The following is a 69070-nucleotide window of genomic DNA, read 5'->3' on the forward strand; positions in this document are numbered from 1 at the left end:
TAGAACACTTCCAGAATGTGTTTATATAATTTTTAGTCCAAAATTACCATACTATTGTTCATAGTAAAATATAATGTTATATAATGCATAAAAATAAATATCCAATTTAAATAATACTTTTATTTAATCCTACTTGGAAAAAATCATAATTACAATAAATATTTTGGCTATTATCTATATACACGTTGTTATTATACAGCTTAAAAAAAAAAAATTACAAATTTAAATAATTAAACATTTAAAAAAAAGTTATTTCTGTTTACGTATACAATTAATAAAAAAGTAATATCATAATTATTATCATACCAATTTTTTTTTATATATTTAAAGATTATCATCCATTACATCACTACTAGAATCCATGCAACTACTACATACTTTTGAGTAATGTTTTCAACATACCCAATGATTGCACTTATCACAGAAATTTCTTGTTCTTTTATCTTCCGATCTAGGACATAAAGCACATCTTCCATTTGAGCCCGTTTTCTTTGGGAGATTCTGTTTATTTCTACGAATGGTATACCAGATATACGTGCAGCTTTGTGCCGAATTGTTTTTGGAAGATTTTGCATAGCAGCCCTTTTAAATACCTGAGGTTTAATCAACGACATAGCCAAGTTTCTCAAATATACACGACGTTTTAGAGCATTTGAAGTCAATTGATCGCAATGGTACAATATTTCTGAATTGATTCCTAAAAAAAAAAAAAAATAATAATAATAATAGATATATCAAAAAACTGTTAGACAATAAATATGAATGCAGTATTATAAACATATAATGTATACCTGCAGTATTTATAAGATGAAAAAAAATTGTCAATGGCCATCTACGATTATTTCTTCCTGCATCATATGAACCACACATTTCATCTACCGTATCAACAGCGCCTTTGGTGCTGTTGTAAAAAGTAATAATTTCAGGTTTTCTAGCATCAGTTGTTGTCAATAGCTGCGTTATGATGCATTGATGATAAAAGTATAACTATTTTATTCGGCTTTAGTTTATAGGATATAAGAGTAAGGTCTTTTTGAAAACCAAATATAGTACTGTTTAGCTCACGATTTTTTGAAAATTGTTGTTGGAAAATAACTGGAATTTCTTTTTTATTTTTCCGCATCGTACCAACTAATGTAATTTTGTTTTTCAATAAATTTTCAGCCAATGGAATACTGGTATATCAATTATCTGTGGTTAAGTTTCGTCCAGATCCTAAAATTGGATTCATCAATCGCATAACTACGTCAGATGGAGAGTTTGAAATATTATAAGGGCCAACTGGTTGCTTTGCACAGTAAACTTCCATATTCCTCGTATACATCATTTTAGCGTCAACTAGTGCAAATATTTTTACACCATATTTTGCTGGCTTATTAGGCAAATATACTCTGAATGGGCACCTACCTCGAAATTTGACCAGTTGTTCATCTATTGTTACGTATTCTGATGGTGAAAAACATTTTTTACAATTTTCAACAAATAATTCAAAAAGTTCTCTAATTGGAGCTAATTTATCTATTTCACGTCGTAGAATACGATCACCCATATCATCAAACCTCAGGCATCGAAGTAGAAATCGGAAACGCTTAAGACTCATAGCTACATGAAAAATTTCAACGCCAAAACCAGACTGATCATAAAGGTCTTCGAGATTTTGCCTTCCTGAACGGTTTATACCAGCTAATATCAATAATCCAATTAAACTTTCAATTTCACTTTCCGACGTTGGATTAGCATCTCTTTCTCTTTCAAAATTTCCAGCGATAGATATTATATATTTATTAGTACAACTAGTAATTATACGAATAATCACGTTATCAAATAATAAATGAAAATAATCTACAATGTTTGATTTATTTTTTGCAACTGGTTTACACCCGGGTAAATGAGTTATAATATTATGAGATCGGGTACGTACATTACTTGGCAAAACATCTTTCAACCATTTAGTTTTCTTATCTTTTCCAAAATAAAATTTAGACCTTGATAAATCACTGCCAACATCTAGGTCATCTTCGGTTTCTGAAATGTCGTGTTCACTGTCACTTGATTCTTTTTCAACATTTTCCTCAACATAATCATCCACTTCTTCGTCACTCATACCGCCCACCTGATCATTATCTGATAATGAATCATTTACATCATCTAATTAGCTCAAAATTCTGTTTTGTTTACGTTCATCCATAGTAAAGTTAAAAAAAAACAATATCGCAAAAGTAATAAAAATAATTACGGGAATAGTCGCGTGGGATACATATGTTACACGGACGAGTTCAACCGTATACAACTGCGTCTAATCGATAACTAAATCGTTAACAGTGATAATAAATGTAAGTGGCAAGTATTATCGAAAGGTATCTAAAATTAGACTTCTTAAAAACCAATTGCAATAAAGATATGACATAATCAACAATAGTGGGATACAATAGTAATCCGCGCGACTAACGAAGGGTTAATACAATAAAAATATTTTTGCTATGTGTTATAGGAGTAGAGCCGGTAATGAGCTTGTCAGTAATATGTAAAAATTTAAATCAGATTTTTTTATGTATCCTCGTTATATTATACATTTATACCTCATCGTCCTCATCAATCTTTACAAATCTTAAAAATATTTTTTATTTTTAAAAAGTAAAGAGTATGACTCTTTCACTCATAAATAGGGCTCGGAAGTTATTGCAGTAAAAAACGTTGAAAATTGATTGCATTATTGCAGTAAAAAATACACAAAATTGCACTTCAAAATTGCGCTTAAAATTTGATTTTATTAATTGTTTTTAGTTATAAATTTATAACATTTTAATCTTAGGAATTATGATTGTTGTAGTATAATTATAGTCTTATTTATTTAATTAATAGTAGATACTGTTTAAAATAAAATGTAACAAACTTAAAGTCAAACTGGTTTTGTTCGGTTTTTCAGGAACCTGCAAGAAATTTTATAAAATTTAAAAACAATTAATTTTATTGTATAATGAAAATCTGGGTACCTTCAAAAATGATTGCACTGCACGATAAAAGATTTCTTTAGGTTCTCAAATTCGAAAGATCTCCTATTTGAAGACAATAAGTTCTTGTATACCTACGGAAAAACTACGCTCCACATCGACAGAAGTTATAGGTGCATATTTAAAATATATCAATTCTTGAATGAATAAATCTTCTGGCAATTTATTTGCCCCAATTTTTTCGCCAGATAATATGTTTGATACTTCTTGTAAAATTTCAAATCCTTTATTTTTGTCAAGAACGTTTTTAAACTTGTCATTAATTAACTTGCCTGTTATTCCTGTCACTGAACTTAATTTTTCACAAACGTTTCTAACAATTTCAATGCTAGTAGCCAAAGGAAGTCCTTGGGTTTCTAATTTTTCTATGGTGTCAGGTAAATATCCATAATTTGCGTGAATAAAAACTAAATTTGTTTCCAACGATGGATCATCTAATATGATATTTTTTATTTCTTTAAAATATTTAAAGTAATATGAGACTGCTTTTACCCATGTACCCCAACGAGTTATAATAGGCTGGGGAGGTAATGGTATTGTCGGGGCTTTATTTTTGAAAAATAACACACGGGCTGGACATTTTAAAAATATTTGTTTTGCCTTGGCAATCAATTTATCAACATTTGAAAATCGTCCTCTTATTTCCTCAGCAACTCTATGTACACCATGTGCTACACACGTTACATGCACCATCTTAGAATAAAGCACTCCTATTGATTTTCCTGCTTTGATCATGTACGGTGCCACATCACTGACGAATAATATTACGTCATCGTGGCGTATACCATCAGGCCAAAGAAGAAACATCGACTTGTCAAAAACTTTAGTGATGGTCGAATGATTTGTTTTATCGAGCACCTCCGAGTTTAATATTTAAACTTGCCCCGGTTTGTCTATTTCTAATGTTCCAATAATAATATTGGCAATATATCTTCCTTGGACATCGGTGGTTTCATCCACCGAAACCCAAATTTTGTGTCCAGCAATGTTGGATCTAATTTTGTTCATAGTTTCTACGTAAACATCATTTACGTAACTTTTTCGTAAAGTGCTTTCGTCAGGAATTTCTTTTTTTATATATTTTTCCAGAAACAAACGAAAATCTTCGTTGTTAACTTTATTTAGAGGAATATTAGCAGATAATAATGTTTGACAAAGATCTTTGGAAAATGTAGATTTTTTTGAACACAATGTTAATTGTTGCTGTAATTTTGAGGTTGTATCATTATGATGGCGATTTATGGCACGGCTGTGTATATCAGTTTTTAAATGATGCGTAACTGTGTATCTTCAATCTGCGGATACTCGAACTTCGCATTATTTGCAAAAAAGAGCTGACCCATCACTTGAAAATACATTTTTCCCAAATTCATTGACGTATTTCGATAACACACTAGATATTTATTGCTTATTTTTCGGCATTTTTGACGTTAATACGAAATAATAAATTACAAACGTATAATATGACGAAACACGCGACGACACTTAAACGTTACGACACAAAAACGACTGAAGACTGAAGTAAAATTCTATTATAAACTTAATATATGACTCATAAATAATTGTCGTACATTTGAGACAATCACTTAATTAAATTAATATTGTTTTAGATTCTGAACGAATTGATGAATGTATTGATTTTACAATGATGTGTGTTTTTTTTTTTTTTTGTTTTTTTTTGTGTCTGTGTACAGCATAACTAGTCGAAATAATGCTCCAATTTCAAACTATGGGGGTGGTTTCCGATGTAAAAGTGAATATCCTTGGTGCATTATAGAGGTAAAAAGTTAACATTTTCCAACACTTTTCAAAAAAATCGAGAAAAACAAAAAAAAAAAATGACGGAAAAACGGCAATTTTTACGCAAAACCAGTTTTCGGCCAAATCGATTTTTTTTTATGGTTGTAATTCAAAAACTAATCACTGAAAATACTTAAAATTTTCACCAAATGTTAAAGTCAGTGTATCTGTATATAGTTAAATTTTCAAAAAATTTTGACTTTTTTGAGTTTTTTCTAAGACCACTGAAATTTTCGATTTTTTTGAGAAATTTTTTTTTAAGTGTCGATAAAAAATTTTTGAATGACCAGAAAGTTTTGAAAATTTAATACAAGGTTCCTTATGAGTTGTTTTTATTGTAGCTAAAAAAAATTAAAAATCGTTAGTCACAATTTTTTTTATAATAGTTTATAATTCAAATTTTTACGAAATCTGTCGAAAACGCGAAAATTTGCAAGTAATTTTGAAGTTGAAAAATCATAAAAATTTTTGTGTTCATAACTAAGGATTAAACTTATAACACTAAGTTTTCCATAAGTTTTCCTTCAAGTAGCTATAGAAAAAACTCATAACATCATTATAGGAAAAATTTTATGTGCGTTTGAATTTTAAATTTTTACGAAATAGCGTAACGATAACGATTTATCCTCAAAAGATTTTAAATATTTGTTATTATTCAAAAAGTATAAGTAGTAGATACTTGAAAATTTTACCAGTTATTTAGATTGGCATTTTCCTTACATTATTTAGTTTTCAAAATATTTTGAGTTTTTTTGAGCTATTTATAGACAACTGAAATTTTCAATTTTTCTAAAAAATTTTTTTTGAAATGTCGATAAAATTTTTTTGACCCTATCAAAATACTTGAAAATTTTATACAAAGTTCCTCATATGTTATTCTCATAGTGATTAAAAAATTATAAGAATACATAGGCACAATTTTTTTTTATAAGCATTTTAAGTTCAAATCTTGACGAAAATTCGTCAAAATTATGAATATTTGCAAATTATTTTGTAGGTATAATTCATAAAAATGTTTGTATAGGTAGCTAAGAGTTGAAAATTTAATACAAGATTTTTCATAAGTTTAGCTTACAATAATTATAAAAGAACTTAAATTTTGGTGTATTCAGGCCATTAAATCATAAACCACCTTTTTCACCATCCACTGGAAATTATATCCTAGGCTGACAAATCATCTTCGTTCAGAATCGTTTTTCGTATATAATGATACCTATCATTGCATTCAAATTTAACCTACCCTAGTCCGAGGTCAACCCCAACCCCTAATGTACAGCAGAACGGTACCCACTTGCCCGCTTTTTTCCTTTGTATATGATTTGAGTATATTATGTAGTATATTGTAGTAGGTATACTTATAATTTTGTAAAAATATCTTGAGAGTATACTGCGTATATGTAGTATACCCTATGGAACACCCCTAAACATTATATATTTATATATAATAATAGGGCTTACGATTTCCTACTGGTATTAAAAGAATACGTGTATTTAAAATCGTATATTTTTTAACGTATACACGGATACTCTTATGATATGAATCACGTGTAAATATAATTACACGGGTTTTTCTTAATTTAAATTTAAGTATTTAAAATTTGGAAAAATATAAAATTTTTAACTTTAAACAATTTATGATAAAATTTATTTTGTCAGAAATTGGTTTGGCGTAAAATATCTTGTTTTTTCTTAATTTTTAAAAGTGGATACATACCTTCTATTTTCAAATCTTTTAGATTATCAGGTACTTTTGGAAAGTTCTGAGATCTTTGATTTTGGATGTTTTTTTTTATTGATTTTTCCTTAGGAAGTTCTTCAAGAACACCTTCTGAAAGACCCGTTACAGCTTCGGAAAATAACTGCGTAGGCGTAGATTTTGATACTTTCGCTTGTGTTTTAGTTTGCATTTTAATTTTTGCGGCATCAATTTCATTTTGACACGAAAGATGATTATGTTCATGATCTATTTTAATGAAATGTTTTTTATCCAGGGAAGTTTTTAAAATGCATGGCCATTTGTGGCTATTTTTTTTGCAGCATTTCCACCTTATAAAATTTAAACACTCTTTGTGTACAACATACATAAAATTTTTAAGTGCCAACTTCTCTTTGCCCTTCTGGCTCTCGAAAATATCTAAACTATCCATAACTATTCAAAAAGAAGTTAAAACAAATGCTTAGCGAATTATATAATATACAAAAGAACACTGTAGTACCGAATACAGAGAAATGAACACACACACAATTGACGAACTTTATAAATTACCGCATTACATTACATTTAAGATAAAGTTAGTAGTACCTTTCTTATCCGTTATAATATGTCACTGTACCTAGTTATTGTATATCTGATCGATATGACAGACAGACCGTGCTCTTAATCGTTTTTATCGTAAGTACCTATACAATAGTTTATCATTGAATCCAAAATTAATATTATTTGTGGGAACATAACAATTGTACGTAGGTAAATTATACATTTAGTATTGATTTGAGATTAATTTGCAAAAACTCATATTATGGGATTTTTTTTTTGTGGTTATTTTTTCGCGGGGTTATTTTTTCGGGGTCTAAAATTTCCGGGGTTATTTTTTCGCTGTACCGCTTTTATTTTGGTACCGATCACGTATTAAATTGGTTTTACATTTTTTTTTTTTTTTTAAATAAAATAATATTAGTTATTTTATTATCATGATTTTTTTTTTTTATATCTCACTGTTTACATTTTTGTGAAATCGATTTTATAAGTGTAAGTGTTGAATTTAGTCTTGTGAAATGGATTATTATTTTTTTTTGAGTTAGTATTAGTGATAGTATTGCTTATATTTTAATGTAATATTATGATGTTCGAACATATTTGTAGTTGGTCTTACATTGTGATTTTTGTTCAATTAATTTTGTTTTAAGTGTAAAGAGTGTATTAATTATTTGTTTGTTTAACTTCGTTTAATTATCTTTGAGGAATAGGAGGAGGCACAGTTAACATGTCTATTTTGATAATAGCTGGGTATATTTTATATCCTATGAACCCTATTATTATGGTAAGCACGGATAACCATGTAATATAAATTATGTCTCCTAAGAAATCATCAATAAGTGGTTGTGGCATTTTTTTTAGTATTATATCATTAAAGTATTTTTGGGGGTCTTGTATTTGTTTTGTTACGTGAAAGTTAGGAATTTCCTCGATCCAATTTTGATTTAAAATTTCCGTCAGGTTTGAAAAGGAAATACTTTCTTTTTTGTTCTCATGGTTTATTTTTAATGATTTAATTTTTGTCCATGATACTGGTAATGCCCTTTTGACTGAGTATGTATTTAAATTGTTGGTTTCACAAGGGTACATTTTTGGTATTAAAACGATATCATTTCTTAATAGTTCATAGTTACACGGAAAGGTTATTTTTGTTAATCCTGGGTGATTGTAATTTAATTTTAGTTCTTCTGTTTTAGTTATATTTAATATTTCTTTTTTTATGCTTAAGGTAGGTTGTGGGTTAGTTATGGCGTATGTGTTTATTCCTATTTGTTTTATTATTATAGAGTCGTCATCATATTGTTTAACGCATTGGAAATAGCAGTATTGATTAATTATATCTAATTTTTTGTTTTTAAAAATTGCTTCTACGCATTTTGGGGAAAGAGTAATATCAGGTGAAAATTTTGGAATATAACATAGGTCCGTGTTTGGTGGGTCACAGTGTTGTAGGCCGATTCCTGATATTATCCTGTGTTCACCATTCATGGAATTTATTGCTATATATGTTTTTTCTGAGTATATAATACAAATAGACTCGTGGAACTTAAAATGAGTAGGAATATATTGATATAGTGTCCATTTTGCCGATTTTGAAAATTGACATTCGGTAATTGGTAAGTTATAATATGTATGAAAATGTTTTAATGGTATAGTTAATTCATATCCATCTCTTTCGATTGCTCTTTTTAATTTTGTTAAATCGTTATACAGTATTTTTGATTTTATGATCCTTGCGGGAATTTTATGTAGCTTACAGTGTAAATAAATATTTGTATCTTTTTCATTGTTTGTAATTTTTAGAATTGCTGAAATTAAATTGTAAATTATTTCTTGGATACCTTGGACCATATTCTCCTGATTTGTTTTTTCTTGTAAGTTATTTATATTTTCTTCATTTATAAATTTTGAAAAACTATCCTTTAATAATTTTATATTGTTTTTAGTATTTTTTGTGTATTTATTGAGTTCTGTAGTTATGTTCATGGGCGTAGCTAGGATTTCAATCAGGGGGGGGGGGGCAAATTAAAACAAGATTATAAAAATGCCAATAATAAATATATTAATAATTGAAAGTAAAATAAAAAAGGTAATAAAATAAAAAAAAAAAAAAATTGAATAAAACAATTTAATACGTATAATTAATTATATTAATGACAATCGTCTAGGATCTTCACAAAATCTACTTAGAATTTTCTGTTGTAGCTCTTCCTTCTTTTCATCTATCAGCTTTCTATGCACGCTTAGTATGCAGAGACCTAAAATAATTTACATTATATATAATTAATATAATTTTCATTGATATGAAAAAGCTATTTTAATTTACCATTTAGACGATTTTCAGTCATCGTTGAACGCAACTAAGTCTTTACCCTTCGTAAAGTACTGAATGACCTTTCAATGGTGCTGGTTGTACATTGCTGGGCTAAAGATATATGCAAGGCTTGCTTTATTTTAGGAAAGAAAATATCTGTTTCTCCCACTATTTCACTCATTTCCATGTCTGATAGTTTATTTTTAGCCAGTTTTTTCTCATTCCAAACGTTGTACCATAATTCTGTTTCACTATCTATATCTTTAATTTGGTAATAATCGGCAAAATCATTTATTTTAAATTTAAATTCTTTGATGTTTATATCTAACATATTTGAAGGATGTAGTAAAAAAATTGAAAAAGCTGGTAAGTTTTCATCAGAAAATCTCCGCTCCAAGGAGGATATCAATGAATCCATGTATGGAATTAGCAAAGACCTCTTCCAGAATTCAGTTGTATTCGATACTGGAGGATTCGATCGATGTTGTTGTCTTCCCACAATCCTAGGAAGATTAATTTCTGTTCCTATATTCTCAGCTGTTATGTTTGCAGCAATTAAAATTTGTTCAATTTCCGTGTCAGCGTTTTCACGGTGATCTTTCACTATGTCCACTATTTTTTTAATATAATTTGAGCATTTCAGTAAATCCAAAGTTTTTGACTGCAGGGCATTCGCGACAGGCTCTAATAATTTAGAGTATTTTGCTATGAGGATAACACTCATTATAAAAATACTTTTATTTGATGCAGAATGCAATTGAAAAGCAACTTTTCTTGTTGCGGTGTTTCCATCTTTTGATAATTTGTCTAAAGCATGTATAATTATCTCAAAATTTTCTTTAAAAATTGAAATGCTTCTATATTTTTGAGACCACCATGTCTCACAGAATGATGGTATGTTTGGGATACATTTCCTACGTAAAACAGATTCGCGAGAAAAATTTATAATATCCTTTACCATTGAAATTGTGTTACGTATTTCTGGAACACAATTTAAATCATTGACCACCAAGTTTAACTTATGACTAGCACAGTGAAAAAATAGAGCATGTGGATATTTGTCTCGTAAAATCGATTGCACTCCATTGATCTTCCCTGCCATAGTTGCGCAACCATCATAGCCTTGTCCAAAAAGCTTCGTTCCATCGAGACCTTCGTTTTGAATAAAATTATCGATTGCACTAGCTATGTTGACAGCATCCATAGCATGTAATTCAATGAAGCCTAAAAATTCTTCTCTGATAGCTTTTTTCTCATCATCGAAAAATCTAATACCAATAGACAATTGCTCTGTTCCTGAGATATTGGCGGTTTCGTCTGCCATTATACTGAAAGCTACAGCCTTTTGACATCATTTATAATATCATTTTTAATTACTGTTCCACTTATATTGATAATTTCATTCTGAATTTGTGGAGATGTGTAAGTAGCATTTCGCTTGGCTTTTTCAATATGGTTTTCTAGAGAATGATCACCAGCTTCAATTCGCATTTGAATTAAGTCATAAAAAACACCTGCATAAAAAATAAAAATAAAAATACGTGATTTAAAAATTGAGTATTTTATAATAATATAATTATTTTATTCAATTACCTTTATTTTGACCTTTTCCTCTTAAAGGTAGATCATGGGTTCCGCAAAATAGTGCACTTGAAATTATGGACGAAACAATTTTTCGATTTTGTTCTAGTTCTTTTTGGTGCCCGGATACCATCATATATTTATAGGCACTTCATCCATAAAACTTTTTGCTGCTTCGATTGCTCCTCGGTGACAATTATTGGAAATATGGTTTCTACAGCTCTCGTGCATATCTTTGTATCGTGTAAAAGGTTTGACGATAAATGAACCTAAAACACCTTGGACTTTTTTTGGTGGAAACAGAACACAATAGAAACAAAAAGCGGGCAAGTGAGTACCGCTATGCTGTACATTAGGTGCCGTATGGATCATTATTATATATTATAGGAGTGTTAACCTAACCTTTCTTGCGACAGCTGTAGTTATAGTTCGAGATAAAAATGGTGGACGGCGCCAGTGCAGAGCTATCTTGGATAGCGGTTCCCAAGTCAACTTTGTGTCAAAAAGATATGCAAATCTATTACAACTTACATGTAAGAAGTCTTTATTACCAATAAGTGGTATTGGAGACAATCGGTTAAGAGCAAGGTCATGTAGTGAGTTGAAGGTCGAATCAAGAACGAGTGAATTTAGTATAAATATTTCTTGCTATATATTGCCTAATATAGTCGGAGGATTAGCGTCTTGTCCAGAGCCTGCAGGTGGATGGAGTATACCAGGGACTGTGGCTCCACTTCTAGCTGATCCGGATTTCCATCAACCTCAAGGTATCGATCTGCTTATTGGAGGTGGCTAGTTCTTTGATGTTTTGGGAACAAAAAAAATACCACTAAATATAGGTTCAGTCACATTACATGAAAGTAGCTTCGGATGGCTCGTAACAGGAGAACTTTTTTAACCAGCATTCATCGACACTTTTCTCAATGGGACAAACAATAGAGGAAGATTGGAAGGTTCTCAGCAGCATTTAAGATACAAGCTATGGCCGAGCATCAAAGGCGAATAAGAGATGTCAAGAAGAGCAAGAAACACTCCAACATTTTAAGCAATACACCATCCGTGATGAGGATTGACGTTTTATCGTACGGCTTCCCACCAAACAGGCAATCAGTGAATTAGGGGCTACATTACCTATGGCGACCGCACGTTTTTTGAACGTTGAGAAAAGATTACAACGTGATGAGCATCTGAAGGCCGAGTACATACGATTTATGAACGAATATATTGAAATGGGACACATGGTTCAAGTAATGGACGATTCAGTTCAGACGCAGAATCCCATCTATCTACCACATCATTCGGTAATAAAAGCATCAAGTTTAACTACAAAGGTCCGAGTGGTTTTTGATGCCTCTGCCAAAAGTACATCTGGCATATCTCTTAATGATGTCTTGAGGTGTGGTCCAGTTGTTCAGCAAGATTTATTTTCAATCCTCATTCGCTTCCGCAAGCATCAATTTGTCTTAACTTCGGATATAAAAAAAATGTTTCGCCAAATAAAGGTGGCAACGGAAGATTGGGACTTACAAAGAATTGTTTGGAGATCCAGCCCATAAGAATTACTACGGTCGTACCAGCTAACTACAGTCACCTATGGAACAACTCCTGCCTCATTTCTGTCAACCTACTGTCTTATAGCACTCGCAAAAAGTGTCGAGAAGGAATTACCGAAAGCTTCTAAGGTGATTGCCGAAGATTTCTACATGGACGATCTAATGACGGGAGCCGATACAGAGGAATACTGCTGTTGGTTACAAATAGATGTTAGCTCAGTGCTAAACTCAGCAAAGTTACCATTAAGGAAATGGTTTTCCAACTCCGAATTTGTTTTGCGAAACATGTCCAAGTGTGTTGACGATCCTTTGTTTGTATTAGATATAGGAGACGATGACACGGTCAAGTCACTCGGGTTGCAGTGGAAACCAGTCGCAGACCATTTTCAATATGACATCAGAGCAAGATCATCAGAAGGTGCGTTATCGAAGAGAGCTATACTCTCTGATCTGAACAAAATTTTCGACCCGCTTGGGTTCTTGTCACCAGTTTTAGTGAAAGGAAAAATATTCTTACAACAGCTGTGGTCTATGAAGATAGACTGGGATGCACGGCTTCCGGTAGACATTCAGCAAAGATGGATTCGGTTTTATGATGATCTTGAGCAGCTAAAGGAATTGTCCATTCTAAGAAAGGCTATTCCCGAGCGCACTGAGATCATAGATGTACATGGATTTTGCGACGCCTCGGAGGAAGCATATGGAGCCTGTATCTATATTCGTACTCAGAGCAGCGATGGAGAATGGTATTCCAGACTTCTATGCGCTAAAACTCGAGTGGCCCCACTAAAAGGCAGCACAATCCCACGCCTTGAGTTGAACGGTGAATTATTATTAGCTCACCGAGTTGCTGAATCATGGCAAATCAACATTCATCAGTTCAAGCTTTGGACAGACTCAACTATAGTACTAGGGTGGTTAAATAGCCAGGGCAGCCGGCTAAAAACATATGTTACAAACCGAATAGCTCAAATCATGGATGTTACAGAGGTCAGCCAGTGGAACCATATAGGAACACATGAAAACCCAGCGGATATCCCTTCAAGAGGTTTGGGACCACGGGAGCTTTTAGAAGCAAAATTGTGGTGGAAGGGACCCACCTGGTTGGAAAGGAATGAGAAGGATTGGATCTTAAATCCAATAGTCAACGCGAATGAAGAGCTACCTGAAATACGTAAAGTGAAACTAGTACTTGTAGCAAACAACTCAGTAAATGATATATTAGGACACTACTCAGAATGGAACCAAATGATACGAGGAATAGCTTGGCTAATAATCTATTCAACGTTCCTGCGTAAGAAGATCAATGGACCTCAATCTTTAAGAATACATGACTTGAACGAAGAAAAAAACGGTGCTAAGAATGGTTTAAGCGGAGTGCTTTAGCAAAGAGATCTTGTCTCTAGAAAAGGGACAAGAAGTACCAAGAAATAGCCAGTTACGGAGTTTGACTCCTTTCCTACGCGATGGTTTAATACTGGTGGGTGGAAGACTCAACAATTCAGACATGGCGGATAAACATAAGCACCCTGTGGTTAGGTGCAGCTCATAAAGTAACCCGTATGATATTTGAATATTGATATTTCCCGGCCCGTTCAATAGTAGTTCCTGTTTTATTATATATTTTCTAGATTTTTTATAATATTTATTTTTTTTATCTCCACGTAATGATAAAATTATACCGTTGCAAAATTCGTCTTCTGACTGTTGTGTTTTTAATGTCTCAGGTTTTATATTGTCGGAATTCATTTCGAAATCTGTAGAGTTTGCATTAATTTTGTTTTTATCGTTCTCATTTAATTAATATATCTGTTATTTTTGTTGTATAAACGGGGTAACGTGAGAGACAATCTGCCGCCGTGTTCCATGAGCCAGGACGATGTTTTATTTCTAGGTCAAATTCTAATAATTTAAAAATAAATTTAGTTATTCTGGAAGATGGATTCTTTATGGTTTTATAGAATTGTAGGCTTGAGTGGTCACTGAAGACTGTTATTTTCCTTCCTATAAGGTATTCTCTAAAGTAATTAGTTGCAAATACTACAGCCGACATTTCTAATTCCATAGTGATAAAATTTTTTTCACCTCCTTTCAATTTCCTAGACGCGTAACTAATCGGGTGTCCTTTTTCGTTTTCATCTTCCTGTTCGAGTATCCTAGAGAGTCCCTCTAATGAGGCGTCTGTGGTAACAAAAACAGGGTAACCGTCTTTGAAATGTGCCATAACCGGTGCCGTTGTTATCGCCTTTTTTAAAGTCTCAAAAGATATTTCTTGTTTGTTTGCCCAAATAAATTTATTTTCTTTTTTTGTCAAATTAGTTAAAGGACTTGCAATTTTTGCGAAATCTTTAATATATTTTCTGTAATAACTAGTGAGCCCAACAAACGCTCGTACATCTTTAATTTTTTTTGGTATTGGAAATTTCACAATTGCTTCTGTGTTCTTTCCGAGAGGTTTTAGTCCAACGTTTGAGACTGTGTGGCCAAGTAATTCAATTTCTGATTTTAAAAAGGTGCATTTGTTTGTTTTTAATTTTAAGCCGGTTTCTTCTAGTCTAATAAAAATTTGTTTTAATCTAATAAATGCTTATTTAAAACTGTTTCCAAAACAACATATCATCAAGATACGCTATCATGGTTTTATACAAATAGTCGCTAAACACGTTGTTAATGATTCTTTGAAATATTGAAACTGAGTTTTTAAATCCTTGCGGTATCCTTTTAAAATTAAATAGTCCAAAATCTGTAATAAATCCTGTCTTATCTTGGTCTTCTTGTTTTATTGGTATTTGAAAATAACCCTGAGCCATGTCGATAGAAGAGTAGTATTTAGCTCCTTCTAAACTTCTAAAGAGGTCTTGTGATCGTGGTATTGGGTGTTTGTCAGCTACAGTCTCGTTGTTAAATTTTCTGTGGTCTACCAAGAATCGGTATTCCCCCTTTTCTTTTTTGGAATTAAGAAAACAGGCGCAGCGTAACTACTTCTACTTGGTTCAATAATGTCCGCGTCTATCATTTGGTCAATTAATATTTTTAACTATTCTCTTTGTGCCGGGGAAACTCTAAATGGTGGCTAAAATATAGGGTTATCTGATTTTAATTTAATTTCACATGGTTCTATGTTAACACAATTTATATCTAGTGGGTCTGAAGTGAATAAGTGTTTATAGTTATTAATTAGTTTAAGGCTTTTACGTTGTTCGTTATTTAATTCTTGAGAAATTTTGATTACGTTTCCTTGTTTATCGGTTACTTCATTAAACATTTTAGTTATCATAGTGTTTTTGCTTAGTGGTATACATTGTTTTTATATTTTTTTCTACTAATTCTGTCGCCGCCGCGACAATACGGCAATAGCCAATAATGTACATTCCGCTGCCGACCGATCACACACACACACTCACGCACACGTAATCATAGTTATATTTTTTTGTTTATTTTTATATGTTAATTGTCTCTCGTGAATTATATAATAAATGTTATGCAACGGCGCCTTATCGTCTGCCGCCGGACCCTCGGCCGTGTAATATATTATTTTAAGAGTTAGTCTTTCTCCAGCGTTTTCATGCAAATAACGCATTTTCGGTCGTGCGCTAATCGCCGATTGTTAACTTGTAAATTAAAATTGATGTGGCGCGAATCGCCACATTTCGATTATTATATTCGTTTATAAAGGTGCGAATCGCCGTATATATTTCGATTATTATATTCTTTTACAAAGGTGCGAATCGCTGTATACATTTATTATTATATTCTTTTACAAGGGTGCGAATCGCTGTATACATTTATTATTATATTCTTTAAAGGTGCGAATCGCCGTATATTTATTGTCATATTGCTGTTCAAAGGCGCGAATCGCCGTATTTCTACTTATTAATTGTTATAAATTGTTCTTGTGTATTATTTAAATTGTTGTGTATTATTTCTATTATTATTTTCATATTGCATGTGTCATTTTTATTATATAGCTGTATAGGTAGCGGCTGGCCAGCAGTGCTCCACGAATTGTGAGTCCTTTTATTTATTTATATTTATTGCTAATACATATTTTTACCTATTATATTTTATTGGCTGTGCCGAACCGGCAGCATTATATTATATTATTATACATTTTTTTAACTGTTGGGCCAAAAGGGCCGTAATTATTGTCTATATTATTATATTATATTTTTACCACATTTGCATTCGTTTTACCATATCATTGTAGTATTAGTTACCCCTTTCTCTAGTATTTAAGCTGCACTCATACACATACACAAATATACACTTACACACCCAACGCACGCTACCTAGCACTCAGAGAATTACTCGGCGAGCCGTCCAACGCTCTTGAGTTGCTATACGCATTTATACATTATACATATCGGTCGGTGTGTGAGTGTTCTTGCGTACGAAGTATTACGATACCGGGCACACGAACTAATATTGTTTCGGTCTCGGCTTAAACATTTGGTGACCTCGACGTGATCGCGTTAATTACGTATCGCGATTATTATTACTATTATCGCAACTCATAACATACGTAGCGCATAAAATTCTATTTATTGTCATGGTGTTGTAGCTACGTAATATTGCACTCAGCAAAAACTTATTATTTTTATTATAGAATCCGCTTTTTGTTTCTTACGACACATTCGATTTAGAATCGAGTCGGCAGTACTTCTGTAACATAGACTTAGTCATAATATAGCAATGGTTTTAGACGCAGATACGATGAAGGTATTGTCCGAACTTAGGCGTAAACGTGGTGTGGTCAAGGGTGCACTCACCCGTACGTTGAAGTTTATTAATAGCTTCGATCCAATGACAGAGGCCTTGTCATTGCTAGAGTTTAGGCAAGAAGAGTTACCTCAAATAAATAGGAAATTCGACGATGTGCAGTCAGAGATAGAACTACTCAACACTGAGGATCCGTTGGAAGAAGAGAAGGAACGAGAAGAGTTTGAAAAAAACTATTTTGCCGCACGCTCTAGAATTCAGGAAGCTATAACTAACGAAAGGCGTCATAATGCTTCAGGTCATGATACGTCGCATAACTCGAATACGTCAACAAGCCAGTCACGAATACAATTACCACCAATAAAGATCCCGGAGTTCAGCGGGAACATTCAGGACTGGGAACCTTTTTTCGACTCTTTTCGATCTGCAATACACGAGGAAAATAGTTTTACATCGGCTCACAAATTTTACTACCTCAGATCATATCTTACTGGTGCAGCTCTAGATCTGATCAAGGCGGTTCCTATGACGGATGCCAACTATTATGTGGCGATTGAACGGCTTAAGCAGAGATATGACAACAAGAGCCTAACCATACAGTCTCACATCAGATCATTATTAGAATCTCCACACGTAGATAATGCAACCGCAACCGAGCTTCAACAACTACATTCACATGTATGCACGCATATTGCAGCTCTTAAGGCATTAGATCAGCCTGTGGACAAATGGGATGCCTGGCTAATAACTATCATTAGCATGAGGTTAGACAAGGACACGTTACATGGATGGCAACTACATCAGAAGAATACACAACTCCCAAAATATGTAGATCTAGAAGAATTTCTTGCAGGCCGCTGTGTGGCAATGGAAACCTCTTATCAATTTAGTTCCAAACGGGAAGGAACCAACACTAACTCTGTATCTCATCAAAGGGCAAGGGGATACAAGATCAATAACAACTCTGCAAAATTGACACTATTAATCAACAAAAATGACCGTGACAATAAGTGTACTCACTGCTCGGGTAAGCATTGGTTATTTTTTTGCGAATCATTCAAGGAGTTAGACGTCAATAGTCGGTTGACAGTGGTAAGAGATGCAAAACTCTGCTTCAACTGTCTGTCACCGTACCACTCAAAGGATCATTGTAAATCAAAATATAGTTGCCATACATGTAAGGGCAGGCACAACACCCTACTCCATCAAGAGAGGAAATCAGAAGCAACAAGACAGAAGGAGGGTGATCCTTCGAGCTCATCAGAGGAAGATGCCTCGCCGGGCAGCGGTCAGAAAGTGTCCATGCCAGCTCAAGCAACAAGTGAACACGTATTTTTAGCAACAGCAGTAGTCACCGTAAAGGGCAGCAATGGTTCTTATCACAAATGTCGAGCCGTCCTGGACAGTGGCTCACAAGTAAACTTTATTTCAAAGGAGCTTTCGAGAGTTTTAGGATTAAACCAGAGAACAAACGTCCTACCAATATGCGGTATTGGTACCAGCAAGACTCAATCGGGTGCAAGTGTAGACGTAACCATAAGTTCCTCTGTCAAGAAATTTGATGTCAAAATAACCTGCCATATATTGCCTGTTATAGTGAATGACTTATCCGCTATACCAACTCCAAGGGACGGTTGGAACATTCCTAATGAATTTGTGCCTCTCCTAGCAGATCCAACATTCTGTGAATCGGGATCGATTGACCTATTAATTGGAAGTGGCCTTTTCTTCGACTTGATAGGAACCGAGCGTATTCCACTTGTCACAGGGAAGCTCTGCCTACAAGATAGTAAATTTGGTTGGATTGTAACTGGAATGATCGATGCAACTTGCCTTGTAAATATTGAAGAAACTCTAGAGAAAGATTCAGATGTCAATGACAGAACAGAAGATTCGACACAGTACGACAATTCTAAGTGTAATCAGAGATACTTGGAAGAAGACAAGGCCCTACATCATTTCCAGAACAACACGCGACGCAATGAAGAAGGTAGGTTCATTGTGCGATTACCTGTCAACACCTCAACAGACATGCTCGGTAACACTCTAACAATGGCAACCACACGGTTTTTGAGCGTGGAGAGGAGGCTTCAGAGCGACGACAAGCTAAGAACAGAATATACGAGGTTCATGAAAGAATATCTTGAGATGGGTCACATGAAAGAAGTTCAAAATGAAGTTGAATTGCCGGTCCGATCTTGTTATTTACCACACCACGCGGTAAAAAAGGAGTCAAGCTTAACGACTAAAATTAGGGTTGTATTTGACGCCTCAGCAAAGAGCTCCTCCGGGGTATCGTTAAACGACGTATTGATGCATGGTCCAACAGTACAAGCAGATGTCTTCACCATATTGGCTAGATTTAGAATGCACCAATATACATTGATGGCTGATATCGAGAAGATGTTTCGACAAGTGGCAATCGATGAAAGGGACTGGAACTTGCAGCGAATTGTGTGGAGAGATTCACCCACTGAACCATTAAAAACATTCAATCTAACGACTGTAACATATGGAATGAAACCAGCATCATTTCTGGCAACACAATGCCTTGTAACCTTAGCTCACCTGGTACACAACGAATATCCAAGAGCCTCAGAAGTCATCAAAAATGATATATACATGGATGATTTGATGACAGGAGCTGAGACCGAAGAGGATTGTATAAAATTACAACAAGAACTAAACACTATCTTAATTTCCGCCAAACTTCCACTACGTAAATGGTGTTCAAATTCTACTAAGGTGCTACAGCACGTAGGCAAGGGAGAGGCTGATCCACTATACACCTTGGAAATAAAGGATGGTGACACAGTGAAGTCACTTGGTTTACAGTGGAGACCATATCAAGATGAATTTCATTTCAACATAGCTATGGATTCAGCAAGATCAAGATGTACTAAAAGAACGCTCCTTTCCGATTTAAACCGAGTATTTGATCCGCTCGGGTTTCTAACACCCGTGCTACTCAAAGGAAAAATATTCATGCAGCAAATTTGGGCATTGAAGGTTGAGTGGGATAGCCCACTCTCGGCAGACATTGTAGAGAGATGGACAACATTCATGCAAGGCCTAGAGACATTAAAGAACATTTGCATACCAAGGAAAGTGATACCAGCCGCCTGCAATTTTATCGAGTTTCATGGCTTCTGCGACGCGTCTGAAGAAGCATACGGAGCGTGCATTTACTTAAGAACAAGAGGAACCAACGAAACATATCACGCGCAGCTCATGTGTGCCAAAACTCGTGTAGCGCCGCTAAAGGCAATGACAATACCACGTCTGGAGTTGAATGGGGCACTGCTGTTAGCAGAGCTTGCAAGGAAGGTAGCAGATGCATGGGGTAACAATACACATTCAATTCAGTTGTGGACAGACTCAACAGTCGTACTGGGGTGGCTGAACAGTCACAGCAAGCGACTCAAGACATATGTCGCAAACAGGGTGAACCAGATACTCGAAATTACTGAAGCGAGGCAATGGAATCACGTCCGCACTAATGAAAATCCTGCCGACATTGCATCTCGTGGAGTAAAGCCAGCAGAACTCTCGAAAAATACTTTCTGGTGGAACGGTCCAGAGTGGCTGACCCAAGACGCAGAGCAATGGAGGATTTCAGCCCTACCGGACGAAGAGGAAATATTACCGGAAATAAAGCCAGTGCAACTAGCACTTATCTCAATTGATGCATCAAGAGATCTATTAAGTAGATATTCAGACTGGCGAAGGCTAGTACGTGCCGTCGCTTGGCTGAGACGGTTTGTGGAGTATTTACGTCTCAAGAAAAGGGCGTCTTGGAGCCAGCATCTAACAGTCCAGGAATTGCAGGAGGCGAAAGAGGTATTAATAAAAAGAGCACAAGCAGAAGCATTTGGAAAGGAAGTGGTAGCCTTGAAAAATGGTAAAGAGATACCACCCAAAAGCAGCCTCAGATCACTATGCCCGTATATTGACAACGGACTGATATTAGTGGGAGGGCGCTTACAAAATGCAACTGTTTCAAAGGAGCAAAAAAATCAAATAGTACTGCCACCTGATCATATAATTACAAGGTTAATATACAAGGACTGCCATCATAGAATGCTGCATTGTGGTCCGCAAGCACTTCTAGCAGAAGTCAGAAGGACATATTGGCCAACGCGAGGCAGAGCGATTGCACGCACAGTTGTTCGGCAGTGCGTCATATGCAAGAGGGCGAGACCTACGTTTGACCAGCCGATAATGGGCTCGCTTCCGAAGCAACGCGTGCAACACTCTCGTCCATTTACAACTACTGGTGTTGACTTCGCAGGGCCACTGATCATCAGAAGTGGAATACGCGGAAGGCCGGGAAAAAAGGCGTGGATCGCAATATTTGTTTGTTTCTCAACGAGAGCAGTTCACATTGAGGCAGTGGAGGATTTAACAACCAACGCTTTCGTAGCAGCGTTTAGAAGATTCATATCTAGAAGAGGAAAGCCGAACATGATTTGGAGTGATAATGGGACGAATTTTATTGGAGCACGAAAGGAGCTGGCTGTATACGTGACAAAGGTTGATGGTTGTCTAGCATCAGAAGGAATAACTTGGAAGTTTAACCCGCCTGCAGCGCCTCATTTTGGCGGCATATGGGAGAGCGCAGTGAAAAGTGCCAAATTTCACCTCACCAGAGTAGTAAGAGGCACATCCTTAACCCTAAGTGAATTGCAAACACTGTTATGCCAAATAGAGGCATGCCTGAATTGTCGACCCCTTACGCCCATGAGTAGCGACCCCAATGACTTGGAGCCAATAACTCCAGCTCATTTCCTAATAGGAGGCCCGTTGATGTTCCATCCGGAACCAGTGATCGAAGGAAAGGAGATTACAGCGTTAAGGCGATGGAAACTAGTACAAGGGTTGCTTCAGAGCTTCTGGAACAGGTGGTACGCTGAATATGTTCCGCAGCTGCAAATCCGTCAAAGGTGGACGTCAGGTTCGAGGCCACTAGCACTAAATGATGTAGTAATCGTCAAAGAAGAAAACCTAGCACCTACACGATGGAAGCTAGCACGTGTTGTGAAAGTACATCCTGGCAAGGACAACGTCGTTCGAGTGGCTACGGTAAAATTGGCTAATGGTTCAGATTTAACCAGACCAGTAGTGAAACTATGCCGCTTGCCCATTGAGCAAACCGACTAGGTTGAAAAGGTTAATTTTCAACGGGGGGAGGATGTCGCCGCCGCGACAATACGGCAATAGCCAATAATGTACATTCCGCTGCCGACCGATCACACACACACACTCACGCACACGTAATCATAGTTATATTTGTTTATTTATTTTTATATGTTAATTGTCTCTCGTGAATTATATAATAAATGTTATGCAACGGCGCCTTATCGTCTGCCGCCGGACCCTCGGCCGTGTAATATATTATTTTAAGAGTTAGTCTTTCTCCAGCGTTTTCATGCAAATAACGCATTTTCGGTCGTGCGCTAATCGCCGATTGTTAACTTGTAAATTAAAATTGATGTGGCGCGAATCGCCACATTTCGATTATTATATTCGTTTATAAAGGTGCGAATCGCCGTATATATTTCGATTATTATATTCTTTTACAAAGGTGCGAATCGCTGTATACATTTATTATTATATTCTTTTACAAGGGTGCGAATCGCTGTATACATTTATTATTATATTCTTTACAAAGGTGCGAATCGCCGTATATTTATTGTCATATTGCTGTTCAAAGGCGCGAATCGCCGTATTTCTACTTATTAATTGTTTATAAATTGTTCTTGTGTATTATTTAAATTGTTGTGTATTATTTCTATTATTATTTTCATATTGCATGTGTCATTTTTATTATATAGCTGTATAGGTAGCGGCTGGCCAGCAGTGCTCCACGAATTGTGAGTCCTTTTATTTATTTATATTTATTGCTAATACATATTTTTACCTATTATATTTTATTGGCTGTGCCGAACCGGCAGCATTATATTATATTATTATACATTTTTTTAACTGTTGGGCCAAAAGGGCCGTAATTATTGTCTATATTATTATATTATATTTTTACCACATTTGCATTCGTTTTACCATATCATTGTAGTATTAGTTACCCCTTTCTCTAGTATTTAAGCTGCACTCATACACATACACAAATATACACTTACACACCCAACGCACGCTACCTAGCACTCAGAGAATTACTCGGCGAGCCGTCCAACGCTCTTGAGTTGCTATACGCATTTATACATTATACATATCGGTCGGTGTGTGAGTGTTCTTGCGTACGAAGTATTACGATACCGGGCACACGAACTAATATTGTTTCGGTCTCGGCTTAAACAAATTCTTTTTTAATTTTTGGCGTATTTGGTTTTACGATATTTGCTATTGTCATTCCTGTGGGAATATTACTGTAAAGATTAGAAAAATTGTAAAGAGTTATACCGTCTTTATTATTAACACTGAATGATTCTAAAGTTAGAAGCTTGCTTTTGCTTAATCGTTCAATTGGTTCTATTACGTAATTTGTGTCTATTATATTTGTGTTTATGTCGAAGTTTTTAATATTTATTTTATTTTTCGGTGGAATATTTATATTGTAATTTGATACAATTTTTCCTATATATTTTTGTTTGTCATAGTTTATGTTTGTTATATTATATTTTGTTCCTATATTATTGTTATTGCTTTGTGTGTTATAATTGTACCATAGTTTATCCATAGGTATTAAGATATTATTATTTAATTCTAAATTTTTATCTTTAAAATTAATGATTAAGTTATTTTTTATGTTTAAATCGTTTCCCAATAGTATTTTGCAGTTCAATCCTTTGATTACGTACGCATTAATAGAGTATATGTTTCCATTTATTTAGACCACTAATTTTATTTTGCTTAATTGTTCTAATTTGGTATTATCTGCTCCTGTTATAACAATATCTTCCTCATTTTTAACGAGTTCTATATCATTAATTAAAGACATATCTATGCAAGAAATATTAGATCCGGTGTCAATTATTGTGTATTTTTCAATAACTTCATGTTCTACTATTATTGATAATACTCTTGTATTGTAATGTTTGTCTACACAGGTGCATACATGTTTATTAATATTTTTTGGTTCATTGTTAATAGAGTTATTAGAGTTACTTATATATATGTCTTTCATTTTATTTGTTTCAATTGCTGAGCTGTTATTTTTGTTGTCATTGATAGGATATATGTTTTCATAGTTTTGTAAATGGTTGTCATCTTTACCTTCGGCTAGTTATAGGATTTTAATCTTTATAAAGGTATTTTGAAATATAAATTTGATTATATTAGAAATGATATCCCATTTTTTATTGTCTATGCCTGAGCATATTTTAGGCAACGCTAATTTTTTTATTTTATTATCTATGCAAAATTGTTTTGTATTTTCTAGAGTTTTGAAAATATTAGAATACTTAGGTTTGTCATTATAATTATTTTTTGTAATCAGATATAATAACTGTGGTATACCGGTATTTCAGTATACGCGGTATAACCAACTAGGTAAGTTTTACCCTCGTATTCACTAGTTAATGACACTCTCTAAAATAAATTAGAATGGCACTGTTAACTAGTGAGGTACGATGGTGTGCGCTTGTCGATTCTTCGCTCCTTTATAGTGGAAACGACTCGAAAATTACATATGTCCGTGGTACGTATATCCCGGCACTGTTTCCTATATAAAGGTAGGAACGCAAGGAAGACTTAAATGATATTCAACTCGGGTTGTCCTGGTCGGAAACACTTTTTATTAAACTTTCAAAAAAAACACAAAATAAACAATCAAAAATACTATTCGTTTAGCCCGTACTATAACCGCCGCTTCACACGTACGATCGTCGTACCTACACTCGCCGACTCACTCAGCGACAGCGGGACTCCCCCTGCCCGTGCGTACGGCGGTCTTATATACGAAATTTTCTTGTTGCCTCAGCACATTTTGCTTCACCGGCCTCTCCCGTGGTTTATTTAAAAATATTCTTTTATACATATTAAGTAATAATTTTGGACGACTGTCTACAATATACGACATAACCATTGATCGTCTGTTTTTAGGTAAGCTATTTCGTTAGTATTTTTATTTTGTTTAATTAACTGTTTTATATTATTAAATTTGTTTTTAAATTTTAACGCTATTCCCTGGGACATCGTGAGACAAATGCTGACGCAGTGGCCTATTGCCCAAGTTTTGTCTAGTGGACAAATATCTCCGGTTATTCTCTCCGGCTTCTTCTCTATATTTTCCTGGTACTCTTTCTCGACTATTGTCTCTGCTGTATTGCCGGTATTTTGAGTACCGTTTTTCTTCGTTGTTGTTCTTATTACGCTGTTTATAATTTCCTCTTATTTCCCTGTCTTTATCATTTCTGTGTTTATACGTTATAAAATCTCTGTCATAACTTCTATCTCTACTACTTTCCCTAGAACTATCATAATTGTTCTTTCTTTCTCTTGAATATGATCTGTCTCTATTGTAATTGTTGTCTTTGCTATTATCTCTAGAATATCTATTATACAATCTAGTGGGGTAAGGACTATTATCTCTTTTATTATAATTTCTCTCTTCGCTATCATTTCTCCTATACGGGTATGGACTGTTATTTCGGTGCTCACGTTATCATTGTAGAAGTCTCTTTTCCTATTGTAATTTCGTCCTCTGTTTTCATTGTAATCACGATTATTATTTTTTTGTTCATTTTTGTCATCAAAATATACCGATCTTTTTCCTAATAAATTTATTTTTTGTATTTCGTTACTTAATTTGTTTATATTTATTTTATTCTCTCGATCTCTAGAAAACTGTCCTTTATTTGCCTTCTCAATTCATTATTCTCTATTTCTATATCTTTTGTTTTTAGGTTTAATTGTAATACTTGTTCATTTAGAATTTCTGTATATTCACTCATATCACTTTTTTTTTTTTTTTTATCCTAAACTGCATCAGTTCATATTTTTTTTAAATTTTCTTTTAATTTTTTTAAGCTATTATTGTCTTGCATTGAAATATATTGTAAAATGTTATCCTTTCAACCTTTTAAAATATATCCACAAATATCTTTTTCACTCATGTGGTTATTTACCTGCATACATAAACTTTCTATTTCAGCTAAGAAACTTGTGGTAGATTCCTTTTCTCCTTGTCTACGTTTTTCTAGTTTCATTTGCAATATAGTGTCATGTCCTATGGGTTGAAATTCATTTAAAAAAAATGTCCTCTAATTCTTTCCATGACCAATTATCTTTTTGGTCTTCAAGATTTTCTAAAAAGGTATTGTCTGTGCCTTTTACAAAAATTGAAAAATATTTTAGTTTATCATTTTCATTCCATTCATTAATGTCACTAATCTTATTATATTGCTTAAAAAATTTCCTAACGTCCTCGGTCCCAGTGAAATTATCAAGTTTAATCATTAGAGTTTTTTTATTCATTCTTCTTTTGCTCGGTGCAATTGGTGTGGGTAGAATAGAATTAGTGTTTAAATTAGGATTAGCTTGATTATTAGTTGAGTTATTTTTGTTGAGCCCTATTTCCTGATATATGTGTTTTAAGTTTTCGGGAGAATTAATAGAATCCTCAAGATGTATTAAGGTATTTTGGTATAATTGGGTGCTTTGATCTTGAGAGTTATTACCAGATGTGTTTGAATTTTCTAAGATTTTTCCAACTCTATTTGAAAAAGAATTTAAACTATTGTTTAAGTTGTCGTATAGAGCTAATGATGTTGAGTAAGTAGCTGGTGAGCTTTTATTGTTGTCTATTTGATCGGGACTTGAATCGGATAGCTCAGCGTCTTTAAGTAAATTTTTTAAATACATTTTATTAGTGATCGAATTGTTAAGAATTATATTACGTTTTTCAACGTCTAATGAATCATCCACTTCTTCCAAAGTTATAGCTCCTCTTAAATATCTACTTAGTCTAGCTCTTAATTCGGTAGTAGTTCCAGTAGATTTTAGATTTTTATTTTCGCAATATTGAATAAAAAATGGTTTTTTGAGAGTATAGATATCTGTTGCCGTATTTATCGTAATAGAAAGATCCGATCCAGGGTCTTTAAGTTGATTCATTAAACTGTAAATTTGAAAACTTAGTTTAAATAATCCTATATCTATACCTGGTCATATAAAATGTGTTAACTTTAATTAATTACTTTTAACTAAAATTATAACATTTTTGAAATTCCAAAATATTGAGTTAGTAAAATATATTGTTAGAAAAATTTATTTGGAGTGTTTATACAGCCAATTTATACTACTAGATTAATTATATTAAATTATAAACTAATTAAATAATTACTACCCTTACTAAAAATTAAAATATAATTAATTAACGCTAATAATAAATCAAAAAAAAAAGCGGGCAAGTGGGTACCGTTCTGCTGTACATTAGGGGATGGGGTGGATCTCGGACTAGGGTAGGTTAAATTTGAATGCAATGATAGGTATCATTGTATACAAAAACGATTCTGAACGAAGATGATTTGTCAGCCTAGGATATAATTTCCAATGGTTGGTGAAAAAGGTGGTTTATGTTTATGGCCTGAATACACCAAAATTTAAGTTCTTTTATAATTATTGTAAGCTAAACTTATGAAAAATCTTGTATTAAATTTTCAACTCTTAGCTACCTATACAAACATTTTTATGAATTATACCTACAAAATAATTTGCAAATATTCATAATTTTGACGAATTTTCGTCAAGATTTGAACTCAAAATGCTTATAAAAAAAAATTGTGCCTATGTATTCTTATAATTTTTTAATCACTATGAGAATAACATATGAGGAACTTTGTATAAAATTTTCAAGTATTTTGATAGGGTCAAAAAAATTTTATCGACATTTCAAAAAAAAATTTTTAGAAAAATTGAAAATTTCAGTTGTCTATAAATAGCTCAAAAAAACTCAAAATATTTTGAAAACTAAATAATGTAAGGAAAATGCCAATCTAAATAACTGGTAACATTTTCAAGTATCTACTACTTATACTTTTTGAATAATAACAAATATCAAAAATCGTTTGAGGCTAAACCGTTATTTAACGCGGTTTTGTAAAAATTTAAATTTCAAACACTCATAAAAATCTTTTGTCTGAATCCGGTAGAGTTTTTTTTAAAGATATTCGAAGAAAAGTTTATGGAGAATCTTGTACCAAATTTTCAAAATTAGTTATAAAAGAAAAAATTGTTACGATTTTCCAACCACAAAATTACTTGCAAATTTAAGCTATTTTGACATATTCGTATAAATTCGAACTTTAAGTACTTATAAAAAAAAATTGTGACTTACGATTTCGGATTTTTTTTTATCACTTTAAGAACAACTTATAAGAAACCTTGTATTAAATTTTCAAGATTTTCTGGTCAGCCAAAAAATTTTTATCGTTATTTAAAAAAAAAAAATAATTAGAAAAATTGAAAATTTCAATTGTCTATAAATATTTCAAAAAAAGTTTGAAAATTAACTGTATATGGAGAACGCTAATATAAACATTTTGTGAAAAATTCAAGTATTTACATCGATTAGTTTTCGAGTTAGAGCAAAATAAAAAAATCGATTTTGACGAAAACTGGTTTTGCGTAAAAATTCTCGTTTTTCCGTCATTTTTTTTTTTTGTTTTTCTCGAATTTTTTGAAAACTGTTGGAAAATGTTAACTTTTTACTTGTATATGCACCAAGGATATTCACTTTTACATCGGAAACCACCCCCATAGTTTGAAATTGGGTCATTATTTCGACTAGTTATGCTGTATACAGACAAAAAAAAAAAAAAAAAACAAAAAAACAAAAAAAAAAAACGTACATCATTGTAAAATCAATACATTCATCACTTCGTTCAGAATCTAAAAATAAATATATATATATGTTATATTGATAAACGAAAAATAAAAAATAGATCACGTATATATCAATTATAACCAAATACAAATATTCACCTCGAGTGCGTAAAACACCAAAATGATCACAATTGGTCGTAGTCTTCCTGCCGTGAGAATTCAAAAAAATGTTCAAAACGCGATATGTATGAAAGTAAAACACAAAAATGACTTGTATTTAATCTACACAAAAAAAAACAAAAACATAAAAACACAAGTGTTCAATAGAAATCCGGGTAGTGGATTACGAATGACGTTGGGCGCCACTGCAGTATGCCTATATCTCAATGGTACACAAAAAGATTAAAGAACAATTCACACTATTTTGGATTTCTTTATTATTCACAAAACAAACACACAAAAATAAGAACGTGTGCCGTCTCTCACTCGAAACCCGCACTGTCCCTATCCTATGGTGCTTACGTCCTTAAATATTATTTTACAATGTGCTGCCTCAGCTCATTTGCTTCATTGGCCTAATATTACGTAATTTAAACAAAGAAGTAACATTTTTCTATTATTATTTGTTGGCAAATGCCACATACAACAATAGTATAAATGTTGTACGTAATATATTATGTTATCAGAACGATACATATATAATGTTAAAATAACATATTATTTAAACAACTAAAAGTAACTATAAGAGAAAAAAAACAGGGCTAATTTAAACTGTTAACTTTTTCACAGAATTAAATAATAATTACATTTATATAATATCACTGAAATCCATTTCTTCAGAAGTAAATGTAAACTTGCGGGTGACGGAACTAGTGTAGATGTTTGTGTAAATTTAGCTGGAGATGTTTGTGTAATTGTAGCTGGAGATGTTTGTGGTACTGGTGTAAATGTAATATTAGTATCATGAGTTGGAAATGAGTATGGCAATGAAGGAAAATGCATGTTCATCGGATAACTTTGTGGATGATAATTATAATTATGAGTTGAAGGATCAGAAATGTAGTGATTATTTTGATATGTTGATTGTTGTTGATTAAAATATCCATAATCTGCTTTAAATAAAATATTTCATATTGAACAATACTTCTAACTTGTTGGTTGTATTTTTCTCATTTATTTCCAACAAACTGTCCAAATGATTGACTTTCATTATTTACAGATGAGGCTGATGCCACCGTTTCTAGAATTTTAAGCGCTTTATCTAGTCTACCATCTTCTTTGATATTTTTTTTTTTTTTATGGCTGTGTTAATGAACCTTGATTTTCAGAGGTAATTTGTGATTCTTTAGAATGAATTTGTAGTTCTTCAGTATGAATTTGGTTAATTTTGGTTGGATCATTATCATCGGACATCTAAAATAAATTACGGGGATTGTAAATAATGTGTGCATGAGAATTAATAAAAATGATTATGATACCACAAAATATTATTATTTATTTAAAGTAAAAATGTCAAACATGCACAATTTTACTTATTATAATATACAGTGTGTTCGCCAATTTAGGGAATTTCTCTTCCGGATTTTTTTGGAATAAATCCATTTTTTGTTTTTACAAACTGGTGGTATAGAATTACACATTTTCCGATACATATCAAATTTTTTTGAAATTTTGGTCTGCGTATGCTCAGTAAAAACTTTTTTTTTTGAATAGCAAAATCTATTTTGAACATCATATTCGGATAGGTCTATTTTTTTAAAAGCAATTTTGATGTACCTATCAATTATGGTTATAAATTCAAAATTGACTGAATAAGAGCCATGTAAATTTTAATAAATAATACATTTTTTATTATTTTAAAAATTTATAAAATCGTTTATAATTAGTTCATAATGGTTACTTTTTAAATATTTATACATTTTTTTTTTAGAAGTGCCATAAACAAGACTAACATAATATGGGTATAAAATTATAACACTACTAAAAAAAATACGTACAAATATTCAAAAGGTAACTAATAAGAATTAATTATAAATGATTTTATAAATTTTTTAAAATAATAAAAAAAATTTATTATTTATCAAAATTGACATGCTCTTATTCAGTCAATTTTGAATTTAGAACCATAGTTGATACATCAAAATTGCTTAAAAAAATAGACCTATCCGAATATGATGTTCAAAATAGATGTTATTATTTTAAAAAAAGTTTTTACTGAGCATGGTAGAAAAATAGATAGCAGATCAAAATATAAAAAAATTTTGAAATATATCAAAAAATGTGTATTAATATACCACCAGTTTATAAAAAAAATTCCAGCCGAGAAATTCAGTGTTCTCTAAATTGGTGAGCACCCTGTATATAATATATTAATAATAATCAATTTTAAAATGTTAACTTAAATTAATTAGGTAGTTTAATAAATATTTTTTTAACATAATGAAAAAATAAATCAATTATAATTTATGCTGAATAATATACACAAAGTAATTAAAATTAATTAAACAAATGATTACTATGAAATATGATTGTTTAAATATTTATTTGTATTATTATATTATAATAATCGTATTATTTTATATACAACTTCAGGTACTTAATACACCAAAAAAAATGGTTGGAAATTGCAAATGATTTTGAAAGGAAGTGGAACTTTCCACACACAATGGGTTCTATGGATGGAAAACATGTGGTAATCCAAGCTCCTATCAATACTAGGAGTGAATATATTAACTATAAATCTTCATACAGTATTGTCTTATTTGCTGTTGTTGATGCGAACTATAATTTCATATTCGTCGATGCAGGTTGCCAAGGAAGAATTTCAGATGCAGGTGTATTTCAGGATTGTCAACTTAATAAAAGATTAAAATCGAATTCACTAGATTTACCATTATTAGCTCCACTACCAGGTAGACATAAAAAAATACCATATTTTTTTATTGGAGATGGAGCATTTTCTTTACAGAAAATATAATGAAACCTTTTCCTGACTTACATTCTAAAGGCACGCCGCAACGAATATATAATTATAGACTTTCTCGAGCACGTCGGGTAGTGGAAAATGTTTTCGTTATTATTTAATCTGTATTTAGAGTTCTCCGAAAACCTCTATTATTAAATCCAGAAAAATCACAACTAGTTGTTACGACTATAGCACATCTCCATAATTTTTTAAGAAGAAATAATAATTCAGCCGCTATTTATACCCCAAATGGAATATTCGATTCTGAAGTAAATGGAAATTTCATTGAAGGAACATGGAGGAACACTAATAATGAAAAAATACAATACATTAGACCAATAAAGAGAGTAACTCGTAAATCTACTTTAAATTTGATGGAAATACGAAAAGAAGTAATGCACTACTGTAGTAATGAAGGTTATGTTAGTTGGCAAGAAGAATATGCATAATTTAAATAGGTATTTTAAAAATATTTTAAATACTCGTATTAAAAAATAATGTTATCATCAGTAGTTATATTTATCACTTTAGTTTAATATGTTATTATTATTTTTTTAATTAGCTGATAATAAACACGAAATAAAAACATTCCAATATTTTTAAAATTACTTATAAGTTATAACCATATAAAAATTTCTAAATTTACCGTGCATCTTCTTTGTCGAGGAGTATCTTTGTTTTTTAAAAATTCTAGACTTTCAAATGCAAACTATGATGACTTATACACATCTTCGGCACCTTATGAGTGAACAAAATTTTATAATTAACTATAATTTAGTTTACCTGAACCGGTTCCTATACTTTTACGTATTTTCATTTTTTCTCTTCTATACGCAGCAAGTATTGTCACAATTTTAGTTTTACAGTCATTTGCAGTGATTGCAGTTGAAGTATGATCGGACAATTCACTTGCGATTTCATTCCAAGCATCATTTTCAAAATCTTATTTAAATTATTTTTGTTCGTAGGGCTCCATTTTATTTCCTTACTACGATAAACTTCAATAAGTTTTAATACATTTTCATTTGTCCAATTTACCATAGTTACAAAATGTATTTAAACGATAGGTATTAAAGGACTATGGTTTGTCTTAGGAGGTTAATCGTCAACTAAATGAATGTTGTTATTATGATAAAATGGAAAATAAAATGTACGCTGCAATTTGGTGGTTATTTATAAATATTAGTATGCATAACATTATAACAATAATATCATACTAGTATAAATAATTATTTCGACAATCGAATATCGATATTATATAGGCATATATTTTATTAATTTTTGATTCAAAATAATGTATGTTTGTATGCTATATTCGTAAGGTGTTACATGATTATGTTCGTAATTTCGTCCATACATATTGTAACGTGAACGAGTATCACCCTTTGATGTTTCGCCAAAATACCGACAATCGGCGGATCGGTGATTTGTTGCACTCTTATGTCACACGAACATTGTTACGTGTTACATGTTCACTGTTTTGTTACGCTAGTGTGTACGCGCCTTTAGAATCCTAGGTTTACTTAAATTTGTTTTTTCTAACCGTAAGTTGTGTTGCTGCTGAGCACTTTAATTTGGTACTATGTCCATGATTCAGTTGGATTTCCACAAGCCAATTTACCGGAAGAACACTAAATTCCTTGGTGTCGGTAAACTTCACCACTACCCATTTCATTGATCGATTCTGGAATACCATTGTAATAATTTGAAATTTGTAAATTGTAAATTTGTGATGTATATTTGTAAGACAAAGACAACGCATATGACGTAGTGTGTACCATCCTTTTGGCCAGAGGCGTGCCTGTTAGTTGTTACACACGAAATATGCTATGATATGGAATGAAATACAACTTACCTTTTTATACAAATTTTCCATATGGTTCTAAGATAAAATAGTTAAAATAACAGCTTAATAATCAATAACTACTATTTAAAAAATGATGATCGTTTGTCGGTTGATCTAAATGCGATCGGTAATAAAATATTATTATAATTGAGCGTGAACGGACAGTTTCGCAATGAGACAATGGAATGGATATCTAGTAGTCAGAAGATACGCTGCCGGTCATCGATAACATTGTAGTAACCCGTCGCTCTCACCGCTGGGTTTGTACACGCTTCTTTTATGACGAGTGCACGTTCGCTGCTATTTGGAGTGGAAGAGGTTGAAAAGATATATATAATAAATATTAAGACTTTATTGATTTATAAACGTTAAGTTACAACTGTTTTTTGAACCGTATCAAATTAATTAATATATTTATTATAATTAGAAGTTTTTCGACGGAATAGAACTCTACGGAGAGTAAGTGTTGTGAGAACGTCTCCCTAGAGGCTTCGGGTAAGCATGGGTGAGACGTTGTGTGTAAGACTTGTAAGACTTCTCTGATCAGAGCTTGTGAATGGCTCCTATTTATATGGAGACATGCCCTGATTAGGATAGGATGATTGCCGTTATAGAAAACTGCTACAATAATCTAAATCGGTGTTTACCAATGAGAAGGCCCGATTAGTGGCCTATTCCGGTGGCGTGATGTTGTGTTTGACCTTTTTCACTATAGGCTTTCCGTACCTACGTCAGCTTACTACACTAATATAATTTATATTTCTGAACTCTGCAAAGTATATTAATCTAAAGTAAATTTATGATGAATAAAAGTGTAAAAAGTAATTTATTGTTTTGAAAACTATTATAATAAATGTTTAATCCATCCAATATAAAATCAATTGTTATCATAATAACAATATATATAATAAAATGTATTAATATAAATATATTTATAATGTGATACAATTTATTTGTATGTTTGTATGTAGATTATACTTTATAAACATTTTATATACTAAATTATTAACCTAAGATATTTATTGTAGATACTTGTATAATAATATTATAGATAATTTCAAATCGTAAAATAATTTTTATTGATAAGTATAATTGAGAATTATATGATACTAATTTATTGTTATTAATATATTTATCAAGGATATCCCTACTTTAAAAATGTTGAACTTGTAAGGTGCCACGTACAAGCAATGGAATGATGTAGTATCGAATGGAATATTTGTAAAAAATGAAGACTTTTGAATTATTTCTTAGTGTTTTATTTCGACAAAAATATTCTACGTCCAAATGACAAAATTATTGAACTGGGTGACGTGAAGGTGCTCGCTCTAACTCTGGTGGATCACGTCTGAAATGTGCCTAATCTTGGCCCCCTTATATATCATCCACGGACTCCCGCGGTACCTTTAGGTCCCTGATGGTCAGCGTCACCTGCATCCGCTTCTTCCCACGCTTTGCGTTATCTGAGCGACGCTGTGCGTCAATAATACATCTATAATATTCTACCGAGTGGGTAATTACGTACCTAGTATGTTCTACCGGGTGGTGATGTATTCATTACATGCCTCCGGCAGCAATCATATAAATCATATAGTTGTTATATTCTAGCGGGTAGAAAGCATACGGGCGATGATACTGTTGATTGGTTTTTTACCTTTCGTTTTAGGTCCCAATTTATTATACCCGATCATTGCTTGCTTGGCTGCTCACCCTTAGCATAATTATAGGGATGTTTGTTATGCCCCTATGGTTATTGTTGGCTACAGTATGTAGTAATTTATATATTATATTTAATATAAGTATCAGAGCACGTTGCAGACTCAAAATATCAACTGATGACTTGGCATTATTTGATAGCAGTAACAGTCAATTATGACCAATTTTGGGCTGTTTAGCTGGGAGCTCACACATATTTGTTATAGGTGTTTATCATGGTCTTACTAAACCAAACGATTCAAATATTTTTTTTTCAAGATTTTGTGAATGAAATGATAAATATTGTTAACAATTGATTTTTATTTAATGATGTATTATATAAAGTTTATGTCCATAGCATTATTTGTGATACTCCGGCAAAATCTTTTCTTCTCAAAATAAATGGCCACACAGGTTATTTTAGTTGTACCAATTGTACTCAAGAAGGTGAATTTCTAAATGGTCGTATATGTTTTCCAGAAATAAAAATAATATTTTAAGAACCGATGAGGCATTCATACGTTAGGTTAGGTATATGAGTACGAAGAATTTCATCAAAGACAATCAATTTTACTAAATATTCAAAATTTTAAACAACCTATTACTAGAGTATGTTTGGATTATATGCATTTAATATGCATCGGTGTTCTTAAGAAGATAATAAAATTGTGGCTAGAAGGCAAACCAAATTACAGATTTGTAAGTTTACCTCATGCTAAAATATTGTCGTTGACTTCAAAATTATAAAATATCATATTACTAAAGACTTAGCTCAAAGATCCCAAAGTATTGAATTTATTGAGAAATGGAAAGCCACAGAATTAAGGCAGTTTCTGTTATATACCTGTCCAGTTATTTTAAAAGATATTTTACATCCAAAAGTTATAGATAATATTATGACTCTTCATGTCAGTATGCGAATTCTGTGTAGTAAGAGTATTTTGCAAAATATTCTGATTATGCCAAGAACTATTGCAACATTTTATTGATACATTTTTAATTTTATACGTATAACACTTTGTTTCTCATAATGTTCATGGATTGCTACATATTGTAAATGATGCCAAATTATTAGGAACTTTGGATGAATTTAGCGCTTTTCCTTTTGAAAATAAACTTAGGTTACTCAAATGACAGTTGTGGAAATCTTATAGACTTACTCAACAACTTCATAGAAGGTACATTGAGGAATCTAATAATAAGACCTATACTGTTAGTTCCTCATTAGTAAATAAGTATACAAAGAAACTATCAAAAGGTCCAGTTATTGATACATCTGATGTCGATAGGCAATATAAAAAAGCTAAAATTAACAATATCTGTGTACATATTACAAGTCCTGATAACTATTACATGTTAAACAATAAAAGTATCATAGTTATTAGCAATATTGTATTTGATCAAGTTCTTAAATGCATGACAGTCATTAACAAAGTTCGTTTCTGCGTCGTCCATTAAGGTGTGTCTTCGCCGTGTATTACAACACACACCAAGTCTCCAACGTCAGTGCCCGACCATTTTTGCTGTATATTCACATTGGTGTTTGTGCTACGACTGGTGAGGCTGAGAAACATTGTCCGTCCCACGCGTTAGCTGGATCCAGGTCAGCCTTATATCATCCCTCTCTTTTGTTTTTTTTTGTTTGTTAACACGTTGATGGACACGCCATACTATAGCATTCTATGTGTTTTGGTATTGCCGGTGCATGACTGCTATAGCATTTGTTATTGTAAATGTTGATTTAGGGTCAAAAATGAAACTTTATGTGATGTACAACTATACAACCTCTTTGGTGGTATACCATAATATCTTTATCACACGTGCGCTTATCGGGCAAACCCGCCAAATTCATAATACAACGTATTTTGTTATCAATTATCATTATGATTATTATCCACAAACGAAAAGCAACAACATTTTAAAAACATTACTACTAAAACATTTTACTTTTTTATTTAAGATTTATATTTAAACGTATTTTATTAATATATTATTATAATGGATGAAGATAGCCGAATACTGGAAATGTTAGATGACGTGGAAAATGGTAAGTCGCTTAATATTTTTGGTGTTAGGGATATATAAATTAAAACTAACCATAGGTATTATGTGGTTATTGTTATATTTTAGATAATTTTTCAACATCTGGCGAATCATATGCAGAAGATTCTCATCAAGGTGATGGTAATTCGTACATAACTGACAGTGATGCTGATCATTCTACAACACTGTCAAGCTCAAATATAAGTTATACTAGTCCGGATATTGCAGTTGCTGAAAATAACATAAATAATAATGATAATGAAATTGACAGTGATAGTGTGGTAAGTTCTGATTCTAACACTGATACAGAAGAGGATGAAAGTGATTGGGAAGATGAAAAATTTGGTAATATACAAGATTTTGAATTTGATGTTAGTACAGCTGAAACAAAATTTGAAATAAACAATGAAACTTCAGCTATTGATGTTTTTTTTTAATTTTGGGATGAGGAAGTATTCAACTTATTACTTACATGCACTAATAACTATGCAAAAAAAATTGGCACTTTAACTCGTCCTCATACAAAAGGTAGTAGAGCTAAAAATATTACAAAAATTACTCGAGAAGACTTAGAAAAATTTATTGGATTATGTTTACTCAAGAGTCAGTTGAAAATCCCAATATTACGAAAAGCATTTAGCAATAACCCAATGTAATACCATCCCATTTTAATTATACTATGTCTGGTAGAAAATTTGAAAAAATTCTTAGATGTTTTAATAGCTCCGAAGGTATTTCTATAAATATTGTGATAGATTACATAAAGTTTCAACATTAGTTGACATACTAAAAAACAAATTTCAATCTAATTTCAGCCCTTATGAGGCTCTATCTTTGGATGAGTCCATGTTGCTTTGGAGAGGGCGACTATTATTCAGACAATATATAAAAAATAAAAAAAACAAATATGGAATTAAGTTTTTTGAGTTATGTACACCTAACGGTTATGTACTGAATACTGAAATTTATAAAGGAAAGACTGATCAGGTGTCAAATGGTTCAAAAATAAATGATCTAGTCATCAGATTGATGAAACCATATCTAAATAAGGGTCACCATTTATACATGGACAATTTTTATAACTCAGTGGATTTGTCAAATATTTTGTATAAGAAGAAAACACATACAACAGGCACATTAAGAAGTAATAGAAAGAAAAATCCAAAATCAATTACAATAAAAACTTTGAAATTGAAATTTGGTCAACATGTTTTTGCTAAAAAGGGCCCAATTTATGTCAGTCGCTGGAGGGATAAACGGGAAGTGCTATCAATTACAACTGGACACAAACCTCATGGTTTCAGTCAAAAATAAATATGGACAACAAAAAATGAAGCCCAAGCACATTGCTGAGTACAACTTAAACATGTCAGGGATTGATCGAAGCGACCAAATGATAAGTTACTATTCTTCACCAAGAAAAACTATTAGGTGGTATAAAAAAGTTATCTTCCACTTTCTGGATATTTCTGTATGGAATGCATACTATTTGTATAAAAAATCCCTGTCAACTAGCAACTACCGTTTTATTGATTTTCGTGAAGCCATAATTCAAAAACTAATATATTTACCAGAGAACATTATTCATGGAAACCAACTAATTAAAAATAAAAATATTCATAGAAATATGAATAATTTACCAAGACCAACATCGCCAATTTTAGGACACATGCAAGAAAAAATTCCACATCCTCCAGGTATAACAATATAAAAAATATTTTAATATAAAATGTTGTAAAACTATTGTTTTAGGTTGGAAAATAAGTGGATATTTCCTGCGATGTAGACAGTGCACAAAGCAAAAAAAAGTTAAACAGACCTCATGGAGGTGCAAAATGTGTCCTGAGCAACCGCCATTATGTCCAGGAATTTGTTTTTCAATGTATCATAAACTTGAGTAATAATCATATAAATAAAACCAATTTAATATTTATGTTTTATTCACAATCCATATAATTGTATGGGTTTTTACGTGTTTATACTAATTTTTACAAAGTTTGTATTGTTTTATTTTATTTTGTTATTTTAAGTTTTATGAAGAAGTATATATTTATGTTGTTCCTTATAATTTTCACTAAGTATGTGATAGAGTATAGGCTTATATTGTATTTTTTCTTATTATAAATTTTATGAAGAAGTATATAATACTTATATCTATTGTTCCTTATAATTTTCACTAAGCATGTGATATTGTATTTTTTAATTTTATTGAAAGAACTTAGGTTTTTTTTTACACGTTTTATAAAGTTTGTTTTTTTGTTTTATTTTATTTCGTTATTGTAAATTGTATGAAGACTGAAGAGAAATATAGACTTATGTTGTATTCGATTTTGATTTTTACTAAGTACTTTATGTTCCATTGCATTTATAATTCAATTATTTTTAAAAACAGTGGAAGTATTTGCACGGTTTCATTAGGAAAAACGATACATGCTATTGCAGTCATCTTATTTTTTTTTTCTAAAATACTCCATTATTATACACTGATTATAAAAATATAACTTTCATAAAAATCGGACGAAAACTTCAAGAAATACAGAGTGATGCTAAAAGGTCAGAAATGTGGTGCCATGCTATAGCAGTCATGTCCATCAACGTGTTAATATTTTATATTATAATATTATATTACTATGTTATTTTAAGTTTACTAACATTAGTACGTAAGAATATATATATTTTTATTTATACGTGTAAGAGTTGGCAATATGTTCTTTTCGATAAATTTAATACAGTCCACTTTCTTATAATTTGTTATCTGTTGTTTTTAATACATCGTAATTTCTGCCCAGTACATTTGCTAATAATTTATAGTACTACTTATCCGGCGCATGTAACTCTGCGAGTCTATACCCGGCAGACACCCAGTGGTGTCATAAAAGATCAGGTAGTCGCGCAAACAATTTTATTTAAATTCGATATTTTAGAACATGTTCAAAGTCCAATCTATGGCGAACCTTTCAGTAATCATCAAACTAATTCAAGGATAGAACATTTATAATTTAATAATAATATAAATAAAATCTTGATCTAATAATCTCGTATTTTAACATTTTAGAAAATATCCGTCGAAGTTTAAGCTACACTAGTGAACCTTCAAGTGACTATCAAACTGATTCAAGTAAAGATCTCATAATATAATATTATATAATTTACTTAAATTAATATAAAAATTAAATCATGATAACATTTATATACATTATATTTTAGAAAATTTGTGTACAAGTTTAAATTACGAAGAACCTTCCAGTGGTCGTCAAACTAACTCAAGTAAAGATCTAATATTTATAGTTCAATAATATAAGAATAAAATCTAGTCTAGATAATATATAAAACATTTTTATTTAATATTTTAGAACGTTTTCATCCAAGTCCAAGTTACGATGAATTTTCCAGTGATCATCCAACTAACTCAAGTAAATATAAAATTGATTGTACTTTATTTAGTAAATATAAAAATTAAATCATTATAACATTTATATATTATATTTTAGAAAATGCATATCAAAGGTCAAGCTATGATAACAACCTAACAGATAATAAATCTATTTTCAAAAAGGAAAAAACGTGAACGATGCCTTTCTAATAATGGTAAAATTTAGTTTACTATTTTTAATCTGCATATTCTCATACTTAAGTATAATAGTAATGAAATAATAATTATTATTATTTTCTAACAATCTATCTACTGTATTCACATGTTCACTTAACATTGCAAATTGTTCATAAAACTAAATTAACTATTAAAAATAGTCTATTAATAAATTATAATATATGAATTACTATATTTCAAGTATACATTTTGCATTTGTTACTTGTTTTAGATTTTTAAGACCGTGTACTAAGACAACTTTCACATAAAAACTTCATTTATTTAAATTAGATGAAAAAGTGTCTGCATTGAATTATCCTCCTACAAAACACAAACATTACTGATTATTATAATACCAATATTTTAGAAAATTTCCCTCTTCAATATGAGCAAGATTTACAAAATGTTGAAATAAAACTTAAAAATGATGAAATTTATAAGTCGAACATGGTACGATTTGAGTTTTTAAAACTGATAATCTAGGTTAAAATTATAATAATTATTTTAATGTTATTATTTTTACAATAGTTAACAGCTCTATCCAAGATGGGTGGTTCAAAGACAGATGAAGCTACAAAGTATATTTTAAAATAATATACGCTGATAAATTAGCAATGTGTTAAGCTGGTTACACACGGAGCGGTTTGGCCGCGCGCCGTCGCGGTTTTTCTTCGCGCCATATTTAAAAATAGCTAAATTCCACATAAAATAAAGTGAATATTGGAGCGAGTTGGTGTTATTAATAATCAGTTGTGCTAAAAACGTGGTTGAGGTAAGACCTTTGAATTTCGTTTTTCAAGTTTAACATAAATTATACGTATTATTATGGACTTATTAAACGACGTTGAAGCCATAGCGGTAGCATATGTATTAAATAAACGTAATAGAACTGAAAAAAGCAAAGATCCAAAAGGCGCTATTGGGTACATCCGATAAACACAACAAGAATTAAAGAAAGTCAGTTTCAAGTGAACTTTATGATACTGAGGGCTCACCCTGAAGAATTTTTAAAGTACTTCATGATGTCTATAAAAACGTTTGATGAATTGGAAAGTAAATAAATAACGAATAAATATTTAAAATCAGAACGCATATAAAAATTACAAACGTTAACATTTTACGTTTGGATAACAATATATCAAATAATTTCTATTTTTTAGATTTCACTGGTAAGACCATGCTTGTCAAAACAAATAACGCATATGCGCGTTCCAATTAGTACAGAAGAACGACTGACAATCACGTTGCGGTAAGTAGATAATATCATTTATTTTTTTTATTTATATAATTGTATACGCCCACAATGGGCTCAGAACAGTTTTTTTTTTTTTTTTTTTATCATAAACATAACAAGAATAGAACATTAATACATACTAGTAGGTACATAATAGTACTGTTAACAATTTAATAAAATTGATTTCAACCTGGTTAAATTATCATGGAAAAAATCGAAATTATTGATTGAGTTACCAGAAATTAGCATTCTATTGATCGGGGTGAATTTACTATAATTATTACGATAAGTAGGTACATAACATGTTTTTAATACACGACTATTAGTTTGAGGGACATTTAGAGGTATTTGGCTAAGTAGTTCTGGACAAATTATTTGAGAATTTAGAAGTTTATACAACCAAGACACATCATGAAAAGTTCTTCTATCCTTAAGCGACACAATATTATATTCACTAGCTAGCTGCTCCAGCGAGACGTCAGTTCTATTAGACTTATATGCAAGTACTCTCAAAAATCGTTTTTGGACTCGTTCAATTTACTAATTTGTCCAGTTTGGTACGGATTCCAAATAACCGAACCATATTCTAGAATAGAGCGGACTAAGGAACAATATAATATTTAAAACAATTAGGGTCATTAATTCTAAACTGTTTCGTCGTATAAAACCTAATACTCTAAGAGCTTTATTACACGATATGGTTATGTGATTATTAAATGATAAGTCTTTTGATAAAAGAATACCTAGATCCTTTATCTGGGTTACAATCATTAAATTAGAATTATTCATTTTATATTGAAATTGGATATTTATTTTTTCTTCGTGAGAATGAAATTTGCGAGCATTTTTCCGCGTTTACAGTTAAACCATTTACCGAGCACCATAAGCAGAAATAGTCTAAGTCGGATTGTAATTTTAGGCAATCATCATGAGAGTAAATAGGCATATATAATTTTAAATCGTCTGCAAACATTAAGAAATTACTGCTTTTAAACATATCTTTAATGTCGTTTATAAAGAGTGTAAATAGTATAGGTGATAAGTGCCCGCCTTGAGGAACTCCGGATGTAACATTTATTGGCAATGAGACACTATCTCCTAGTTTTACTTGCTGAGTTCTACCATTCAAGTATGATTTAAGCCATAATTGCATTTGACCAACAATACCGACATATTCTAATTTTTTTACCAGAATAGATAAGTCGACACTATCAAACGCTTTCTTAATGTCGGTATATACAGCATCAACCTGTATACCTTTACTAATTAGCGATATAAGATCAGTATAGTAGATTAATAAGTTGGTTGTTGTTGACCTCGAATGACGAAACCCATGTTGGTTATCTGAAACTACTTTATTAAAAACTGTTGTAATTTTGGTACTAGCAATTTTTCAAAAGTTTTAGGCAATGAACTTAATTGAGAAATAGGGTGGTAGTTTGAAACATTATTACGATTCCCTGATTTAAACACAAGATAAATAAAGCTGGATTTCCATTGATCATGAAAACAACCAGATGATAAAGAAAGATTAAATAGATAATGATTGGGACGCGTTAATGAAAAATAACACTTTTTATAAATTATTTCGGGAATTTGGTCTGGACCACTTTTAGTTTTATATGATAAATTACGAAGAGTATCAAATATTTTCAATATGGTAAGCTGGCAAGTGCTAAAATTTATATCGGTATTATAGCACCGGATATGACTAACATTGTTATTCGATTGACTATAAACAGATTCAAAATACGATTTAAATATGTTCACTGTATCGTCCATGTTTTTAGCAATATTAATACCATCAGTTATGTTACATGGAACAACATTACATTTTTGTTTATTCTTAATAAAGCTCCAGAAATACTTTGGATTTTTTGTTATAGAGGTTTGGATTCGTTCAACGTGTTTTTTATAACATAACTTAGACATATTTTACATTTTTTCCTCATTGCTGAGAAACTTTCGTAATCATCATTATTACCGGAAGACTTAAATAGTTTTGTGTTCGTTTTTTCTGTTCATAGTAAATATTTAAAAATACAACAGTGAATAAATGTATCTATTACATAATAATATTTTAACATTTTAAACATCCTCGTTTATATAAAATTATAAAAAAAAATGTATTATATTTTAAAATTAAATAAAACAATAAAACAATATTAAATATTGATAAAAATTAAAAATGCACTCAACTTAAGTTCTGTTATGAAAAAAAAAAAATAGTTAAAAATAATATAAAAAAAATACAAAAGTTTACATTCAATCTATTTAGTATTTTCATATTCATTAGTCTTATTCAGTCTTGAATTAGTGAAGGGTGTAGTCGATGGAGAACCAGGAGTAGTTACTGCTTGAGACGAATTTGAATAACAATTATAGTACTGATGTGGATTGGCAGCACTCACAGCTGATACTGATTGGTAAGTATCTAGTCCTAAAGAAGTTAATGAGGATGAAGCTGGTGTTATGTCGAGATGATTAGGACAATGATTTATTGCGGTCGGATATGCGTTATAAGAACGGTCATAGAAAGTTGAGGTGGGGTTTGTATGGGCCTGGAATCAACATTATTAATTGCCGGAGGAATGTATGTACTTTGGTTAGGATTTGTAGAAGAAACTTTTTGGATGGTCTGCAAGAATTCAATAAAAAGTTGATTTTGTTTTTCTTGACTTAACATTCTAATTTGAGGCGCCAGTGACATAAGAAAAGAAAATACTGGATCTTCAACTTTTCGACCTTTCAGCATTTGTAATAAGCTGTCTTCAAAAGACATTTTTTTTTCTTTTGACATACATTTGTTGTTGGGATTTCGGTGACTCTACTTCCGAGTCGTCTACACAGACATCAGAATCTTCCATATTCCTCACTATTTCTGATTGAACTCGTCGTTTTCCTCTTCCGGTTGACTCTCGATAAAATTACTTTCAGTCCTAATGGTTATATACTTATGAGTTTTTTCAAACTGTTAATTATTTTTAAATGTTAAAATGTAAATATTTTTGTTATGTTCTGTTTTCCATTGTAGGTCTTAAAAATTGTAAAATATCTGCATAATATACATATTTTTTTTTGTTTTTTGCAGCATTTCCTGATTTTTTTATACACTTCTTTCTGAAGGTATCTCGTATATTTTTCCATTTTAATTTAAGCTCTTTTACTAGTAAAAACAAAACATGTTTTTAATATAAATTACACTAAATATAACACAATATGTTATTATGTATTTATAATATGAGAATACAAGGATTGTAAAGTTTTTATTCACTATAAAAGTATAAAAACATAAAAATTAATTTAGTTATATACATGTAGTATTGTAATTGTATTTATTCTTGTTTTGATTTTAAGTAAACATTTTACTATTTGAAATTTATAATTTAATTTAATATAAATAATATTTTGATTTATAGTATTTATACCTACTGTGTAGTATTTATCATTATTTTTAAAATAATTACTTTTAATGATTATTAATTTTAATTTTACGTACGATTTTATGTTTTCAAGCGATCTTAAACGATAACTGCGTGATATAAATGATAATCTATTATCTGATTTTAAATATGTTATCAGATACTTAGCAACTGGACAGCACTTCTCCGCATTACATTTTGAGTTTTTGCGGGGGTATCAACTATAGCCATGATAATCCGAGAAACTTGTAAAGTTTTATGGCAGATTATACAGCCAATAGAAATGGTAGAACCAACTATAAATGACTGGTTGGATATAGCCAAAGGATATTTTAAAAAGACGCAGTTCCCGAATACCGTCGGTGCAGTAAATTATTTTATATATTTATACACTTTTTAGTTTTATTAATTTTTATTTAATATGGGGAAACGATTTAAATGTAACCGATAAAATTGTATTAATTTATATTAATGTATATATATATATATTTTAATTTAAATAGTTTACGTAATTATAATTTATAAATATAATATAAATCTTACAAACATTAAAAAATTATCTTATATACCTAAACTTAACATATTTAAAGTAGTTATGAAACAATTTAGTAATAATTTATACATCCTTGTTATATATAATGGTTGGATATATTTTTTGTAGGTAGATGGAAAACATATACGGATCGAGTGCCTAAAAAAAAGTAGTGGTTCGTTATTTATAACTATAAACACTTATAGATTCTGAACGAAGTGATGAATGTATTGATTTTACAATGATGTGTTTTTTTTTTATTTTTATTTTTTTTTTTTTTGTGTCTGTGTACAGCATAACTATTCGAAATAATGCTTCAATTTCAAACAATGGGGGTGGTTTCCGATGTAAAAGTGAATATCCTTGGTGCATTATAGAGGTAAAAAGTTAACATTTTCCAACAGTTTTCAAAAAATCGAGAAACACAAAAAAAAATTACGGAAAACGGCAATTTTTAAGCAAAACCAGTTTTCGACCAAATCGATTTTTTTTATGGTTGTAATTCAAAAACTAATATACTATAATACTTGAAATTTTCACCAAATGTTAATGTCAGTGGTATCTGTATATAGTTAAATTTTCAAAAAATTTTGACTTTTTTTGAGTTATTATAGACCACTGAAATTTTCGATTTTTTTGAGAAATTTTTTTTAAAGTGTCGATAAAAAATTTTTGGATGACCAAAAAGTTTTGAAAATTTAACACAAGGTTCCTTATGAGTGGTTTTTATTGTAGCTTAAAAAAATAAAAATCGTTAGTCACAATTTTTTTTTATAAGCGTTTTTAGTTCAAATTTTGACAAAAATTTCTTCAAAATCATGAATATATGCAAATTATTTTGTAGTTCAAAATTCATAAAATTGTTTGTATTTATATCTAACGTTAAGCAATTCAACACTAAGTTTTCCATAAGTTTTGCTTCAAAAAGCTATAGAGAAAATTTTAAGAGTCATTATAGAAAAAATGTTTTGAGCGTTTGAGTTTTAAATTTTTATGAAATCGGAATATTTGTTTCAAAATAGAATATATGACAATATTTAATTATAATATATTATAGACTGATAAATCATCTCCGTTCAGAATCGTTTTTCGTATACAATGATACTTATTATTACATTCAAATTTAATCTACCCTAGTCCGAGGTCCACCCCACCCCCTAATGTACAGCAGAGCGGTACCCACTTGCCGACTTTTTTTTCATTAATTTTAATGGCCATTTGCGACTCCAATTATTGCTTTCAAATAATTGATGTGGGATCATTTAGTAAAGAAAGTGATTGTAATGTTTTCAAAACGTCAACGTTTGGTAGGAAACTTTATGCAAATCAAATAAACTTTCCACCTGATCAATGTTTACCGAACGATGAACTCGGTTCACCACAACCATTTGTTCTCGTGGCCTATGAAGCTTTTGCTCTACATAAGAACTTATTACGACCGTTCTCAGGTAGAACTTTAAACGACAAAAGGAGAATTTTTAATTACCGTTTATCAAGGGCTCGTCATTATATTGAATGTACCTTTGGAATCATGTCTAAAAAATGGCGTGTTTTTCAATCTAATATATTAGTTGAATCGGACGCAGCAGTTATGATAACAAAATCTTGTTGTGTGCTACACAATTTTGTACGTCGCCGTGATGGCTTTAATGTCGAAGATATCACGAGTTCTTCGATGGAGAGTGTATTAGAAAGAAGAGGAATAGGGAACTCTACAAAAAATGCCAAAGACGTCAGGGAGTATTTTGTAGAGTACGTCAATAACCATTCAGTTGACTGGCAAAATACAATAGTTGGCAAATAATTGTTTAAAAATTTCAAAAATATATTATTTGATTCATCATATACAAGCAGTGGTTTTAAATACATATTTTATTTGTTTATTGTTTAAAAATTTAATACCCTAGTATTTATCGTTTTTACTTCATACTTTTTTATTTTATAATTACTAAAATTGCTGATAAAAATAAAGTATTTATGACTTACTTTTTTCCATTTTTATTTTATCTTCCATTTCGTCGAAATTTATCGTAGATGCTCGAGCTACACAACACTCTGTCCATTCAATAGCAAATCTAATACCTTGTGTTTTATATGTGGCAAGGTTTTGAACCTGCACGCAAATTTTACAGCCCAATTTTTGGTCTTTTACCATTATCCAAGGATATTTATTAAGAAATGATAAAAACATTTCATTTGTCCAGATACTTGGATAATCGTTATCATTTTTATCGCTACTTTCATTAGAATTGTTTTAACTATTATTAGTATTACAATTATTAAATTCTGTACTCACTGTCTCAGCTTCATTAGATGACGCTTTTATTATTGCTTGAGTAGAAATCAATGAATCGTCGATTGGGTTCACGTTTGTTTTGGTTAACCAATTTAATAAAGACATGCTTAAAATATAACTATTTATTCACAGTCTACTAGAGAATAATATAATAAACTGTCGTCGAACCATCGAACACTAATGTACTAATACCAACACGTTGTACAAAATATGCTTAATATAATATTAATTACTACTAACTCAGTAACACGCATAAACCATAACCATTTCAAAAGTACCTATACATTTATTGTATAGTATTGTATATACATATATTTCATTGTGGTCATAATACTTATCACCAGTTGTTGTATTCTATCCATAAGCTAAATTTAGAAATTGATCGCTTCACACATACACATTTACTTATCAGTTATCAACAAAATATTGTCAGAAATGACATCGTTATTGTTCTGTAATAATAATACGTATTATATATTTAGCCATGGACTAAGGTATATTATCTTGGTCCAGGGCTCTAAATAGTAAGTACGGATATAATACGGGTTGAGAAATGGCTTTAACTAAATATAGAAGATTTTCAATAACACCATATCGTTATGTATCGGTTTTTTGTAGTGATACGTGATACGATTAGCCGAGCGCCCGGGCCTGAATATTAAAAACAATAATTTTCACCGAAAAAAAATATTTCTTATACATAATTATATGTATATAAATGATAATAAGTATATCATTTTAAAATACAAGTCTTAAGAGGAATGCGTTATTCTAGACAAAACAAGTAGAGGGATGCCATCCCACCGTACCCCCACTTCGAGCACTGTTATAAGTATATTATTGCATATTATTGATAAAAAAGATTTAGGTGCGGTAGTCAACTCATAAATAAAATAACCACATATTATTAAAAATTAAAATAAGTAGTAATAATAGTTTTACATTTTTTTTTTTGTCACTTACATTTTTTTACTTAATTGTTCTTTTTGATCTATCTTATTTTTTATTTAAGTTTTTAATCCAGATTTTTGGTCATACCATTAAAATGTTTTCTTTATGTCTGACTCACTTTTTCTCTTGCTATTATTATTTCATAAACCATTATTATATATATTTTTTTTTTTTTAGCTTAAAGGCAGCAGAAAAAAAGAAGCCTTGACCAACATAAGGAAGATGACTAAATAAAATGTAGAATTCAAAATAAAAAATTGTGTACTTTTAAACAAAATATAATAAATATTAATGTATAAAAGAAATTTGTTTTACTTTTGATTACTATCTTTTCATTCTTGTTTTAAGGTATAAAATTATTTGTCTGGATCAACCAAAGTAAATCTAGTATAACCAATATTGAGTTATATGTACAGTAAAACTTCCTTTAACCGACACCTCCAAATAGCGGACAAAATGTCGGTGATCTAGAGTGTCTGGTATTTATTATAGAAGCTTCACTGTATATATTTGTGAGAGTATTTAATACATGGATAACTGATGGATATTGTCCAAGGTACAATGTGATATATAATAGATATCTAATGTATAGATTTTTTGTTCTGTATAGATATCTAAAAGTGTATTATTATGTATTATATATTATTATTATTATTATCCATATATTGTATAATATTTTTAATGGACATCCATAGTATTGAAAAAAACGGCCATTTGGATATCTAGAATATATCTAATAGATATCCATGTATATTCACTATATATTATGGATATCCAGATATTATATTTAATGTATATCCATTAAATATACATGTGCTATGTGGGTTGTTAGATCAAAACATAACGCTGAAGATATAAAAGTTCTGAATTCTACAATAAATGGATTGTTTATATGAATCTTTTTTTTTTTTATAGTAAGTAATTTTTCCTCATACATTAAATACCTGAGAAAAATACCATTTGCCGTCCCACTTTGAATCAGACTGATGACTGTCAGTTATGCTTCAATAAATTAAATTAAAAGTTCAATAATACATTAAATGCTTTACTGGTGTGGTTATAAATGTGTTTTAACGCTATGTATGATGATTGTGATAATAATACACGCAATTTAGAGTTTATGTTTAACATATTTTATGTTACAACGTACTGTAATATTTTATTTATTAATTATTAGTCAATTTGTCAATATATGTAATATATCTCAGAATTCCGTTGAGATTAAATCTTAGTTTTCATTTTTTATAAATTAATTTTAAAATATACATTTATTAACGAAAATACAATTTATGTTCCTTATTTAAATATTTATGATTGTTTTTATTAAACAGTTCTTTATTAAATAATGTAAAATTGAGCTTTATAAATTTTAACATATAGGTAAAGCGTGAATGTGTGATTTTTTTTAAGGATGCTCGCTCCCCCATGTAAAGAATTTAAATTTTTTCTTGTGCAATTTAAAGCATTAAAAACACTACATTTTTATGATTTAAATATTTTTTTTGTCTGGATGTTTTTAAAAGACAACTAATACTTACAACTTAATATTATGAGAAAAAATATTCTCTTTCAAAATATTAAATTTGTATAAAACATTAGGTAATCATTCTTAAAAAAGTAGTTTTATTTGTGATTTAAATATTTTTCATGAAATAATGTACCTACAAATTTGAACATCTTTGAAGGATAAAAGTAGAATGAGTATGTTACACAATTATTGTTTACTAGCTGACCCCGTGCACTTCGTTGCCCGTTAAAAATGCAAATTCTATATAATATGATTCGAATTTTGATTAATTTGTTATTTACTATTCGGTTTAACGGTGTTCAAAACTTAGACATTTTCATTGACTGTTTTGATTCTCAAAAATCTTGTGAAAGCACCACTTTAATATGCGAATTTTGTAAAATGCTTTCTTATTACACACTAAATTTGTGATACGATTTTACGAATGTACCGTGTAAATTGTAAGCATCGATCTATCATTGTTCAGGCTCTACGTTTATCAGTCAGTGAGTTACTCAAGTTATAATATTATAGTCAGTCTGCTTACCGTTGCCGTGAGACTCTCTTATGAATATGAGAGCAGTATATTATCATGTAGGCAATCCACACGTGGTGGATTGCGGACCCCGCGAGATGTGTATAAGAAGTTTATAATGTCTAACACTTAAGTTTCAAAGTTATATCATTTTTTTTTTTACTACAGTGGGTAAAATACAATAATGTGCCATCTCGTGGTTTTTGTATTGTTGCCTGTTGGTAAAACAATAAAACTTAGTATAACTTGTTATGTTAGTCTATTGCTGTGAATTTGAAATTTACTGTGGACATTGACTTATTTCGCTAATTCTTTTTTTTGTTGGTATGGTTTTAACAAAATATAACAACAGATCTGTAACTATTATATTCAATCATAATCAATAGCGACATTAATATAGTTTATTTTCTTGCTGAACTGCAGTGACAGTTATACATTGTCTTATACATTTTTGTCTTCATTTATATATATATAGATTTTTAATTTCTTTTTTACTATGACAACGATTTTAGTTTGTATGTCTATTTGCTTGCATTATTAAAAACAACCTTGCTATAACATTTTAAATAAATTATTTATTTTATTTAAATGGTTGCCATTGACTACCAAAAATAATTTAGTTTAATATTTGCTGGACAGATGGCGCCTTTGTAATTTCATCACCTTCTCGTCATATTTCTCAAACCTGATAACTTTTTCAAATTTTTCGTCAGTAAGAACCTTCTCCGCAATGAGCTCTTCAATTTAAAAAAAAAATCAAAACGATCGGTTCAGTAGTTTCCGAGAACATATCACTCAAAGGTTTTCATTTTCACATTTATATATTAGATACGCTACATATTATACTACATTACATAGGTTATATACATAGGTAATTATAAAATGATATATAAAACGCTTAAAACTATATGGAGACCCCTCCTTCAATTTTTTCCCACTTTAAGCCCTAGACTGATGACAAGCATATTACTATAGTCTATAAGTATATTTTATAATATTATAAAATAATTACTATTAAAGTAATTTATTTTACTAGTGGGCATTAGTACCATGTTTATTTATTTATTAGACAATTTTGGTTTTAAATTATAAAATTTAATTTTTTTTTTCTAGGAAATTTTAGCAAAGCTTGGAATAAAAAAGTATATGAGTCAACTGACTGTGAAGATGAAAGAGTTCAAACAAATAAAAAACGCTCACTATCTGTGACCAGTGACAGTGATAGTAAAGGTAATTAATATTTTGAATATAAACTAATTTTAATTCAAATGTATTAACTAGATACTATAGTATACATAATTATATGGTGTACATATCTATACTGGAATACATTTTATTATTAACCATAATTTACTTTAAATGTACCAATTTATTATTTGATTTAATTTTTTAGATAATGATGGATTTTTTATATCTACAATAAATAAACAAAATGAACCATCTGCAGTTGAATCAGTCTTCACAAATTAAGAGCCTGTACCAATATTTACATATGACGATGGCTATGAAAATTTAAGCTGTAATTCAGATTCAACGCCCATTACAGTTTATCCTGCTTCAACTTCAAAATCTAACCTTGAAATACAAGTAATTTACAAAAAATTGAAAACTTTTACTAATACAACATTTTTATGGTTTTTAAACTAATACATAATAATTAATTAGTTAATTAAAATCAAATTAAACTTTATGGATACCTACTAAATGTTAAATCTTAATACATCAAAGGAAATATGTTTATTATTGTTATGTTTAGCAGGTACAAAATAGTTATGAAGAACTAAATTTTTCAAATTTAGCAAATTTTGTGCTATCTGAAAATCATTCGGCTGAACCGTTGCCAAGTACATCTGATGGTAAGATAAATTAGTTTTTAATACATTAACTGAGGTACCACATAATATTATATCAATAGTCTATATAAATATTACCAAATATATATTCATCATAATATAACTACCTATATCTATATTTATTTATACATTATAGAGAAAGTTTACCAAATTAATGTATAGGTAATAGGTATACAGTATACAGGGCAGTATACTTATGGTGATCATTTTGCAATCAACTTATTTTGTTAGTTTAAAACCATTTTATTATTTAAATTTATAAATAATATAGTTGTTTTTTATTAGAAGGAATTCAAACTATTTTAATAAAAATTCATTCTGAACTACTTGCTAATCGTATGATGAGTGAACGATTGTGGAATCAGATGAATAGCTTGAAAAATGAATTTGCCAATATTAAACATCAGATAGCACCGGGTTTAAAATTTTCAAATAATTCTAATGACATAGAATTTTTAAACCAATTTCCTTTTCATACAGAAGAAAGTGTTATAGCTTGTGAAAAATTATTACAAACAGACAATGATATCAAAGAAAAATTTGTATGTTATTTATACATAGAAACAATTAATTTTTATATACAATTTTGAATTCAAGACAATTTTTGTTTATTAGAAACATTTTCTTCACTCGATTGGTGGTGTGGATGCCAAAAGCCATATTCGAAGAATTCTAAATAAACTATTTAGTAACAAATTCGCAATAAATTGTTCATGGACTGGTAGAGCATTTGAAAAAAATATGTCCAAGTATAAAATTCAAAATTTACAAATAATTGCAGTGATGAAATGTGTGTGATATATTTGATTTATATTAACTATATAATTTGGTTTTAAAATTAATAAATATGTTTGTAAGGTGTTATAAAAAATGATCACCAGCTATATTCAGAATCTAGCTTTGAAAATGATGTCCAATCATGGTTTAGAACTGCAAAAACAAGATTCGACAGAGAACAGTAATCTTTTTTAATGAGGCGATATAAATTATTAGCTTATTAATTTTTAAACTAGGTTTATATACATAATATTTCAACTGGGACTTTAATGTTTTGATAAAATGAATAATAAAGAATTTTTGTGTTATGTATTAATAAGGAGATCAAATGACTGATGGTTAAAAACACTTAAGGGAATACTTAAGAATCATAGCTGCATATCTTATGTATTACTATTATTTTTTAATTTAGTGTTTTTGTTTAATTAATTTTTGTACTATATATATATAATTTTTTTTTGTTATTAGAATATCCAAAACAATTTAAGAGAATTAAGAATATTGGATCTATCGTCAATTTAAGAGACGAATTAAAGCTCAAATAGAAGTAAGTAGTATTATATTCAATTTTGAGTCTTAATGTCTTGTTAACTAATAACAATTTGTTTGTAGGCTATATCCAATTTATCACAAAAATATACAGTTATAAGTACAAGTATTACAATAACAATAACAAAAACGACCGCAACAACACCAGCCAACATTTTAGTAGTGAGTGATTCATCAATTGTTCAATGTTCTTCAACTTTATTTAACGATTCTCATGTACATTCAATTGTTGAAGATCAAACTTCTGAATCTATTAGTATTTCTGATAAACTATGGTCTTGGGCTGTTCAATATAACGTTTCTCATAATTGTTGTAATTCTCTTCTTAAAATAATGAAAAATGAAGGTTTAAAAGTTCCTCATGATATAAAAACTTTTATGAAAACCCCCAAGACCCATAATGTTATAAATATAGCTAATGGTTCATACATTTATTTGGGAATAGAAAGTATATTATTACTTATTCTTTAAAAAATAATGCTAATATTTATGTGAATTACAATCATAAAAAAAAAATCGATTTGGTCAAAAACTGGTTTTGCGTAAAAATTGCCGTTTTTCCGTCATTTTTTTTTTGTTTTTCTCGATTTTTTTTGAAAACTGTTGGAAAATGTTAACTTTTTACCTGTATAATGCACCAAGGATATTCACTTTTACATCGGAAACCACCCCCGAAGTTTGAAATTGAAGCATTATTTCGAATAGTTATGCTGTACACAGACACAAAAAAAAAAAATAAAAATAAAAAAACACACATCATTATAAAATCAATACATTCATCACTTCGTTCAGAATCTAAAAATAGTTTAAAATCAACTAAATATCCTCTTCAAGAAACTCACAACAGATTATTAGAAAAACAAAAGTTAGAGTTATCCCATCAATATGAGACTCCTAAAATGTACATCACGTTCAATGAAATAGAGCATAATATTATATAGTATAATATACTCCCCATTTTATTGTAAAAATGATAAACTCTTTGAAAAAATAAATAAATATATGTTATTGAATGATAACTCTTTAGTTGTTGTTCATAAAATTATTGAAAACAATTTAAATCAGAACATACATTTACTTGTAAGAAAGTTTTTAAATTTTAAAGAGTTTATTGCAAAACCATTTTCATCCATAAATGTAGACATTTATATAATAAATATAAATGATCTATATAATTATTAATTAATTAATATTTCAGATGTTAAATATAAATTGTTCTGTATCCAATTGTGTGGCAATACATCAATTGTTGTTACATTGTGCCACAATGCACAATTTTAATAAATTACTTTATATTTAAGTATATATATTTTTATGTTTTTTTTTTAAAATATACAATCTACAGTTTTTGTTATATTATTCAAAATTAAATATATTATTAAAATGTATACCTACTTGTTTATTATTCAGTTAATATTGGAATAATTATAATTTTATTTGTTTTAGATTCTGAACGAAGTGATGAATGTATTGATTTTACAATGATGTGTGTTTTTTTTTTTTTTTTTTGTGTCTGTGTACAGCATAACAAGTCGAAATAATGCTCCAATTTCAAACAATGGGGGTGGTTTCCGATGTAAAAGTGAATATCCTTGGTGCATTTTAGAGGTAAAAAGTAAATATGAAAACCAGTTTTCGACCAAATCGATTTTTTTTTATGGTTGTAATTCAAAAACTAATCACTGAAAATACTTGAAATTTTCACCAAATGTTAATGTCAGTGGTATCCGTATATAGTTAAATTTTCAAAAAATGTTGACTTTTTTTGAGTTATTTATAGACCACTGAAATTTTCGATTTTTTTGAGAATTTTTTTTTAAAGTGTCGATTAAAAATTTTTGGATGACCAAAAAGTTTTAAAAATTTAATACAAGGATCCTTATGAGTTGTTTTTAATGTAGCTAAAAAAAATTAAAAATCGTTAGTCACAATTTTTTTTTATAAGCGTTTTTAGTTCAAATTTTTACGAAATCTGTCTAAAACGCGAAAATTTGCAAGTAATTTTGAAGTTGAAAAATCATAAAATTTTTTTCTTTTATAACTAAGTTTTGAAAATTTGGTACAAGGTTCTCCATACATTTTTCTTCAAATATCTGTAAAAAAAACTCTACCGGATTCAGACAAAAAATTTTAATTAGTGTTTGAAATTTAAATTTTTACAAAACCGCGTTAAATAACAGTTTAGCCTCAAACGATTTTTGATATTTGTTATTATTCAAAAAGTATAAGTCGTAGATACTTGAAAATTTTACCAGTTATTAAGATTCGCATTTTCTTTACGTGATTTAATTTCAAAATATTTTGACTTTTTTGAGCTATTTATAGACAACTGAAATTTTCAATTTTTCTGAAAATTGTTTTTTTATGTGTCGATAAAATCTTTTTGGCCCATCAAAACATTTGAAAATTTTATACAAAGTTCCACATATGTTATTCTTATAGTAAATAAAAAATTATAAGAATACATAGGCACAATTTTTTTTTTATTAGCATTTGAAGTTCAATTATTGACAAAAATTCGTCAAAATCATGAATATTTGCAAATTATTTTATAGTTAAAAATTCATAAAATTGTTTGTATTTATATCTAACGTTAAAAAATTCAACACTTAGTTTTCTATAAGTTTTGCTTCAAAAAGCTATAAAGAAAATTTGAAGCGTCATTATAGGAAAAATGTTTTGAGCGTTTGAGTTTTAAATTTTTATGAAATCGCGTAACGATTACGATTTATCCTCAAACAAGTCAAACGAATTTAAATACTTGTTATACTTCAAAAATTATAAGTCGTAGATACTTGAAAATTTCACCACTTATTTAGGTCGGAAATTGAAAAATTAAAAATGTGTACAATGATTATTTTACCACAGTTTATATATATCGATGGTGACAAGCAAAAGGGTCTAAGCGACATTTTGGGTCTAAGCGACACGATCTTTTCTATTGGATGGAAAAATATATATTACATTCATTGCGCTTGCGCAAAAACAGCTGCGACCATTATTTAGATAATAATTCGAATTTTAAGTTTGTGGTCTAAGCAACACTTTTATATTATGTCTTATCTAAAAAAGGGTCTAAACGACAATAATAGGGAACAAACGACATTAGCATAATTTTTTAGGGAACAAGCGACGTTTATTAGTGTCGTGCTCGTACCCAAATTTTTCGTACGTATTATAGTATTTCTAAACATTATTCTGATAGGAATGATAAGATTTTAGTTCAACCGACATCGAATTACAATAAAATATCTCAACCAAATTGGACAAACAACATTTTATTGTAGCAGCTAGGTAAGTTTTTAATCTTTATAAGACAATTATTTATCTTATTGCAACTCATCATTAAAATTGTATCTAATTAAATTAAATTTCTTAAATATAATTAATTTATTAAATAATATAATTTGTCACTATGGACGTGTTACCCAACCATGTACAATGGATGACCTTAAATGGCGTGGTTGTAAAATATAAGGAATAGCTTTAGATAGCCAAATGGTAGATATCAGTCTACTCAGGCCAAATCCCAATCAAACAAGTTTTTTATTTTATTTTTGCACAGTTTTTTTGCCGTGGTCTACTGACAGTCGACAAATAATCAGGCATCTTTATGGATTTATAATTCACCCGGTTATCACAGAAATACTGTATTTTTTTTTCGATTAAGTAAAATGTTTTCTTTTTAATGGTATATATAATTAGATTTTATTTTCGTTTATTGTTATATAGGTAAATGGTTATTTTTTCCAGAAAAAAAATGTCGATAACGATGACTATTAGTGTATAGTATAATATACTTTATAATATAAATACTAATATATTTTTAGTACTTTAATTATTATTTATATATTATTATAATAATTATCTATAAAGTTTTTTATTTAGACAAACTTATTTTTCTTATTTATAATGAAATCAATGCAACGATTTTATATTATCATGATTTAATTATTTATTACTATAGCTATAAATTTATTATTTTATACTATTATTATTATTATTGATATTATCAAGAAAAAAACAACGGGGACCGAATAGTGATGTTCCATTGGAAATGTTCCCGGTAAAAGTTCCTGGAAAAGTTATTTTCCCGGGAATTTTCTTTCAGATTACTTTTCCAACTTTCCTCAATATTACAATTATTATTTTTATGTGTGGTATATCAAATTGTTTTATTTTGAAAGACTGAATGCAATATTTTGGTGTAATAATAATATCTCGTTATTAAATCGTTATCAACTGGGAAAATACAACCTTATCGCGCACAACAACCAGCGTATATGGTATTTCAGTATATGTTTCATAATATAAAATATCACAATGTGCCTGTTGGCTGTTATTACTTGTGACTTGTTAGTTGTTTATCGAATGTCTTATGCAGTCGTGCAGTGTCGTTACTATAAAAATTAGTGACATATACTTAAAACTTAAAATTATAATTACGGTGTTTTTAACTGTTTTAAAATGACAAAAAAATCTAAATTTGTAAATAAATATTTTAATGAATTGACCAAAAAGTCCAAAACTGCGTGGTACTGTAAATTTTGTGATCTTAAATATACAATAAAAAATGCAACAAAAATGAAAATACACTTAATAAAAGCATGTAAAAATACACCACTTCAAGTGAAAGAAGAATTAAGTGACAAAAAGGTGCCGGTATTAACTGCAGAAACAAATATTATTCAAAGAGGTAACTTTTGCTCGGTTTTAAGTTTTTACTTTAATTCTTTAAAACTATTTAAATATAACAATGAAAAATGTTTAATTTTAATTGGTATAGATCTTTATCAACCATCTACTTCCCAAAGTTTATCATTTGTACGTGAAAGTACGCCATTGTCACAATCACAAAACGATTCAATGCCCGCAGATTTATCCATGTATGTTCCGGATCAAACAATAATTCGACAAATTGAAAAAAAAAAGTCGAAGTAAAATCGAACATTTCTCAATTTATTGATAAAATTGATTTTGCACAAAAGGTAAGTTTATGCATTTATAATAAATAATTAGATAAATATATACTAAAGTTATATACGTTATAATTAGGGTTCGGGACTTATTGCAAGGTAAGGTTAGGTTATATATATATATTGTTTAATACACGTAATGTTCGTTATTTTCGGGATCTTTAAAATTATGAGATCTACGAGAATAAAGATGCTTAAAAGTCAAAAAAATGTTGATCTTTAAAATAAATTTGCTTAACATAAAACGTTAAACTGCGTAAATATGCTATAGATAACAATTATATTGCCAAAATTGGTCAAATATGCATTTTGCCTATAAAACGGCAAAATATGCAAAAATATGCAATTAATATTTTTGTGTTTCAATCCGTTATGTCTTAAAATAAATTTGTATCTTACTTAGATTATTCTGCAGTCATTATTAAAGAATATGCAAATACAACAAGTCCCGAAACCTAGTTATAATTGTTTTTCAAGTTTCTTCAAAATTGGTAAATTCTAATACTAGACAAAATATTATCTCTTTAGGAAAAAATTGATACTCTATTAGCCAGAGCTATTTTTACAAGCGGAATACCACTATCTATTGTTGAACATAAATCTTGGAAACAATTATTCTATACTATTCGACCATCTTACAAATTGCCAAACCGAAAAACTTTATCGACAACTTTGTTAGAAAAGGAATTTTTATTACAAAAATTTAAAGTAGAAAATAAAATAGCCGAGTCAAAATGTTTGAGTATCCAATGTGATGGTTGGTCTAATTTAAGACAAGAAGGGATTATAAATTTTGTTATTACTACTCCAGAGCCTTTTTTCGTGGACTTTATTGATACTGATGGGAAAAGGCACACTGCTGAGTATTTAGCTAGCCAAATAATTACAGTAATAAATAAATATAATCCTAAAAAGTTTGTAGCTTTCATTAGTGACAATGCTAGTAATATTGTTAAGGCTGCTGAAATAGTTCAAAATAAATTTGAACATATGTTAATGTTAACATGCGTTTGTCACACTTTAAATTTATTAGTTAAAGACATATTTAAATGTGATCAATTACAAACATTTGATACAAAAGTCGTCTCAATAATAAAAACAATAAAATATAGCCAGAGACTTTCACACAAAATTCGGAAAATTTCAAAGGAAAAAAATATAAATGTATTTGTTCAATTGCCAGTGAAAACTCGATGGCAGAGTCACTTGATTTGCTATAAAAATTTATTTAAACTAAAACAAGTATTAAAATTGGTAGCAATTGATGAAGATGTAGCGATATTATTTAAGGATCACATTTATACTATTTTACTGGAATCTTTTTGGAAAAATGTTGATTCAATGATACAACTAATAGAACCTATCGTCAATGCAATTACTCTTCTTGAAGGCGACAAACCCATTATTCATAAAGTTTATCCAACGGTTAAAAATTTAAAGTTACGATTAATCGAAGTTGTTGAAGAGATAGATTTAGAAGATTTAAACGATAAAAAAACCCTTTTAGGTAATATATCTAACAGATTAAAAAACATAGTTAAACCCGTTCATATTACAGCACATCTTTTAAATCCAGAAACACTTGGTAATGACTTAACTAATGAAGAACATATTGATGTTTCTGAATTTATTAACAATTTTGGGATGAACAGTTATGATTTGAATGATGAAGATTGTCTTACTGAGATTATATATTATAAAAATAAAGAAGGATTATACTCAAAAACTTTTCTATGGAAAACAGTTTCTAAGTTGGAACCTTTAATATGGTGGAAAAGTTTTAACTCAAGGTTGTCCAAGCTAGCTCAAAAAATATTATCAATACCAGTTTCTTCGGCTGCAACTGAGAGATCGTTTAGTTCTTTTGCAAATATACATTCTAAAAAACGAAATCGTTTGTTAACTGAGCGTGCTGCGAAATTAACGTATATTTCACACAATTCGAAAACACTTGATCGAAATAAAAATGACGAAGATGATAATGATTCGGAAATAGAAGATTTTACACAAAATGAAACAACCCCATTTATTCTTCAACATGGAAATTCATCGCATCATCGTGAAAAAAGTTTCAACTTGAATTTTACTCAAGAAGAGAGTGATTTGGACTTTGAAAGCTCTGAAACAGAAATTGAGCAATTTTCTCTCCATGACACTGACACAAGTTTGGGATTTAGTTGCACTGACCACGATAGTGACCAAGATTATTAAAAAGAGTTTAAAAATACTGTATTGAAATATTTGGTATAAATTATATTACATTATAATTTAAGTTTGTGAAATTATTCAGTTTAATAAAAAGTTAAATAATATCATGTAGATTATTTTATTTTTCTAGTTATTTAATTTATACTTATACAAACAGCATATAAATAAAATATTTTTTAAATATATATTAATATAGAATTTGAGTTTTTACTATTTTAAAACTTCATAAGTAGTCAATAAGAAAGATAATTTTATTAAAACACTTTTCCTACACTTTTCTGATATGGGGAATATTCCCGGAAACTTTCCCCGGACATGTTCATGATTTTACTTTCCCGGGAAAGAGCCCATCCCTAGGACCGATGCGACGTCGACATGACGTAGTCGACCGACGTAATTATGGGACTGATTTCGCGCGGATTCTTGGGCATCGTGTGTCAAATCCTACGAGGCACGTAATTAAATATTGAATATATTCTTTCTCTGAGTAGAGAATTAAAATTATTTTTAATATTTATTTTTTAACGTTGAAGTTGCAATTTATTAAAAAATTTGATTTTTTTAAAAAGAAGGTTTTACATGTTTATAATTATCAATAAATAGCATTAAAATAATATATTTGTTTGCGAACAATTAGTTTTATAGTATTTAGTTTTGTTCTTACATCAACAATAATGTTAAAAACATGATGTACCAACGATAGGTTAGAAATTTAAGTAATAATATTTAATAATATAATTATTAGGTATGTTTGGAATAGAGAAATTTAGAACAATAATATAACCCCTTATTTGTTCATCTAATATAATTTTGGTTTCATAATCCAATAAAATTATCTTTTATCCGACGACTCAGGATCTATTTTCTATCAATATTTCAACTCGTTTTCATAATTATTTTATTAATTACTTAGTCTTACATTTAGGTACTCTAAGTTAGAATTTTTACAAAATTGTTTATTTCTACTTAAAATAACGATATTTTTATCATACTTTTTTTTTTTTTTATACACGTTTATAGCGACTTCAGTTATTTTCATTACAAAAGATAAAAATGTATTATTGATACAACATACCTCTTCACTACTTATTTGTAATTAAGTCTGATATATTATTTTCTATTTAGCATTTAAAATGAATTCACGAAGTCGAAAAATACTTCTGGCTGCACTAAAAACACCTGTATTAGACCATGTTGTACAAAACGAATTTTCATCGAATTTTTGCAATTTGGAGTACGCAACGTTGTCCCCAGTTCCTCCTTCTTTTCCTGACAGTAATGATGTTTTTACACAAATTATGAAACAAAAATCAGGGCCAATTTTCGTAGACAGTGAATCTACTTCCGATGAAAGTAGGGAGACAACAGAGTGGTTACCTCCAAATAATAATAAATCAATTATTAGTTCAAGCGTTTTCGATGATTTTAATAAACCCAGTTGTTCTCGAATCGTACCTAATGAAACTGATTTTTCTATAAGCAACGTCGTATCAGATCGCATAATGCTAGAAAATAATACTATGATAGATTCTATTAGCATAATTCATGAATCTAACATAAATTCTGAAGTAGAAGAAGCCTTAGAAGTTGGGACTGAAGCTTTAAGATTACCTCGGAAAACTAATATTCGTGAATTAAAAAAAAAGAAAAAGCCAAAGGAATAGGTAAAAAAGTTCAAGTTAATCCATGCGCTATTAAAAAATGTCAAAACTAATGTAAAAATAAATTTAGTGAAGAAGATAGAGAAAAACTCTTCACTGAATTTTGGAGCTCAGGTGATCCAGTAAGGCAAAAGGATTATCTGTTGCGGTGTGTAAAAACAATAGATATAAAAAGAAAACGTGTTGACGGTAACAGTAGAAGGAATATTTCAAAAGAGTATTCATTAACACATAAAAATGAGAGAAAAATAGTCTGTTTACAGTTCATTTTAAGTACTCTAAATATTTCCAAAAAATGTTTGTACTATACTGTGAATAATGCATCGCCGGATCAAATATTGTCAAAACTGGACAACAGAGGAAAACATGTGCCAACAAATAAAAAATCAGAAGATACGTTAAAAGCCATCGATGAATTTATTCAAAAATTACCTGCAGTAAAGTCGCATTACTGTCGCGCTTCTTCAAGTAGAAAGTACTTGCCAACTGACATAGAAAACGTCGGTAGATTGTATAAAATGTATACATCTTATTGTACTTCTAAAAAATTGAAATTGTAAGCAAGACTATGTTCCGAAAAATTTTTCATACAAAATATAATATTGGTTTTCATTCCCCGAAAAAAGATAAATGTCGTTTTTGTTTGAAATATGAAAACATTACGAGTGCAAGAGAACTAACTGAAGAGGAACAGAAGTTAAAAACAATTCACGAAGAGGAAAAGAATGCCGTTAAGGAAATGTTTTTGTATGACCAAAATTTGTCTAAAGCAAAAGGAAATTTTATTTGTATAAGTTTCGATTTGCAAAAAGTACTAAACACGCCTCAAGGCCAAAATATGAATTTAAACTATAGTCGTAAGTACAGCATGTTTAACTTAACAGTGTATGAATCTGGTACTCAGAACGCGATAGCATACTTATGGGGTGAAACAGATGGAGGTCGAGGATGTAATGACATTGTTACATGCATTTACAAATATTTATTAAGTTTGGATGAAAAGCAACTTTATAAGTCAGTTGCCTTATATTGTGATTCATGCTGTGGCTAAAATAAAAACCGGGCAATGATAGCAATGCTGTACAACACAAAGCTTAAATTCATCGAAAAAGAAAAAATAACGTTTCTTTTGCCTGGTCACACCTACATGCCGGTGGATTCCGTGCACGCCACAATAGAGCGTTTTACAAGAAATAAAACAGTGTGGGCACCTAGTGAATGGTCAACTTTAATCAGAAATTCACGAATAAACCCTTCTCCAATCGAAGTTCGAAATATTCAATATTCAGAGTTTTATGATTGGAAAACATTAGCTAAGCAATACTTCTCCCTAAATTTAAAAACCACAGATAACGAATTTCTTCAAATAACCAAAGTGAAGTCATTTATTTTTAACAAACCTTTAAATGGAGATCACAATGTAAAAGTTTTTTTCACTTACAGTGCCGATGAAGAATCAAAGACTTTAAAGGTTAAGAAGAAAAATATAGGCATTAATCCATTACAGTTATACGCGGAAAATTTTCAAATTACCAAAGAAAAACAAAGTGACCTTTTAAAGTTATGTACTGATGGCATCATACCCCACAACTTCCACGAAGAATATTCATGTATGAAATCAAACCAAAATATAAGTGATATTTTACAAGAGACTGACGAAGAAGACTCAGATTAAGTTATTTATTTTATTTACTCAATTTTTACTTAAGTGATTACAAAGGAACAGTAATATTGTTTATGTTATTTATTAAAAAAATTAAGTTGTTTTATGTTATTTTGTTATTTTAACCATATTTTAATAGTATTTAAGAACAAAATACTTTTTTTTTCATTGAACTTAGATGAATTAAGTCATATAATAAAAAGGAAATTTTTATGATGTTGTTTAATAAGTATATTGAAAGATACATTTTTTTACGTTATTTTTATCATTATATTTTAATATTTTAATAGTTTCATATATTTTTTTTACTGAAAATATTTATGTAAATATATCTTATTTTGAAGAACATGTGATATAATATTTTTTAATTATTCTTTAATGAAAATAGTTATCACTAATAACTAATAAGTATAATAATATAATCGGCATTATTCATTAAAATCATCATGTAAATTAAGTTAAATAATAGGGAATAAGCGTCGTATATATTGAGTGTAAAAAAAAATTTTGGGCATAAGCGCCAAAATTATTGAAAAAACTTGTTCAAATTACTGTATACAGGTAAGTAGTAGTCTATAACTAGTTTAAAATATGAATACATATTAAAGACATACAAACAAACAAAAAATATTCTATGAAAAAATGTCATATTCTTACTTTAAAAAAAGTTATTGTTAAAATAGAAAAAAATAAAATAAAATTACCAAAAAAAGTTTTTGGGCTCTCCTTAAAACTACGAATTATGTCGCTTAGACCCTTTTGCCTTGTCACCATCGATATATTATACGAGATGATTATATTGTGATTACGAAATGTTAGGTAATAAAAAAAGTCGGTAAGTGGGTAGGTACCACTCTGCTATACATTAGGAGGTGGGGTGGAACTCGGACTAGGGTAGGTTAAATTTGAATGCAATGATAGGTATCATTGAATACGAAAAATGATTCTGAACGGAGATGATTTGTCAATCTAGGATATATTTTATTTAAATATTGCCATGCATTCTAATTTGAAACAAATATTTTATTTTTCAATTAGGACGCATTTGCAAAAGGCATGGTTAGGTATTTTTCTAAAAACATTGCATGTAGTTATCATAATTCATAATACCTTATATTATATTTTAGATATACCTGGTATACCAAAGCATGATTGTTGACACTTCGACACTTTAAGACATGAGTGGAAAGGCGGACTTCGGGTGGATTTATTGTTTCTTTTAGCATTACTATCGCTGTTTTAGTGGATACTTATGGAACTAGATTATATTATTATTAGTTCCAAGAGTATCCACTAAGACGGCGCTAGTAATGCTAAAAAGAAAATATTCCCCCGAACTCCGCCTGTTGTATTACATCACGCCTATAATATTATAAGCCGTGTATTAATTTCATTTCGTGTCAACCCCCCACACCCTCCAACCATGTCATGAACAGTCCTCTATAAATATAAAATTAGTTATATGATATATTAGTATTAATATTAGTCCGTGGTTTGAACATTATGATCTATACAGTGGTACCAATATGTCATTTAAAATTTTCGAAAATATTGTTATATTATACGTGATATTTCAGTGACAGTTACTATGCTCAAATTATTTTCATAGATATTTGAAATACACCTATAAGAAGTGTATAGGTGTATATTATGTGTATGTTTATAGTATCGTGATGTTGGGTAAAAACACAGACTATATATTATATATTATATAGTCTGTGCACTGTGGTATAAATGTGCGACTATATAATATTATATTAATTATTACGATGCTCTGTGAATATAGTTTAATTAATTGGTGCCATATTATCTCTTCGGAACCACGTGGACGACACATGATAGAGAGATGTGAATATGTGATGACACTGATTACGCGAGGAGGCTCCGACATTTTATATTCTTATTCGTTATAGGTATTAAATGCCTGCAATATGGCAGATACATAATTATAATTATTTTCAAGTTTTTAGTGAGTTTCAATTTCTGGTTTTGGTTAAATAGAACGTTATATCTTGTTATTTTTTATTGTATTTTGTTAATATGGTGTAATCAATTATCAAATAACAAAGTGATTAGTTTAATTTATCAATAACGGAACTGTTTGCATTCGACCCCCAATGAAACGAGTTACCTTTCGTTTCATCAAGGTATGTTTACTTTATTAATTTTAATTAGTTATAGTGGTTGTGAATTGAATATTAAACGTAGCCTGCACGTGTGATTTATTTTATTTTTTTTTCATTGAAATTGTTTTGTTGGAATAAAATATATTTTGACCAATGAATTTCCAACTCCAACCGATGTGAATATGTGATTATAGGCAACATTACTATGCCTATACATTTAAATGCAATAATTGAAATAGCACAATGTATGGTATGTATTATTAACACTGTTGTACTCTTTTCGGCGAGTACTTTTTTGGTATACCTACATTGCGAGTTACAATTTTTGACACATTTGTCTTGGACTTTTTAATACTTGTTTACTAATTAACATAATTCACCTACATTTTCAGGTCCTATAACCCCGAGGAGGCAAATTTAAAAAAGTGTACTTATTTATTGGTGCATACGTTAAATATAAAAATTAAATATATTATTAAAATGTATACCAACTTGTTTATTATTCAGTTAATATTGGAATAATTATAATTTTATTTGTTTTACACAACAAAGTGATGAATGTATTGATTTTACAATGATGTGTGTTTTTTTTTTTTTTTTGTGTGTGTACAGCATAACTAGTCGAAATAATGCTCCAATTTCAAACAATGGGGGTGGTTTCCGATGTAAAAGTGAATATCCTTGGTGCATTATAGAGGTAAAAAGTTAACATTTTCCAACACTTTTCAAAAAAATCGAGAAAAACAAAAAAAAAAATGACGGAAAAACGGGAATTTTTACGCAAATCCAGTTTTCGGCCAAATCGATTTTTTTTTATGGTTGTAATTCAAAAACTAATCACTAAAAATACTTGAAATTTTCACAACAGAAACTCACAACAGATTATTAGAAAAACAAAAGTTAGAGTTATCCCATCAATATGAGACTCCTAAAATGTACACCACGTTCAATGAAATAGAGCATAATATTATATAGTATAATATACTCCCCATTTTATTGTAAAAATGATAAACTCTTTGAAAAAATAAATAAATATATGTTATTGAATGATAACTCTTTAGTTGTTGTTCATAAAATTATTGAAAACAATTTAAATCAGAACATACATTTACTTGTAAGAAAGTTTTTAAATTTTAAAGAGTTTATTGCAAAACCATTTTCATCCATAAATGTAGACATTTATATAATAAATATAAATGATCTATATAATTATTAATTAATTAATATTTCAGATGTTAAATATAAATTGTTCTGTATCCAATTGTGTGGCAATACATCAATTGTTGTTACATTGTGCCACAATGCACAATTTTAATAAATTACTTTATATTTAAGTATATATATTTTTATGTTTTTTTTTTTTAAATATACAATCTACAGTTTTGTTATATTATTCAAAATTAAATATATTATTAAAATGTATACCTACTTGTTTATTATTCAGTTAATATTGGAATAATTATAATTTTATTTGTTTTAGATTCTGAACGAAGTGATGAATGTATTGATTTTACAATACAAGGCCAAATCGATTTTTTTTTATGGTTGTAATTCAAAAACTAATCACTGAAAATACTTAAAATTTTCACCAAATGTTAAAGTCAGTGTATCTGTATATAGTTAATT

At 30.0% G+C, this 69070-nt stretch overlaps 4 protein-coding genes, 2 long non-coding RNA genes and 2 pseudogenes across 6 annotated transcripts; 5 read left to right on the forward strand and 3 right to left on the reverse strand.

Annotated features, from left to right (window-relative positions):
* Positions 1 to 9239: 9239 nt before the first annotated feature.
* LOC126553093 (zinc finger MYM-type protein 1-like) lies at positions 9240 to 10892 on the reverse strand. The gene is made up of 2 exons (XM_050208276.1): positions 9395 to 10892; positions 9240 to 9326 (listed from the first exon to the last, which is right to left on the reverse strand). Exon 1 carries the CDS (start codon positions 10704 to 10706, stop codon positions 9429 to 9431), a length of 1278 nt encoding a protein of 425 aa, XP_050064233.1. The 5' UTR covers positions 10707 to 10892; the 3' UTR covers positions 9240 to 9326; positions 9395 to 9428.
* A 5182-nt stretch (positions 10893 to 16074) lies between these two features.
* On the forward strand, positions 16075 to 22903 carry LOC126553094 (uncharacterized). The gene is made up of 3 exons (XR_007606445.1): positions 16075 to 16191; positions 16238 to 16281; positions 22820 to 22903. It is a non-coding gene; the product is annotated as an uncharacterized LOC126553094 (long non-coding RNA).
* A 3530-nt stretch (positions 22904 to 26433) lies between these two features.
* LOC126553087 (probable WRKY transcription factor protein 1) lies at positions 26434 to 33022 on the reverse strand (annotated as a pseudogene).
* Positions 33023 to 37520: 4498 nt separating this feature from the next.
* LOC126553088 (clumping factor B-like) lies at positions 37521 to 38002 on the forward strand. Its single transcript, XM_050208273.1, has 2 exons — positions 37521 to 37569; positions 37653 to 38002. Exons 1-2 carry the CDS (start codon positions 37521 to 37523, stop codon positions 38000 to 38002), a joined length of 399 nt encoding a protein of 132 aa, XP_050064230.1.
* A 6656-nt stretch (positions 38003 to 44658) lies between these two features.
* LOC126553089 (uncharacterized) lies at positions 44659 to 48743 on the reverse strand (annotated as a pseudogene).
* A 4375-nt stretch (positions 48744 to 53118) lies between these two features.
* On the forward strand, positions 53119 to 54739 carry LOC126553092 (uncharacterized). The gene is made up of 3 exons (XR_007606444.1): positions 53119 to 53218; positions 53388 to 53487; positions 54730 to 54739. It is a non-coding gene; the product is annotated as an uncharacterized LOC126553092 (long non-coding RNA).
* Positions 53530 to 54520, forward strand: LOC126553091 (uncharacterized). Its single transcript, XM_050208275.1, has 3 exons — positions 53530 to 54026; positions 54100 to 54274; positions 54343 to 54520. Exons 1-3 carry the CDS (start codon positions 53823 to 53825, stop codon positions 54444 to 54446), a joined length of 483 nt encoding a protein of 160 aa, XP_050064232.1. The 5' UTR covers positions 53530 to 53822; the 3' UTR covers positions 54447 to 54520.
* A 4655-nt stretch (positions 54740 to 59394) lies between the features above and the next one.
* LOC126553090 (uncharacterized) lies at positions 59395 to 61997 on the forward strand. Its single transcript, XM_050208274.1, has 5 exons — positions 59395 to 59506; positions 59597 to 59747; positions 59866 to 59890; positions 60315 to 61225; positions 61310 to 61997. The coding sequence occupies exons 1-5, from the start codon at positions 59395 to 59397 to the stop codon at positions 61995 to 61997; spliced, it is 1887 nt and encodes a 628-aa protein (XP_050064231.1).
* Positions 61998 to 69070: the final 7073 nt, after the last annotated feature.

The sequence above is a fragment of the Aphis gossypii genome, unplaced genomic scaffold, assembly GCF_020184175.1.
Source record: "Aphis gossypii isolate Hap1 unplaced genomic scaffold, ASM2018417v2 Contig00067, whole genome shotgun sequence".
Classification (NCBI taxonomy): Eukaryota; Metazoa; Arthropoda; class Insecta; order Hemiptera; family Aphididae; genus Aphis; species Aphis gossypii.

Excerpts from the sequence above, each read along its gene's own strand:
- LOC126553093 (XM_050208276.1), bottom strand. The coding sequence starts at position 10,706 with ATGGCAGACGAAACCGCCAATATCTCAGGAACAGAGCAATTGTCTATT.
- LOC126553090 (XM_050208274.1), top strand. The coding sequence starts at position 59,395 with ATGAAAATACACTTAATAAAAGCATGTAAAAATACACCACTTCAAGTG. Across the intron at positions 59,507-59,596 it reads AACAAATATTATTCAAAGAG|ATCTTTATCAACCATCTACT; the intron begins GTAACTTTTGCT and ends TAATTGGTATAG. Across the intron at positions 59,891-60,314 it reads GGGACTTATTGCAAGGTAAG|GAAAAAATTGATACTCTATT; the intron begins GTTAGGTTATAT and ends TTATCTCTTTAG.
- LOC126553091 (XM_050208275.1), top strand. The coding sequence starts at position 53,823 with ATGATGAGTGAACGATTGTGGAATCAGATGAATAGCTTGAAAAATGAA. Across the intron at positions 54,027-54,099 it reads ATGATATCAAAGAAAAATTT|AAACATTTTCTTCACTCGAT; the intron begins GTATGTTATTTA and ends TTTGTTTATTAG. Across the intron at positions 54,275-54,342 it reads AATAATTGCAGTGATGAAAT|GTGTTATAAAAAATGATCAC; the intron begins GTGTGTGATATA and ends TATGTTTGTAAG.
- LOC126553088 (XM_050208273.1), top strand. The coding sequence starts at position 37,521 with ATGGATGAAGATAGCCGAATACTGGAAATGTTAGATGACGTGGAAAAT. Across the intron at positions 37,570-37,652 it reads GTTAGATGACGTGGAAAATG|ATAATTTTTCAACATCTGGC; the intron begins GTAAGTCGCTTA and ends GTTATATTTTAG.